Source organism: Cetorhinus maximus, chromosome 13 (assembly GCF_964194155.1).
Source record: "Cetorhinus maximus chromosome 13, sCetMax3.hap1.1, whole genome shotgun sequence".
NCBI lineage: Eukaryota > Metazoa > Chordata > Chondrichthyes > Lamniformes > Cetorhinidae > Cetorhinus > Cetorhinus maximus.
The window spans coordinates 37,992,404-38,053,351 of NC_135891.1; the positions used below are offsets into that span (position 1 = coordinate 37,992,404).

Below are 60,948 nucleotides of genomic sequence, written 5' to 3' on the forward strand. Positions count from 1 at the left end.
TTCTTCCTGGCCTGTGAAGGACCTTTATATATACCTGGTTTATGGTAAGCTCGCGCCGTAAAAAAAACGGGCATGGCCTCCTTCACTCTGGATTTCCTGCTCTTTGACGCTAGGTACGCGCTGCACTGCCTGAATCTCGCCTGACCTGAGCCAGTAGATCGGGCAAGAGAGGCTGGGAAAAAAAAGTCAGGTAAGAAAGTGGGCACGGAGTGGCAATCTGATGCTGATTGCCACTCCAAGGAAGTTTTGGCCCAATTAATAAATGACAAATTAAGAGAATTAGATATTGACTTGGTCGAGTCAATTTTGGTGTTCACTGCCTGGATGGTGATCTAGTGAAGGGATCTCCTGTTCCTTACAGAACCTATTTTATTTACATTATAGAAGTTCAGCTGAGCTGAATGGTTCTATGATTTTCGTTTGATTGATTTCAATAAAAACCTGCGGATTCTATTCAGGGGAGATGATCTGTTCTGCCATACTACCACGCAAACAATGAAGACAAAAATCTACCCCAGTATCTCTTCATACTGAAGAACCACAAGCCCATCTCATTCAGTGAATATAGATTAGTTTCCTAGCTACATTCAGATTTATTTGAGTGCACATTTGGAATCGGTTGCACATCTCGATATATCTGTACTGTTACATCACACAAATACTGGCTGGTTCCATTATTCAATGAAAGTTAATTCTAGTCAAGAGTTTTATTCACTAACTTTCTGACAAACCTGAACATAAAATGAAAACATGCTTTTAGCACACCCTCATCATTTCATCCTAGTTGCTATAACATATAGTGGATCTAGAGGATTTAGACAATATGACTTCTTGGAAGCAGGTGGCTAACATCGTAACTCACAAGCGAACGTAGTTACTTAGCAATTAATAAATATACATTTTGGTGAATGTAGAAGGCTTAGTTTGCTCAGATGAGTGTTTGGTAAAACTAAAATGTATTGATGTAGCAGTCTGTTGGCATAGTGTACTTGTCTATACAATAGCAGAGGTTGCAATCCCCATAGAGACTGATAACATTTTTAAAATTATTTGTATTCCCAGTGGCCAACTTAAAGGAATATCATGACAAGATTTCAAGTTTTAAGACTTTCACTGCAACATTGACTAAACACTACTTAGCAGGCAACTCGTATTCTAAACTACAGAAAAAATATTCCCCTTTAACTTTATTACCACCGAAAACCCCACACTGCATTTATATTTTACAACATGCTCTCCACAGGATTACAGTCTTCATAAGTCACAGTCCACAGTCGCTCTCAGCTCCCAATGAATTCACTTCCCCCCATTTCATCGAGTTGTAACATCCAGTCACGTCAGTCTTCCAGGAAGTCCCAAACCCACTTCTAGCAGCACAGATCACTCTGATGATTCCTTCCCCTGGCCACACTAGGACGAATCTTTCAGAGTCCTTAAATTCCTGCTGATTCCATTTTCCCAGTCAAAGGACAAGCTTCCACCAGCATTCTGTATGGTAGCTAACAGAGCACAGCCTTTCCCTGATGCTCCCTGCTCCCTTGTCCCTTTCTCTCTCTCTCTCTCTTTTGTGCCACTAAAGCTTTAAGACTAAAAGTCCATTCACAGTTAGCACAGCTGCCTTTGCCTTTGTTTCTAGCTGTGAGAATTTTACATCTTGTTCAGCAAGTCTCTTGACTTGCCCCCACGGCAACACTCCCCCACCCTTTTCCCCATGGTAGCCTGTTGCTGGGCAGAGTTTTGCAACCTCCTACCAACCCTCTTTCCAAAGCATTCCTCTGTTTTACCTCAAATTAACGAGACAATCCCAAAATATACTCATCTTGTGAAACCTCACATTTATAACAAAGTTCACACCCAGTTTCCCAACCCTGAGACTTTCAAATTTTAATAAAAACAAAAAAATGCTAGAAATACTCAGCAGGTCAGGCAGCATCTATGGAGAGAAACAGTGGTAACGCTTCAAATAAAGATGACCTTTCATCAGAACTACTTCAGTTTGACTGAGAACAGAAAAAACAAGTAAAGTTCCAATCTATTCATAGGGAGTGGTGTATAAATAAATGGAGAATAAGTCAGCCTCAAGTACTACAACTTTGTGTGAAGCACAAGACCACATGCCCTATCTGGTCAGTGATAACAAGGCCTAAATTAATATTTCAAGACATTAATTAATACCAGAACTGAGTTTATGGAACTAAAATTTGATAGTATTCTAACTAAACAGATACTTTACAATCTCTCACTAATCATCATCTCTTATTTTACAGGCAATACCTAACAATTTTTATATTGGCAATATTTTCCAAATAAAATACCTACTTCTCTTGTGAAGGAATTGTTACACTGAACACAAGAAATAGGAGCAGGAGTAAACCACATGGCCCTTTGGGCCTGCTCAGCCATTCAATAAGATTGTGGCTGACCTTGGGCTTCAACTCCATTTCCCTGCCCACTCCCCATATCCCTTAATTCAGAGAGACCAAAAATCTGTCTATCTCAGCCTTAAATGTATTCAATGATGGAGTATCCACAATCCTCTGGGATAAAGAATTCCGAAGATTCTCAACCCCTTGAATGAAGTAATTTCTCCTCATCTCAGTCCTAAACGATTGGCCCCTTATCCTGAAACTGTTCTCCAGTGTCTTAGACTCCCCGGCCAGCGGAAACAATCCCTCAGCATCTACCATATCAAGCCCCTTCAGAATTTTGTAGGTTTCAATGAGATCACCTCTCACTATTCTAAACTCCAGAGAATATAAGCCCATTTTACTCAGCCTCTCACTATCGGACAACCCCCTCATCCCAGGGTCCAATTTAGTGAACCTTCGTTGTACCACCTCCAGTGCAAGTATATCCTTTCTTAAATGTGGAAACCAGAACTGCACACAGTATGCCAGATGCTGTCTCAACAAAACTGAACTGTAAACTAACTAGCTTCTCTACCTCTTTTAAATTCAACCAATTGAAAAAGGTAATAACTGCTCCTTCCTTAAAGGGGCACCACTAATAAACTAAAATAAAGCCCCAAAGTTTTAAAAAATAAACTTAACAATCAAATTAAAATGACATTCATGGAGGGGGTGTGTGAAAATGATGCCCACTAGTTGCGAAAAACCACAGGTATATCAATTAACACTATGTGCTCCCTCTCCATGTGCATCCAGCCAAGGAAAAGAGGTAGGCAATTGTGTTGAACCACCCCCTCGATCACCTGCTGCCTGGACCTGTTGGCGGCCAGCTTAGCCAGGTCCACCAGGGGTCCACCAAGCTGCCCACACCCCTCTGTATCGGGTGGTTAAAGATCAGGAACGCAGGACTGAAGCGTAGGCAGAAATTGAGAAGCAGTCCCTTCAAAAAGTGAATGAGTGGCTGCAACCATTTTCAAAACATAAACGTAAAACATGGACTCCTCCTGGCTGCAGAAATTACAAGCAACTTGAGGGTCCACGAATCGACTTAACAACCTGATGCACAGGACTGCCCATGCAACACCCGGCACGCCAAACGCCCAATGGACTAGATTTTCTGAAGACGACAACTGAAATTTATTTTATAGTGCTTACCATTTGTGTAACCAAGCTGCCCCTCATCCTCAGAGCTAGAAGATGAGGAAGACTCGTCAGCCCGAGGTACTGGCATAATCCCATCTCCCTCCACTACAATTTCCTTTTGAAGCACGGAATCAAATTTTACTGTAAAGTAACCATTGTCAATGTCTGAAAAACAGAAAGCATTTCCATGTATTAAACAAGTTTCACAAATATGAAATTCTCTAAAATTGCACTTGGAGTTACTCATGCTGCATCCTCTATGGAATTTAACCCTGAAAAGTGTGAGGTGATACACTTTGGAAGGGGTAATTTGACAAGGAAGTATTCAATGAATGGCATGGCACTAGGAAGTTCTGAGGAACAAAGGGACCTTGGCATGTGTGTCCATAGATCTCTGAAGACAGAGGGGCATGTTAGTGGGGTGGTGAAAAAGGCATATGGGACACTTGCCTTTATCAATCGAGGCATAGATTACAAAAGTAGGGAGGTCATGTTGGAGTTGTATAGAACCTTGGTGAGGCCACAGCTGGAGTACTGTGTGCAGTTCTGGTCATCACATTATAGGAATGATGTAATTGCACTGGAGGGGGTGCAGAGGAGATTCACCATGATGTTGCCTGGGATAAAGCATTTAAGTTATGAAGAGAGGTTGGATAGACTTGGGTTGTTTTCGTTGGAGCAGAGAAGACTGAGGGGCGATCTGATTGAGGTGTACAAGATTATGAGGGGCATGGACAGGGTGGATAGGGAGCAGCTGTTCCCCTTAGTTGAAGGGTCAGTCACAAGGGGGCATAAGTTCAAGGTGAGGGGCAGGAGGTTTACGGGGGGATGTGAGAAAAAACCTTTTTACCCAGAGGGTGGTGACAGTCTGGAATGCACTGCCTGGGAGGGTGGTGGAGGCGGGTTGCCTCACATCCTTTAAAAAGTACTTGGATGAGCACTTGGCACATCATAACATTCAAGGCTATGGGCCAAGTGCTGGTAAATGGGATTAGGTAAGTAGGTCAGGTGTTTCTCACGTGTCGGTGCAGACTCGATGGGCTGAAGGGCCTCTTTTGCACTTTGGTTCTGTGATTCTATCTGATCTTTGTAATCTTGATCCAACTCTTTATCTCCTTGCTCCCTTGACTCTCACCTAACCTCAGTCAGCCCACATTTTAAAAATGTCCTCGTTGCAAGCTGAAGCTTTAAGATAAACATGGGTTTGAGTAGTAACCTACATTTTAATATTTTTTTACAGCTGCAAGTGTTGGCACAGTCAAAGGTACAAGAGAAGCTGTTTACCAAAGCTGGAAATGGGGCCACTGTTTCAGGTGAAGGAGTTGGGGGCTGGGGAGGGGGGATGTGATGGGGTAACAAGCTATATTTTTCCAATTGTGGGGGGAACCAAAAAAAGAAACAAATAGCGCAGGAACAGGCCTCAAGAAAAAAAAAGCATCTAACAAGAAAAAAAAGCAGTTGAGATGTAAGCAGAAACAGATGTACTTATCTGTACATTTAAAAAATGCATGTGTATTTAAAATGTTTAATAATGTCTGTTGGAGAAAGAGATAAAAGTCAATGGGAAACAATGAAAAGTTTAGTTTTTTTTAAATAAAAAGTGTTTTGTAAAAAATATAACTCATACAGGAGATCTCTAATTGCAGTCCAGGAATACTGTAATTTTCATTCTGACTTTTAGTGGATGTAGCATTGGTCTTTTTGAAATGTTAACAGTTCAACTGGTCCTAAAAATCATGGTTATTTATATAATATATTATATATATTAAAGTTCACTTTCTCACCTAGATTATGTACCAACACATCAGACATGTTGATGATTAGCACTTTTCCAGCAGTTAAATTGTACAAGATGAAATATGCTGATCATGACAGGAACTGTAGACGTAATGCTTACCTAGGATTTTAGCTGGGTACCAAATCTCATCTTCATACTTAGCTAAACAGGGTGACCCCACCTCAAGGGAACTGAGGTCCAGTTCTTCAAACTCCCGCAGTTCAGACACAGCCACAACCTCTCCATGTGAGTATCTAGTCAGACACAATGATTTTCAGCATTTTAACTTTCTTTTAAAATGCATATTTCTCAAAAGTCTTTCACCACATGTTTTAGGTCAATTTTCTCTCCTTTTCTTATTCACATGCACCAGGCATCTCTAGTACCTCACACATGTGACCCAAGACAGTGAGTGATGGCAGCTTAATCAACCACATGGGGCATCAAAACCAGCAATCATAAGTGAACATTTTTCATCAGGGCCCACTGAATAAAAAGAGAAAACTCTGGAAAATCTTGAGGCTAACTATAGAACTTCTTACTCTTACTCTGAGGGTACATGCCCAATACAGACTGGGAATCAGTACAGAGGCCTTCCCGGTCTACATGGCTTGGTTTCATCTACAATGCATTTTTAATCTCTAAAGGCAAGGGAGTTTCTACTGGAACGTTAAATGTAATTAATTTATAAAAATAAATCTTGAAAGTTGACCCTTTTTCTTAGATATTGGCAGAGTAGTTGGGACTGAAATTTTGCATGTCTAGTAGCCAGAATATCTCTTCTTTACACAAATCAAGAGATTCCAGTGTTTGTGTGAAGAACAAAGGCTGCATATTGTAGTACTCAATTCCTCCATTTAAGAGAGAGTTTACTTCAGACATCTTGTGACTGAAAATTGGTACTGCTGTAATTCAGAACTGAGTGAAACTACAATGTGCCTTAGGACATAATCAAGTGCTGGATGAATATGCACAAACACAGGCACACAATTTCAATACCTGACAAGTTTCTCCCCTCAAAACATTAGCAATAAATTATTAAATACCAATAAATGACAGAAGTGAAATGTTACATATATTAATTCTGTATGCAATAACAGCCACGTTGCTATTAAATTACACACAATTTACAACAATTCCATTTATTAAGTCCCAATTTTTTAACAGAGGAGAAACAGATGGAAAGCAAGGGATGACCAAAGGCAACATTCCCAAGTAGTCCTTTTAGAAAGCCTTTAAATCTAGGGAGATAAGTAAAAAGAGGCAGCGTTTAGGGAGAGTGGAGTTGAGGCGATGACAAGTTACATTTTTATAGCACCTTTAAAATAGTAAAACATACCAGGCTGCTTCATAGAAACATAATCAAGACTAAAATTGACACCGAGCTGAAGGAGACAATTTTAGGACAAGTCACCAAAAGTACAATTAAAGAGTTTTGAAAAGCATTTCAAAGGAGAACAGATTAAATTATAGATTGTGGGAGGGAATTCCTTGGCTTAGGGCCTAAATGCTTCAAGGCACTGCTACCAATTCTATGGGGATTGAGGGGGGTGCCGGGGTGGAGGATGAACAAGAGGCCAGAGTTGGAAGAATGAAGAAATCTTGAAGAGTTGTAGAATGGGAACAGGTTACAGAGACAGAGAGGAACCAGACACTTGATCAATTTGAACACAAAGTGAACACAGGCTAGTGAAAAGTGCAGTCTGAGATGGGGCAGAACCAAGGAGGGAGCAAGAGTATTTTGAATGTGCTGGAGGGCAGGGGGCTATGGAGGTCAAGGGCAAGATTGATCAGCAAGAGGGACTTGAAATTTTAAATTAAATCAAAAAAAAAGTGGGAACTTGCTGTACAATCATACAGACCATTAAGGCGGTAGCATGTGTAGGTAAGTTCATAAAAATAAAGGAAATGAAATCCTTGTTTTACACCTTTGAAGTACAAAACCAGAAAGACATAATGCTGGAAACATAAAAAGTTTTAGTTAGCGCACCAACTGCGGCCTCGTCTGCAGTTTTGGATATCCAGTTACAGGAAGAATATCGAAGCAATGGAAAAGATGTAGCATAGATTCAGCAACGTGTTATCAGGGTCAACAGCTTTCAATCATGCAGGGAAGTTTGAGGAGTTAACTTCTGAGGTCAATATGGTTAAAATGTAATCTGATTAATCTCAAGATTGTGAAGCAAATATTCTGCGAGTAAGCACAAATGCACTATAAAAATTAAAGGGAGCTTACACAAAAAGTGATTAGAATCTGATTGTTCTGTTGCAAATCAGTATTTGGAACAGAGCCCATATTTTTTTTTCAAAATGGAGTGGTATAATTGTTTGAAAAAATGTAACATCAAAGAGGGATGGGAAGCGAGCAGGAGAATGGAATTAGATCATGTGGTTCATGTCAAGAAAAATATTGGTGCAGGTTTGATACTCTAAATGGCCTGTTTCTGTGCATTACATCATATTAGGGGAAAAGATGTGACTCCAGAGTTTTGGATGAGTTGGAGTTTGCGTATAAGGAAACTTAAAGTCAACAAGAAAGGCTTCAGGAAAGTTGAATTAAAGTGTGGACAAGGATTTCAATGACAGTGGGAGTGACGCAAAGGCAGAGAGGGGTAATAATGCAGAGGTGAAAGTTGTGGATGATGGATAGGTGTGGTGTTTATAATTTAATCAAGGATTTTACAAGACATTAAGGTTTTACACATACTCAGCTAGCACACTATGTATGCCTGTGACAGGATAAAGGCAGGGGCAAGATACAGAGTTTTGGCAGGAGCCAAATAAAATAACATTGGTATTCCCAATGTTCAACCGCAGGAAGTTCCAACTCATTCACAACTTATCAGATAGTCTGACAGTGAGACGATGATCATGAAAACCCAGGGTCAAAATCTTGAAATTCCCTCCCTAACAGCAGTGTGGGTGTACCTACACCACATGGACTACAGTGGTTCAAGAAGGCAGCTCACCACCACCTTCTCAAGGGCAATAAATGCTGGCCTAGCCAGCAATGCCCACATCCTATGAATGATTAAAAAAAAAATCAAGGGTGATAGTGAAGAGGTGGTATTCCAGCGATGAAAGGAGAAGCCAATACTAGGGGTGTTCTGGCTACACCGGGGCAAGTGGAACCATGCATGAGTAATCCAAAGGTGGAGTTCACAGAAGCAATAGTTGAAGTCGTTGACCATGTCAAATGTCATGGGGAAGTTAAGCAGCAGTAACATGTTAAAGTTGCAATTGCAAAGGATAAACCAGGACATTCTCAGTACTGTGGTTTAAGGGGAAGCCTTCCTAACTGGATTCAAAGGGAGAGAGTTGTGGAAGAGATGAACAAGGAACTTTGGTGGCAATGGCATATTCAAATGACTTAGAGAAAAGAGGTGACCAGACAGTTTGAATGAACAGTGGAATTTGTAACATACTTTGAGAAAGGGGGTGATGACCACAATCTTGAAGGTAAGACATCATTTTCCTTTCTGAAGGAACCATTAACAAGTTAGTTAGCAAGGTTGTTGAATGGAGAAAGGAACGAGGCATCATGTACAGCAGAAATTGGGGCTAATGGCTGGAGTGATAGGAAGAAGCTACAGAGTGATAAGAGAACTGAGCAGAAGTTGGGGAGTAGCTAAGGGAAGCTTTGGACAAGATAGGAAGTAGCAACTGAGAAAGGCATGAAGTGAGCAGCAATCTTAAAGAGATAATTCAAATGTGTTAAATATATAGGTTGCTACTGTTTTGTCTTTCACCTTGAAAGAATACCTAGATAATTGTGTTATATCATTTCCTGTACAACACAGAAAGATCAACTGAAACACATCATTTTTTTTGTATTAGTAAAGGACAATTTGATATGGATTAAAATAAAATTTTTTACCAATTTTCACTAATTTAACTCCTGGAATTTATCTATGTTAATTTGTTAATTTCAAAAATCCTCTTGAATTTACGGCAAAACACATTTTCCATTGTTTTCTTACAAAAACACAGATCTGGAGATGCACACATTTCATCCATGACATCAATACAAATATTAGCCGCTGCATTAGTCATGCTCAAATGATGCATGTGCATCTTTGAACTTTATTTACCTTCAAAAAAATTAAGACTATGAGATGGGAATTTTCTTTTAAAGGGACCTGGATCATATTTAGCTAAGATGAGGGTTAGATTCTTTAAATTGCAACAAACATTAACCTTTCACTCCTACCTACATTTGAAGCAAAATCCAATTTAGTACCTACAATATTATAAGAGCGAAATACTGTGGATGCTGGAGATCTGAAATAAAAACAAAGTGCTGGAAAAACTCAGCAAGTCAGGCAGCATCTTTGGTGAGAGAAACCCGGTTATCGTTTCAAGTCCAATATGATTCTTCTTTGGAACTTTAGTACCTACAGTGCTTAGCATGTGCTTTATAAAATTAACCAATACATCTTTCAACTTCTTGAAAATTTAATCATTTTCCAATCTGCATTTTTCTTAACTTATCTTCCAAGATGCCCTTCAAATTTGTGCAACTTCCTTCACTTGGAACACTGGACAGTCAAGACAAAGGATCTCACCATGACCATCATCAATGTTGTTGAATATTTAGCAGATTGAAGGTGCTCACAAAGTCAACAGACACTACAGTGGCTGTCCTTATTTCCTGCTACAGAGTAGAATGCAACTGTATATTTTTTCATGGCTTTAGATTTTAAAATTGTCCATCAACTAGAAATGTTCTCGCATTAAGTCCAAGCCTGCTACATATCAAGTGGTACAGTCAAATCATTTTTTAAAAATATCTGACAATCCCCAAAACAGGGAAGACAGTGGTAATGTCATTGGACTAAGCAAGAGGCCCAGGCTCTGGTAGCAAACGCTCTGGGGACAAGGGTTCAAATCTCACTTCAGCTGGTGGAATTTAAATTCAATTAATAAATCTGGAACACAAAGCTTGTCTCAGTGATGGTGGCGGTGAAACTATCATATGGTTCACTAATGTCCCTTAGGGAACAAAATCTGCCATCTTTACCTGGTCTGATCTGCATGTGATTCCAGGTCCACAGTAATGTGGTTGACTCTCAACTGTCTTCACAAACCACTCAGTTCAAGGGCAATTAGGGATGGACAACAAATGCTGGCCTCGCCAGCGATGCCCACATTCTATGAAATAATAAATTTAAATATGGCATCCTGTCTCTCTCTTTATAGATATTAGTAGGCTTGTTTATTTCTAGCATTTTTGTGTTATTTTTTGGATTTGTTTTGAAGGTCAATCTTTGGAGAACAGAAACAGTTTCATGTTTAAATAGGTTTATAGTTGTACACTATTTACATTTTCTTAGTGCTCACAGTTCTGCAGTTCTTAAAGTACCAGATCCATTTAACCTTTATTAAATAGAAATTAAGGCACAAAAACAGGACATTTGGCCCAACTAGCCCATTCCACTATTTATGCTCCACTTGAGCTTCTCTCTCATCCTTGATCTCATCCCATCAACATATTCTGCGGAAATCTTTGGTTTGTCTGCAAGCATGATCCAGACCTTCCTGTCGCTTGCTATTTCAACACACCACCCTGCTCTCATGCCCACATGTCCATAAGACCATAAGACATAGGAGCAGAAATTAGACCATTCGGCCCATTGAGTCTGCTCCGCCATTCAATCATGGCTGATAAGTTTCTCAACCCCATTCTCCCACCTTCTCCCGGTAACCTTTGATCTCCTTACCAATCAAGGACCAATCTATCTCGGTCTTAAATACACTCAATGACCTGGCCTCCACAGCCTTCTGTGGCAATGAATTCCATAGATTCACCACTCTCTGGCTAAAGAAGTTTCTCCTCACCTTCTAAAATGTCTTCCCTTTACTCTGAGGCTGTGCCCTCGGGTCCTAGTCTCTCCTACTAATGGAAACATCTTCACCACGTCCACTCTATCCAGGCCTTTCAGTATTCTGTAAGTTTCAATCAGATCGCCCCTCATCCTTCTAAACTACATTGAGTATAGACCCAGAGTCCCCAAACGTTCCTCATATGTTAAGCCTTTCATTCCTGGGATCATTCTCGTGAACCTCCTCTGGACCCTCTCCAGGGCCAGCACATCCTTCCTGAGATACGGGGCCCAAGATTGCTCACAATATTCTAAATGTGGTCTGACCAGAGCCTTATAAAGCCTCAGCAGCACATCCCTGCTTTTATGTTCTAGTCCTCTCGAAATAAATGTTAACATTGCATTTGCCTTCCTAACTACTGACTCAACCTGCAAGTTAACCTTAAGAGAATCCTGGACTAGGACTCCCAAGTCCCTTTGCACTCCAGATTTCTGAATTCTCTCCCCAGTTAGAAAATAGTCTATGCCTCTATTCTTCCTACCAAAGTGCATGACCTCACAATTGTCCACGTTGTATTCCATCTGCCACTTCTTTGCCCATTTTCCTAATCTGTCCAAATCCTTCTGCAGCCTCCCCGCCTCCTCAATACTACCTGTCCCTCCACCTATCTTTGTATCATCTGCAAACTTAGCCAGGATGCCCTCAGTTCCTTCATCTAGATCATTAATGTATAAAGTGAAAAGTTGTGGTTCCAACTACTGACCCCTGCGGAACTCCACTAGTCACCAGCCGCCATCCTGAGAAGGATCCCCTTATCCCCACTCTCTGCCTCCTGCCAGACAGCCAATCTTCTATCCATGCTAGTACCTTGCCTCTAACACCATGGGCTCTTATCTTACTGAGCAGCCTCCTGTGCGGCACCTTGTTAAAGGCCTTCTGGAAATCCAAGTAGATAACATCCATTGGCTCTCCTTTGTCTAACCTACTCGTTACCTCCTCAAAGAATTCTAACAGATTTGTCAGGCATGACCTCCCCTTGATGAAACCATGCTGACTTTGCCCGATTTTACAATGCACTTCCAAGTATTCTGAAATCTCATCCTTAATAACAGACTCTAAAATCTTACCAACGACCAAGGTCAGGCTAATCGGCCTGTAATTTCCCGTCTTTTGCCTCACTCCCTTCTTCAACAGAGGGGTTACATTAGCGATTTTCCAGCCCTCTGGGACCCTCCCTGACTCCAGTGATTCCTGAAAGATCACCACTAACACCTCCACTATCTCTTCAGCTATCTCCTTCAGAACTCTGGGGTGTAATCCATCTGGTCCAGGTGATTCATCCACCTTCAAACCTTTCAGTTTTCCTAGCACCTTCTCCTTGGTAATGGCCAGCATATTCACCTCTGCCCCCCGACTCTCTTGAACTTTGGGGATGTTACTCGTGTCTTCCACCGTGAAGACTGACGCAAAGTACCTATTCAGTTCCTCCGCCATTTCTTTGTTCCCCACTACTACTTCTCCAGCGTCATTTTCCAGTGGCCCAATGTCCACTTTTGCCTCTCTCTTACCCTTTATATATCTAAAAAAACTCTTGCAATCTTCTTTTATATTACTGGCTAGTTTACCCTCATATTTAATCTTCTCCCTCCTTATTTCTTTTTTAGTTGTCCTCTGTTGGTCTTTGTAGGCTTCCCAATCCCCTGGTTTCCCACTGCTCTTCGCCGCATTGTATGCTTTTTCTTTAGCTTTTATGCTGTCCCTGACTTCCCTTGTCAGCCATGGTTGCCTCGTCCTCCCTTTAGTATGCTTCTTCCTAGGGATGAATTTTTGCTGTGTTTCCCAAATTACTCCCAGAAACTCCTGCCATTGCTGTTCCACTGTCTTTCCTGCTAGGCTCATCTCCCAGTCAATTCTGGCCAGCTCCTCCCTCATGCCTCTGTAGTTGCCTTTATTCAACTGTAATACCGTTACATCTGATTCCAGCTTTCTCCTCTCAAATTGCAGGGTAAATTCTATCATATTATGGTCACTTCCTCCTATGGGTTCCTTCACCTTAAGTTCCCTTATCAAATCTGCCTCATCACTAAATCTAGAATTGCCTGTTCCCTAGTGGGCTCCACCACAAGCAGCTCCAAAAAACCATCTCGTAGACATTCTACAAATTCCTTTTCTTGGGATCCATTACCAACCTGATTTTCCCAGTCTACCTGCATATTGAAATCCCCCATGATCACTGTAACCTTGCCTTTCTTACACGCCTTTTCTATCTCCTGGTGTATCTTGTATCCCACATCCTGACTACTGTTCGGAGGCCTGTACATCACTCCCATTATGGATTTTTTTACCTTTGCGATTCCTCAACTCTACCCACACAGATTCTACATCATCTGACCCAACGTCGTTTCTTGCTATCGATTTAATTTCATTTCTTACTAACAAAGCAGCCCCACCCCCTCTGCCAACCTGCCTATCTTTGATAGGATGTATATCCTTGGATATTTAGTTCCCAGTCCTGATCCCCTTGCAGCCATGTCTCCGTGATGCCCACCACATCATACCTGCCAATTTTAATCTGCGCCACAAGCTCATTTACCTTATTTCGTATACTGCGTGCATTCAGATACAACACCTTCAGTCCTGTATTTCCCGTCCCCTTTCTCATTGTAGTCCCTTTATCTGATGTGCTTGAAAGTTAGATTTTTAGCCCTTTCCAAACACTCTGTCCTATTTTGTGTTCTGGAGAATTTAATAGCCTCTCCTGGGCTCTCCTTTCTTCTGTTTTTTCATAATTTTCCATGAAGTTAAATCCACCACCCCCACACGCTAACCTGCTGCTTTGTTTCCCATTAGTCATACTTCTTGGAGTTTTACCCTTCACCCCCCACTTTCTAGTTTAAAGTCCTGTTGACCACCCTATTTACCCTTTTTGCTAGAACATTGGTCCCAGATTGGTTCAGGTGGAGACCCTCCCAACGGTACAGATCCCTCCTGTTCCAATGCTGATGCCAGCGCCCCATGAAATGGAACCCCTCTTTCCCGTCCTTGGCCTGCTGCAATGTTCCAGTGGAACCCAACGCAAACTGGAGCAACAGCACCTCATTTTCCGATTATGCACTTTACAGCCTTCCAGACTTAACATTGAGTTCAACAACTTCAGACCATGAACTCTCCTCCATCCTCGCCCACTTTTTTATACCCTTTTTTCAATATTCATTTTTTTTCATCCACATTTTTATTTTTATTTATTTTCGTTTTTATTCATTGTTTTATCACCATCTTTTATCCTATTTTCGATCTTTTTCCCCCACCCCAACCACACAAGGGCCATCTATCACTCGTTCATGTTGTTCTTTTCAGAGTACTTACCCCGGCCCTGCTATTACACATTCTGCATTCTTACCTTAATGCCACTATCAGCACCTCCTTTAGCCCTTATCATTACCATTAACACCCCTTTTGTCCTTTTGCTCATGACATCTTTATCAATCTCTCCTTTGCCCCCACCTATCGCTGGCCTTCTATCCAACTTCACCTGCTCCATCCCCCTTAAACAGTATGAATTTCATCACATTTTTACTTCTCTTTAGCTCTGAAGAAGAGTCAAACGGACTCGAAACGTTAACTCTGTTTTTCTCTCCACTGTTGCTGTTAGACCTGCTGCGTTTTTCCAGCATTTCCAGCATCTACGGTATTTTGCTTTTAACATATTCCTCTATTCCTTTCTCCATCATGTACTTATCTAACTTAAAGGAATCCATGCTATTTGTCTCAACTATTCTTTATGGTAGCAAGATCCACATTGTGCCAACTTTCTGGGTAAAGAAGTTGTTCCTGAAATTTCTATTAGATATATGAGTGTTCAGCATACATTTATGGGCCATAGCATTTAATTACCAGGAGCAAAGAAAATATCAGAACCAAAGCCATAAATACCATTGCCTTATATTTGCATCACTTTTGCCGTCCAGGGCCTATTCTGTTTTTGTTTTAAATTTCCAAACTTTTGGTACTTTTTTCCATGTGTACACTTCTTAATCTCATGTCCAGCATGTGTTTTAAATCCTAGTTCTGTCTCCCAGCTCCTTGTACTTCATTGGGATGATCTTTTGCACCAAAAGAAACATTAAAGAGCATCTTTCATGTTCTCAGGGCCTCCCCCTCCAAATATTTTCCCTAGGTTTATCTTTTCAAACCCTCTCTTAGCTCTCCCTCGGCTCAGCCTTCCTCAGTTACCTGCAGGAATCCAGGAAGCGGCAGCTGCCACTCAGGTAGAAGGGACAGGGCTTCATTGCTCTCTGGGTCGGGTGGATCCACAGGACACGGACCCTGGGCTCAGGTGGCTGCTCACTCTCCACACCCACCACCATGGCGTTGTGATACTGCAGCGGCCCCCAAGCAGGACGGTAGGGAGCCCGGACTTTGGTGCCGCTGATCTCCTCGGCCTCCTCCCCGCTCCCCTCCGGCTCCCGGCTCTGCTCGGCGGCCTCCCCCTCGCCCAGGGCCGCCTGGAAGGCGGCGTACTCGGCGTCCAGCAGCCGAGCTCCGGGGCCGTCCTCGGGCCCCGGGGAGGAGGCCTCTCGGTGCAGCTGCTCCAGGAGCTGGCTCTTGCGGACCGACAGGAGGCTGGATTCGGTCAGGCCGATCAGCTGCTGCAGGTCGGCCTGGAGCTGGAGCAGGTCGGCCTGGGCCTCAGCCTCGGCTCCGGCTCCCAACGCCAGCTCCACCTGCTGCAGCTGGGCCTTGTAGACCTCGATGGCCGTCTCCAGACTCGCCTCGTCCATGGCCAGTACTCCAGAGCCGGACTGAGAGCGGTCAGACAACCTCAATTCGCACCGCCATCCCCAACAACACAGCACGCCGGAAGGAGAAGGCAGTGAGCAGCCTCTGACCTGGAGCTTGACTGCCCCTAGGCTGGGTTTACACTGCTCACCCTCTGGAGAAATGGTTATGTTCCAATCGTCAGGAGCAAAGAAAATAACAGAGCCAAAGCCGTAAAACCCAATTGTCTTACATTTGCAAAAAGCTGCAGCATAATTCTTGCTGTCCAGGGCTTATTCTGTTCTTTTTATTTATTCCCAAACTTTTGGGGGGGGGTTTTTTCACGCACATTTTTGGTTCTTTCTTTAGTCAAGGGGTAATGGCTAGGACACCAAAAAAACTTCTGCTCTTTAATAGATAGATAAGTAAATAATACCATTTATTTTACTGTTACCAGCTTTTTATTTCCAAAATTTTGAAACTGAATCTAAATTCTGAAATTCATTATTTTTATTTATTTATTTATTTATATTTTTAATCTCTGCCCAACCTGCGTTGCAATCCCGTTATTTTTCCTAGTTCTGTCACCCGGTTCCCTCTGTATCTCATGGGATGATCTTAGTGCCTTTTAATGGCATATTTCTTATTCTCAGGACTCCATCAAATTTAGTCAGTCAGTGATTTTTTTTGAAGTATAGTTTTGAAGGCAACGGTTTGCCCGCAGCAAGGCGCTGCAAACAGCCAAGAGATAAAGGATCAGTAACCTGAAACAAAAACGGAAAAATAAAATTGAAAACATTCAACAGGCCAGCTACCATCTATTGAGAGAACAGACAAGTTGACGTTTTGGAAGTTCACCTTTCATCAAAACTGACCTGTTGATCTGTTTACAAGAGACTACATCTCATAAAGCGCTATTCTGAAATCATGAAATATGTTTTGTAAATGTAGGTTCTTTCTTTAGTCAAGGGATAATGGCTAGGACACCAAAAAAACTTCTGCTCTTTAAATAATGCCATAGATAAGTAAATAATACCATTTATTTTACTGTTACCAGCTTTTTATTTCCAAAATTTTGAAACTGAATTTAAATTCTGAAATTGTCATTATGGAATTTTAACTCACGTTTTCTAGATTATGAGCCCAGTAACATAATTACAACACTGTACTCTTGTAGATTCCCCATAATTATTGAAAACTTGTATCGGTCAATAGCATTTTTCTCAGACAAGATTTTAAACCATGCTTGTCTCCCCAAGTAGTATTAAAGATTCCTGATCATGATTCAGAGAGCAGGAAGCTCTCCAGTTGCCCTGACAAACATTCCAGCCTTGGACAACACCACCGAAAGTGATTATCTGGCCATTCATTTGCAGTTATGAGATCTTAGCGTGTGCAAATTGTCTCCTGCGTTTGCCTTCCAAACAATAACTGCACTTCAAAAATAAATATTTGGCTGTGAAGCACTTTAGGGTGTTCTGAGGACATGAAAGGGTGCCTTTTAAATACAAGTTTTACTTGTATGTATGTGAATTGCAAAGTATTAGTAAAATTCCACTTCAAAATATTATTATGACACAGCCGATGATAAAGGCTGAGTTGTTCAAATCCCAGAGGGAAAATTGAAACAACTGTCAAAACCCATTTTTGCAATTTGTATGCTTCGAGATGCAGGCTTTGAATTCAGTAGTAATAAGACAACCGAGTCTCAAGAGGTTTTTATAAAACTAAATTAAACATTTATTAATACAAGAAAGATTGTAAACACATACATATGCCTACAAAATTACTACAATAATAACTACAAAAATCCCCTAATTAATCTTACTCTCAATTACACCCCTGGTAAGGTAACAGTAAAGCTCATAGATTTAACAGACTTCTGGCAAAGCACACCCTGGACAGCCACATTCAAAATGAGTTTCTTTCAGCTCTGGGTCCTTGCAGATAGATTTGAGGCTTACAAGCTGGAGGTTTCTGGTGATAGACTTGTTGGATCTTAAAATACCTCTGCCTTACGCACAATCTCCTTTATACATATCTTTCTCTTTGAATGTAAATTTTCTATTGAATCATTAGGCTTTTAACTTACTTCTTCTAACAACATCCTTTCATCCCACCAATTTTATTAGTAAGCTGAAAAAAATAAACACATTTCTTGGCATCTTCTACTTAGGTGTAAGATTTCATCTGCAGACTTGAATGGTTTATTTTAACAAATGCAAATTTGCACTTTACCTTCTACTCCTTACGTTTATCTAATTAACATCTCTTAAACTATACATCAAGTATGCCAGCCTCCCCCGGACCATGACCCTACCACCGAACATCAAGCCATTTTTTCAGGACTGTCACTGGTCTCATCTCCTCTGGAGATCTTCCCTCCACAGCTTCCAACCTCATAGTCTCCCAACCTTGGATTCCTCCCCAAAATCCACAAACAACCACAAACATCCCAGTAGACCGATCTGGTCAGCCTATTCCTACAGGAACTCATTTCTTCCTATCTTGACTCCGTTATCTCTCCCCTTGTCCAGTCTCTTCCCACTCACATCCGCATTTCCTCTGATGCCCTACATCATATCAACAATTTCCAGTTCCCTGGCCCCAACCCCCTCCTCTTCACTATGGACGTCCAATCCCTCTAGACCTCCATCCCCCACCAGGCTGGTCTGAGGACTCTCCGCTTCTTCCTCGAACAGAGGCCCGAACAATCCCCATCCACCACCACTCCTCCGTCTGGCTGAACTTGTTCTCCCACTGAACAAGTTCTCCTTAAACATGTCTCACTTCCTCCAAATAAAAGGTGTGGCTATGGGTACCCGCATGGGCCCCTGTCATGCCTGTCTCTTTATGGGGTATATGGAACATTCCTTGTTCCAGTCCTACTCAGGCCTCCTCCCCCAAATCTTTTTTTCGGTACATGGATGACTGTAACGGTGCAGCTTCATGCTCTCATCTGGACCTGGAAAAATTTCAACTGCTTCCAATTTCTACTCCTCCATCACCTTCACACGGCCCATCTCCAACACTTCCCTTCCTTGACCTCTCTGTCTCAATTTCTGGTGATAGACTGTCCGCCAATATTCATTACAAGCCCACCGACTCCAACAGCTACCTTGACTACAGCTCCTCACACCCTGCTTCCTGTAAGGATTCCATCCCATTCTCTCAGTTCCTTTGTCTCCGTCGCATCTGTTCCGATGATGCCACTTTCCAAAACGGCGCTTCAGATGTATTCCTTCCACTGTGGTTGACAGGGCCCTCAACCGTGCCCGACCCATCTCCCGCGCCTCCCTCACACCTTCCTCTCCCTCCATGATAGAGTCCCCTTGTCCTCACTTTTCACCCCACCAGCCTCCGCATTCGAAGGATCATCCTCCGCCATTTCTGCCAACTCCAGCATGATGCCACCACCAAACACATCTTCCCCTCACCCCCCCACCCCCCTGTCGCCATTTCCTCTGGGACACCCTGGTCCACTCCTCCGTCACCCCCAACACCTCATCCCCCTTCCACGGCACCTTCTCATACAATTTCAGAAGGTGCAACACCTGCCCCTTTACCTCCTCCCTCCTCACCATCCAAGGACCCAAACACTCCTTTCAGGTGAAGCAGCACTTCACTTACACCTCCTTCAATTTGGTCTACTGCGGTCTCCTCTACATTGGAGAGACCAAACACAGACTGGGTGACCGCTTTGCGGAACACCTTCGGTCTGTCTGCAAGCATGTCCCAGACCTTCCTGTCACTTGCCATTTCAACACACCATCCTACTCTCATGCCCACATGTCTGTCCTTGGCCTACTACAATGTTCCAGTGAACCCCTGTGCAAACTGGAGGAACAGAATGTCATCTTCCGATTAGGCACTTTACAGCCTTCCGGACTTAACATTGAGTTCAACAATTTCAGACCATGAACTCTCTGTTCTAGCCTCATCCCTTTTTTATCCATTTTTCCATATTCATTTTTAATCTACTTATTTTTATTTATTTTCATTTTTATTCATTGTTTTATCCCCACCTTTTATCCTATTTTCGATCTTTTTCCCCACCACCATCCCCTCCCGCCACCCCACTCCACTCACACAAGGGCCATCTGTCACTTGTTCATGTTCTTCTTTTCAGAGTACTTACCTTGGTCCTACTGTTATCATATTCTGCTTTCTTATCTTAATGCCACTATCAGCACCTCCTTTAGCCAGTACCACTATCATTAACACCCTTTTGTCCTTTTGTTTATGACATCTTTGTCAATCTCTCCTTTGCCTCCACCTATTGCTGGCCTTCTATCCAGCTTCACCTGCTCCAACCCCTCTTAAACAGTATAAATTTCTGCACATTTTTACTTCTCTTTACCTCTGAAGAAGTTATATGGACTCAAACGTTAACTCTGTCTTTCTCTCCACAGATGCTGTTAGACCTGTTGAGTTTTTACAGCATTTTCTGCCTTTGTTTCAGATTTCCAGCATCCACAGTATTTTGCTTTTATATATATCAAAGCACCCAGACTAGCTGGCTTTAATCCAATTAAGACACACACATAGACACAGACCCCACTAGAACTCTATTTTAAAATAATTTCCAAGAACATTATATCTTCTTGACAATATGCAAAAATATGCAATATATTTATATCATTTATTTTTCTTGTTTTATTATTGCATAAAATGTACAGTACAGAAATAGGTAATTTGGCCTGTGCTGAGGTTTATGCTTCACACAAGCCTCCTCCCATCCTACCTCATTAAATGTTATAAGCACAAATTGCTATTCTTTTCTCTCTCATATGCTTATCTGACTTTTCAAAAAATGCATCTATGGTATTTGTCTCAAACTTTCCTTGTGTACTTTCTGGGTTAAGACATTTCTCCTCATTTCCCTATTGGATTTTATCACCCCTAATTTTGGTCTCCCACACACATGGAAATATATCTACGTCAGCCCTAAATTGAAGTTACTTTCTTCAAATGCTGCTCTCATATCAGCTTATTTGAAGTTGGCATCAAACTGAGGGGTCTGTATCACTTCACTAGTGAAGAAACACTGTAATTTAGTAGTTGGACTCTGGAATGCACTGCCCAATAGTATGGTGGAGGCAGGGTCAATTGAGGCTTTCAAAAGGTAATTGGATCATTGGCTGAGAAGGAAAAAAATTTCAGGGCGACGGGGAAAAGCCAGGAGAGCGGCAATAGGTGAGTTGCTCCTTTGGAGAGCCAGCTCAGACACGACGGGCCGAATGGCCTCCTAAGCCCTTAACCATTTCGTGATCCTAATTTCAGATCACACATCGGGTTTACGCATGCTATGACGTCGTACCACATACAAAATTGATCTGAGAATAGAAACTACTGGGAATACTCAGCACGTCAGACAGCCTCTCTGGAAAGAGTTAAAGTTTCAGTCATGTCACCTTTCACAATCTGAAAATGGCTGCCGACTGGCTCTGCGCATGTGCGCCCCCAAACCCCGTGCGCTGGCGCTAGGGAGTATGGGTATTGTAGTTTTAATGCCTCGCCTCCTTTCACGGGGAAGCGTCAGAAAAACTACATCTCCCAGAAGGCAATGGGGCCGGTGTAGATCCGGTTTAATCAGTGGATGCTCCCGGATTAAGTGGAATTCGGGGTTTCCTTCACAATTTGGAGTGTGATCACAGATCAGAGGCGTTTAAATGGATGGTAACGTGTAAAGGTAAGAGCCCTTCCTAGTAAATGTTATTGGCAGCGAAAGGGTGACTCTTCAATCGAAAGTCAAAACTTTGGAGCATAGAAGAGGCTGTGAGGGATGTTGAAAGTTTTATATCATTGCTGCCATTAAATCCAGAGAGGATTGACATATGGCAGTTTAGGGTTAGGGGCTGTTTTATATTTCTAAATACTAAGAATTAAACCCTTATAAACTGTGACCTATTCCTTTGCTCTGGGATCTTTGACTTATGTAAAGACAAATGGTACATTATTTCGAGCTGTGGAATGTAATTTTATGTCCAATTAGATTCTTATTCGTGTTGTCAAGATTAAATGGATTCCTTAGCTTAAATGGGCATACAGTCTGAGGAATAATTAGGTCTGGGGTGATGTTAGCCAAATAATGCACCTTAACTTGAAATATAATTTGGGTTAAGGCATGCCAAATCAGGTGTGACTACATCATGTTGCTACGTTGTGTCTTGAGGCAGCCTTACCTAAAAAGCAGAACACAATAATCACAATGATACCTCTGTCCTGCAAACAATGCCAATTGACAGTGACTACACTTCATTGGTTGTAAAATGCTTTGAGATATCTGATGGGCATGAAAGTTGCTATACAAATGCAAGTCTTTTTCTTCGTAGATGATACTTGTAGTTTAACTCCGGGCTGCAGAATCTCCCTCTGTACAATTTCTTATCACTGTTCCTGTTGTGACTGTCACGTCTCATCAGCTGTATTCCCCTTTGATTCTTGGGATTTGCATGAACTTTATTGCATTTGCCTGGGTGGTTGTGGCCATTTTGCTGAAGCAACATTTTCGTCCTTGCACCAACACTTTATCAGCCAACGCATTATAATTTGGTCTTGGAGGCCTGTTCTCATAGCTACACTACGCTCAGTAAACAAAAAACCCTTTCCGGTCCAATCCATTACATTCCAAACTTCTTATTCCAACAGTGTCAGACTGATGCAGAAACCTACAAGTTATTGGGCAGTCTAAAAGAGTGTGGCGAGATGGGAAAGGCAATGGGAATTGGAGTGGTAGAGCCGGGTTGGGGGTTGGAGTGACACCCACAAATTAGAAAAAACAGCAATATTTTTAAATGTTATATATTTATAAAAGCTGGGAGCGATTAGCGAGATAGGAGGATGGCTGAAGTGAGGATCAGCTTTGAGGAGGGGTGGGGAATGAGAATATGATGGGAAACTGTGTGAGGGCCACAGTTAACTATATAGTGAGGGAGCAGCTACTGGGAGGGGAGGCAAGGCATACATTGGATGGTGAGGTGGAGGTGGGAGCGAGTGGGGAAGGTAACACACCTAGAACTAGACCAGTAAAGCCAGTGGGGAGAGAGGGCAACATTTGCTGCAAGCAATGGGGTGTGAATGAATGGTTCAGGTGGCTGTAGTGGAAGTCTATTTTTTAAATATAGGATTGTGGGGTGTAAGAGTGGGACAGTAAGAATATTTACACTTATTAAAAATGATACATGGCAAAACAAAAAAAACCAAAATTCAAATCAGTTGTTGGAAGTTTCATATAAATGGATTGACTTGCCGAATAGGCTGCAGTTCCGATCTCTGTAGTCAGCAATATCACTCCCATCTGCCAAATGTACATTACCAACCTCAGACAGCATACAAGGGGCATGTTGCTATTGTCAATGGACTAGTGATCCAGGTTTGAATCCCACCATGGCAGATGGTCGAATTTGAATTATAAGTCTAATGATGACCATGGAACCATTGTTAATTGTAGTAAAAACCCATCTGGTTCACTAAATCTGCCATCCTTACCTTGTCTGGCCTACATGTGACTCCAGATCCACAGCAATGTGGTTGACTGTTAAATGCCCTCTGAAATGGCCTAGCAAGCCACTCAGTTCTATCAAACCACTACAAAATATAAATGGAATGAAACGGACGGACCACCCAGCACGGACCTAGGCAGTGAAAACGACAACAGCAAACTCAGCCCTGTCGACCCTGCAAAGTCCTCCTTGCTAAATATCTGGGGGGTGGGGGGTTGTGCCAAACTTTGGAGAGCTGTCTCACAGACTCCGTCAAGCAACAACTTGACATAGTCAGACTCTCAGAATCCTATGTCCCAGACACCACAATCATCATCCCACAGATGGGACCAATCCAGCAGAGGTGGCAATACAGTGGTTTACAGTTGGGAGGGAGTCCTCAGGTCAAATGTGGGCAACAAAGCCTCCTGCTGATTACCACATACCGTCCCACATCAGCTGGTGAATCCGTACTCCTCCATGTTGAACACCACTTGGAGGAAGCACTGAGGGTGGCAAGGGCGCAGAATGTATTCTGGATGAAGGACTTCAGTGTCCATTGCCAAGAGTGACTCAGTTTGCAGCTGGTGGTGAGGGAACCAACAAGAGGGAAAAACATACTTAATCTCATCCTCACCAACCTGGCTGCTGCAGGTGCATTTGTCCATGATAGTATTGGCAGGAGTGATCACCGCACAGTCTTTGTGGAGACAAAGCCCCATTTTTCCATTGAAGATAACCCCCCCAGCGTGTTGTGTGGCACTGCCGCCGCGCTAAATGGGATAGATTTCAAACAGATCTAGCAACTGAAGACTGGGTAACCATGAGACGCTGTGGGCCATCAGCAGTAGCAGAATTGTGCACAATCACAATCTGTAACCTCATGGCCCGGCATATCCCCCACTCTACCATTGCCACCAACTCTGGTTCAATGAAGAGTGCAGGAGGACATGCCAGGAGCAGCATCTGGTGGTGGACGATTAAACAACTAACTGGAGGAGGAGGCTCCACAAATATCCCCATCCTCAATGATGGGGGAGCCGAGTACATCGGTGCAAAACATGAGGCTGGAGCATTTGTAACAAGCTTCTGCCAGAAGTGCCAAGTGGATGATCCATCTCAGCCTCCTCCGGAAGTCCCCAGCATCACAGATGCCAGTCTTCAGCCAATTCGATTCACTCCATAAGATATCAAGGAACAACTGAAAGCACTGGATACTGCAAAGGCTATGGGCTCTGACAATATTCCGGCAATAGTACTAAAGACTTGTGCTCCAGAACTTCAGCACCTCTAGCCAAGCTGTTCCAGTACAGCTACAACACTGGCATCTACCCGGCAATGTGGAAAGTTGCCCAGGTATGCCCTGTACACAAAAAACAGGACAAATCCAACCCGACCCAATTACCACCCCATCGGTCTACTCTCGGTCATCCATAAAGTGATGGAAGGGCTCATCAACAGTGTTATCAAGGGCCGCTTGCTTAGCAACAATCTGCATACTGACACTCAGTTTGGGTTCCGCCAGGGCCACTCAGCTCCTGCCCTCATTACAACCTTGGTCTAAACATGGACAAAAGGGCTGAACTCCAGAGGTGAGGTGTGAGTGACTGTCCTTGATCTCAATGCAGCATTTGAGTGTGGCATCCAGAAGCAAAACTGGAGTCAATGGGAATCAGGGAGAAAACTCTCCGCTGGTTGGAGTCACCCATCACATAGGAAGATGGTTGTGGTTGTTGGAGGTCAATCATCTCAGTTCCAAGACATCACTGCAGGAGTTGCTCAGATTAGTGTTCTAGGCCCAACCATCTTCAACTGCTTCATCAATCACCATCCTTCCATTATAAGGTGTGCCATCTACAAGATGTACTGCAGGAACTCACCATGGCTCCTGAGACAGCACCTTCCAAACCCACGACCGCTACCATCTGGAAGGACAAGGGCAGCAGGCACATCGGAACATCACCACCTGGAAGTTTCCCACCGAGCCGCTCACCAGCCTAACTTGGAAATATATCATCGTTCTTTCGCTGTCTCTGGGTCAACATCCTGGAACTCCCTCCTAACAGCACTGTACGTGTACCTACACCACATGGACTGCAGCGGTTCAAAAAGACAGCTCACCACCATCTTCTCAAGAGCAATTAGGGTTGGGCAATAAATGCTGGCCTAGCCAGCGTTGTCCACCTTCCATGAAAAATACTTAGACTGGTAGCTACAATGTAGTTGCACCCTTGGTTGTGGTATTCCTGGATTTATGACAATTTCCTTTGTGATGGACCCAAGAAGAAAATAAACTAAAACTTACCTTTCAAAACAGCGATCAGGCCCTCAGTGGCTGAGAACTACAGTTCCCAGTGGTTTCTGTGCAAGCGCCAGCTCTGGAAATGCTGCACATGTGCAGTTGGTCTATTTTCTCATCAAGCCTTGAGCACGTGCATAGTTTGTTGCTTTTGTTTTTCCTGCTGGAAACTGTTCCTGTGCATCTGCTCAGAAGAGAAACAAGAAAGCGAAACAGCAAGAAAAGAGGGTCAGGTGACCTAGAAGAGCACACCATTTGGAAGAAAGTGCTAGAATAAATTGGGTACAGGGGAAAGAATGGAGCAGATCCCAAAACAAAGAAGTCATCCCAAACCTGGGAGTGGGGCATAAATGTAAGCAGGAAGTCAGTCAGGTTACGGGACAAGGACAGGAATTTGAAATAGATCATATTAAGTGAAGTTGAGTGAGGAGAACCTCTTCTCCTGAAAGGCTCTGAATTAAAAAGACGGAGCTGTGGGGAGCAGTCTTGGAACGAGGTGGTCTTGCTAGAAGCCAGAAGATCTGAGGAGACAGCTGATGGTTGGTGACTCCTTACTACAGGTTTTTGGAACAGTGGTGTTCATGGGAGTGTGTGTGTGGAAGGTGCAGCTTGAGTGCAATTCCCTTTGTGATGAACCCAAGAAGAAAATAAACTAAAACTTCGCTTTCTCACATACCTTATTGCACATAGTGATCCAGGGAAAAGGAACCTTGGAGAGCGAGATTGAAATCCTGGAGGTGGATCCTTGTTGGAGATATCCGTGCGAAAGCTTCGTTTGGAAGAGAATTCCAGGGCGAGTTCTTCGAACGTGGAGATTGGAAGCTGTCGTGAGAGAGACAGCGTTTCAGTGAGACCATTGGCTCACGGTGTGACTAGCATATGAGATGAGAAATACGAAGAAACATGGATTTGGAGTATGGTGTGTCCGACCACAGTTTGCCTATTAGTTTACATGGACTCTATACTTACTGTGAACACTAGAATATAAGGTAGATTTTGTAACTTGTGTTATCTTTACGAATTTGTATGGTTTTTTTTGTAAAGATATAGTTGGGGTAAAGGAATTGTGTAATATAGTCGTCTTTTCTTGCTTAAAAAATGTTTTATTCTTTTCTTAAAAGTTCTTCAGACTCCTGTGACTCTGTTCAGTAGACACACTCCACATTTCTAAACAAAAAAAAGGCTAGGATCGAACAAGCCGGATTCCACCCTGGGATCTGACTTGTCCAGTAGTAACATCAGCTGGGACCGTAACAAATTGTTGGCTCATCTTGTGGGATTAGAAATCCTTGAATTTTCGTGGGACCTGTGAACCGTTATAGAAACGAGCATGTGGAGGTACTGAGCATAGAAACTGGATTTGCTGAGAGATGTATTACGCTGTTTGGAATTCAAAATGGCTTTGACTATTGCTAAGACTCTTCTGGAGTAGAAGATGTAACAGTGGATTATTTGAAATCCTTGACTAAGGCTAAACTGAGAGAGTTAGCAGATAAAGTGAAGGTAGAGATAAGAGCAGAATTTCATATGGATGATCTGATTAAAGTACTTACCCAACGTTTAAAATTAAAAGAGGAGGCATCTGAAATTGGTGTGTCACAGCTAGAGGTAGCCAAAATTCAGTTGCAAATGAAGCAGCTTGAGATAGAAAGAGATAGAGAAAGGCAGAAGTTTGAACTTGGAAAAGCAAACAGAACTGAAAAAAATTGAATTGGAGGAAAAAAGGGAAAGAGAAATGAAAAAACTTGAATTGGAAAGAAAGGAAAGGGAAAAAGAGCAAAAGAAATGGAAATGAAAAAAAAAACTCGAATTGGAAAAGGAAAAAGAAATGGAAATGTGAAAGCTTGAGTTTCAAAGAGGTAAAGAAATCAGACAACATGCCTTGGCTAGGGAAAAACTTTAAATAAAGCAAGAAAGAAGCAATGATGATTCTGATTCCTTTGAGGAATTTGATTTAACTAAAAACCCGCATTAAGTGTCTAAATTTTCAGAGGATGGAGTTGAAAGATATTTCACCTCATTTGAAAAGATAGCTATGAAGCTGAATTGGCCAAAAGACGCTTGGACCTTAATGTTCTCTCAGGTGTAGCTATGAATATGTACACTAGTTTGTCAGAAGAACAATCTGCAGCCTACAAAGTGGTTAAAAAGGCAATATTAAATGCTTCTGAGCTTGTACCTGAAGCTTATCAATTAAAGTTTAGGACCATAAGAAAGAAACCTAATCAGACATTTGTAGAATTTGCAAGAGAAAAAGAAATGCTGTGATTTTGATCACCTGAAGTTAGAGAAAAGTTTTGAAAATATGAGGGAAATTATGATTGTGGGGGAAGAATACGGAAGTAACATTCCAGTACCCATTAAAACTTATTTAGATGACCGTCAAGTATCAAAGATCCGAGAAGCAGTCATTTTGGCTGATACCTATGATATATCTCTCAGACAGTTACATGTGGGAAAATGGTCATGTGGGAATCAACAAGGAAGCTGGAGGAATAGAAAATCTGGTGATGGAAAAGGGACTAGTTCTAGAGAACAAACAGAAGGATTCCAAAATAATAAAGGAGATAGGCTGGAGGAACCCAAAAGTGATGTCAAGAAAATGGTATCCTTCCATTGTAATAAACCTGGACATACTAAAGCTAATTACTGGAAATTAAACAGGACAGATCCTTGTATATTTGATGTAAATACATTGTTGCTGCTAGAGTAAAATCTGTATGAGTAAGAAAGATGGAGTGATAAGAGGGGATGGTGATGGAAAATGAAAATGCCTCCTAAAGATGCTTTTTTGTTTTTTTCTGCAGGGAGGTGTTAAAGCTATCTATAGTTCCTCAGTAATTTATATTTGTATTTGTGGGTATCAGGAATGAGAGAGAGATTTTAGTTTTATTTATGGTTTCTAATTTAAGAAAGGTGAAACCTGGATTTTGATTTCAGTTTTAGAGTTTTCTGAGAGATGGAGCTGGGAAGTCTCTAGGCCCTGTTTGCATACGTGCATTTTTAATGGGGTTTTACGACTCTTGAAGTGAAGAGCTGGGTTACTAAGGGTGGTTAGTAACATAGGGAAGTTAAACAAACACATAAGGTAGAAAAAAAAAATCTGTGCTGTTGCCTAGAAATGGGTCCAGAGAGAGAGAGACCCACAGAGACAGGCAGGAACAGAAAATAGTTTTTCAGTCAGTTGGTATGAATATACAGAGTGAAGACAGAAAAGCCTAAAATTCTCTCTCCTTAGCTGGAAATGCTGCCAGACTGCTAATGAACTCATATGTATTGCTTTAAAGTTAAAGCAATAGTGAATTTAGGGTAAGTTTTCTGAATATCTCAAGGGAGATGCCAATTGTGGAAGAGAAATTTCTTTACAACTGAACCAGCTCTACCTTTGGTGTGGAAATAGTGATGCAGCTTCACTGGACTGTTGGGTCTGGTAAAGATCATTGCTGGGGTAAAAGGGAAAGAACGAGCTTGAACCAGTTGTTCTCTTGGTGTCTGTATTAAAAATCTTTGCAACTTGATTGTTATCTGGTGTAATATAGTTAATGTTTCTTGTTTAATAAATGTTTTAACTTTTTGTTAAAAAGTTAACAACAGACTCCTGTGAATCGGTTCAGTAAATACCCTCCGCGGTTAAAAAATAAATAAAAATGATGATCTATCAAGCCAGCGTCCATTCTGGGATCTGCCTTGTCCAGTAATAACACCAGCTGGGATCATAACACCTTATTCTTGTTAAAGCTATTGTGTATTATTAGCAATGCCAGCAAAGGTATTTTTCACTGAAAGCACTTGTGCCACTTTATTCATATAAAAGCACCGCTGTAATAGTCCAAGTTTGTCTGCAACATTGCTGTAGGACTGGGGGTATAACTTTGACATATTTATTTGTAACGGAAATATTTGAAAGATGGACTTGTTTTGTTTTGTAGGATGTACACACTACTGTCTGGCCTGTGGAAGTACATGTTCCAGAAGGATGAGTATTGCATTCTGATCTTGGGATTGGACAATGCAGGCAAAACTGTGAGATGATATTTGTGGCATTTGGCTTGCCTTCATAATAGACTTTGAGTTTGTTTTTGTAACATAAAAATTTAGACAGCGTTTGTAAACTAATGAAAAAAAGCTTTAAATCGGTATATAATTATATTTACATATTGTCTTTTGTTTAGAGTAATGTGGGAGTTGGCAATGTAAATTGGTAGAAATCAGATACCACCTTATCCTGATGTTTTTTGCACTAAAAATTATGTATTATTTCAAATTAATTAACATAAATGCAGCAAAGTGGGAAAGCAGTGCTTAAAAATTGAGTTAGATAATTCAAATGAACAAGTGACCTTGAATTAAGAGGAATGAACTGTATATTGTTTCTGGCCATTAGAGTGTAGTAAAGGCTAAAGAATGATAAAGAATTATCCTATGGATTCAGGGTGTGTTCATTATGGGCACAATTTGGGAATGACGTCATCTTTTTTCTGAGTTGTGTGAATCTTTACATCTATAATGTAAACAAAAGTAGAACCAAGAGATTAAAATATTGCTGCATGTTTAAAAATATTTTGTAGATCACTGCTGTTCTAAAGCTGTCAAATGTATCAAACATTCGTACATAGTTATGAGGAAAAAATTATGTGGAAAAGGAAGTGTTTTTTTTGCTCTGGACTTCGAGTTTCATTGTGATGTAATTTTATTTTTATTTTTTGTTGCTTAACCAACATGTGCAGACCTTCTTGGAGCAGACAAAAACCAAATTCAACCGAAACTACAAAGGAATGAATTTATCAAAGATCACTACTACAGTTGGCTTAAACAGTAAGGTTGCAGCCTAATTTTGTGTGTGTGTGTGGTCTTTTTCCAGAGAGTATCTACATGTTGGCATTAATGCATTGTGACTATGTATTAGAGCTTTACAGCATATGGTAAGGAATTTTGGCTGGACAAAGGTCAAGAAGCTGTGCATCACACATTGTTTTTTTCCCCCCAAATGCAAATCATGTATTGCAGGAGTGAAATAATAAGAATATTCTAAAAGCTAGTCAAACTCAGATTGTAAAACAGTTAAGTCCTTAGCATTTAGCAGTGATCAGTTTAGGTACAAATATCTGTACATCAAGATATCTCAGAGATCAATCTGGAGCACTCTTGAACAATAAATACTGAGAGCACAGCATGCATGAGGAAAGCTATAGGAAAGTGAAGGAAAAACTTGGAAGAAAAGTAGAGAACTTGAGTGTTTCTGAAAAAAGAGACATGCCATCGAAGCTTTTTGTCTTGCATTTATCAGGATAGCTTGCAAGAAATTGTCGACAGCAACGGGGAAATAACATGTCTCTTCTTTCAGCGGTAAAAAGTGTAGAGTGGAGTCATCACAAGGAAAAAGTAAGACAACTGCTATCAAAACCCTTGTACTACTGCAGAAGGGAAGGGTAGGACAAAACCACACAGCAAACGAAGAAACACAAAGAATGGGAAGTTTGTGGAAGGAAGTAAAAACAAGGGGTTAGGCTGGGGGTGTGGAATCTCCATCCTTGACCAGGGAATAACCAAAAGGGAATCAAACCTACATCGAACCATGTTATTGATCCCTCCCCTCCTGCACCTTATTTTCCCTCTGAGGCATATAAAGGCAATAAAAGAAAGGGAACCATGTCCTGAAGTTGAGGTGGGGAATGTATGTGATTCTAGTCATAAACTATCTTCCATAATGTCTCAAACCAGGTGGAATGTTAACCTATACCAATCTGACTTTGAAAGGCTGAAATGTAGTCATACGGGTTCTCATTTTTTTAAAAATTCAGTCACGGGATGTGGGCATTGCTGGCCAGGCCAGCATTGCCCATCCCTAGTTGCCCTTGAGAAGCTAGTGGTGAACTGCCTCTTAAACCGCTGCAGCCCATGTGGAGTAGGTCAGTGCATGCATGCAATCAAATAGAAATTCTGAGATTTGTCGATATTTGCCTCCATTTCTCATCTGAAATGTTTTCATAATTATTAATGCAAGATTACTCCACTAGATTTATAATAGCAATGTGCAATAAAGCTGAAATAAAAACAGAAAAACTGCTGGAAATGCTCAACAGGTCAGGCAGCATATGTGGAGAGAGAGAAACAAGAGTTAATGTTTCAGGCCATGACCTTTCATCAGAACTGGGAAAAGTTAGAAAAGTAATAGCTTTTACGTAGTGAAAAGGGGAGGGTAGATAAGGGACAACAGGGAAGGTCTGTGATAGGGTGGAAGACGGGAGACATTAAATAACGAAAGAGTTGATGGTGCACAGCCAAAGAGGGTAGTAATGGGGTAAGTAAATAAACAAAAGATGGATCCAGAGGAGGTACGAAGGGCAGAATATTGAAAAGCTGCTATCCAAAAACCAAAAGAAGAAAAACAAGGTTAAGCCTGACGCATGCAAAGGAAAGGAAACAAAATGGAGAAACAATGAATAGGGAGGCTGGTGGGTTGGAAGGTGAGGACAGGGGGAACCTCTTATGGTGCTGCGAAGGAAGGGAAGCAGTGATAGCAGAAATGCAGGTAATGATTCAGACACGTTCAAGTGCCCTGTGCATATTTATGTTTATTTTGAACTTGGTAAGTGACCAATGCAGTCCAAAAATAGATGAAAGATGTTCTGGTTTGATATGTTGGCAGTGTGATTATGCCTGACAGTTGGCAGTGTATTATGTCATCTATAAACTGTTGTCCTTCCTGCTAATAATTACTGCTGTTTACAAAGGTGCAGTAGTCAACCACAATGGTGTTCATTTTTTTTAGTACTCCCTGGTTCATACTAGCTTACTAAACAGTCAAAACTTAATTTTGTTTTTTTTTAAGTTGGCACCATTGATGTTGGATCAGCACGTCTAATGTTCTGGGATCTTGGAGGACAGGAAGAACTCCAATCATTATGGGACAAGGTATTGTTGGCTAAAACTTTGTCGATAAATGTTCTGCTTGAATCGGAAAACCGATAAACTGATTAGAAAGTAGCTAGTATTCAACTGCTGTACCTCAATGTATTTTATAAGGGAAATAGTCACTCACATCAGGCACCTAGTATTCCACTTGAGCGACAATTCTTTGTAAAAGCCTAGGTGTTGCCGATTCCAACAGTGGAAGTCATCACAAAATAAAAGCAAAATACTGTGAATGCTCAAGATCTGAAATAAAAACAGAAAGTGCTGGAGAAACTCAGCAGGCCTGGCAGCATCTGTGAAGAGAGAAACTGGTTCCAAAGAAGAGTCATATTGGACTCGAAACGTTAACTCTGTTTCTCTCTCCACAGATGCTGCCAGACCTGCTGAGGTCATCACAAACTTGACCATGTTCTTGTCCAACACTCATGCGTACAAGTTCTAGCAGGGGTTACTGGAATCCTCAGGAACAGGAATTGTGTTTGAATTCTTTTCACTCACTAGCTGGGAGCCAATTGTAACGTCCTTACGGCTGCCCTCACTGAGATCTGCTAATTCAGTACTGAATGTTCTATACAGGTTAGTGTTACACCATATGATGCCCTTAGCCTCAAAGCAATTGAGGAGGGAAGCATGCGTGGAAAAATTTAATACTATGATTCTGCCATCGGTAATGGGTCAGTTTAAAAACAATTGTTACATACTTTCTTCCACATTAGAACCACCATTTTGAATTTTAATGACTGCCGTTTCTCTTAAATCTGTTTTTTAAAAAAGATCAAGCACTGGGTTTATTTCTAGAAGGATAGAATTAAAAAAGAGAAAAATTATGTTAAATTTATATCGAACTTTGGTTTCATCACATTTGATGTACTATGCACAGTTCTGGTCTCCATACTATACATAGCATATAAATGCACTTGAGAAGGTGCAAAAAGGATTTGCAAGGATGATATCAGAACTAAGGATATACTTATCAGGAAAGATTAAGCAGGCATAGGCTCTTTTCGCCAAAAAAGAAGATGGCTGAGGGCTATGCTGATAGAGATCTTTAAAATAAAGGATAGGATGGATTTAGAAATGTTTTTACTTGTGGGGATATCCAAAACTAGATGTCATAGATATAAAATAATTAATAAACACAAACAGGCATTCAGGAGGAATCTCTTTATTGAGATTGGTTGGAATGTGGAATTTGCTACATCATGAAGTAGTTGAGGCAGATACCATATATGCATTTAAGGGGAGTTAGGCAAGCACATGAGGGAGAAAGGAATAGAAGGATATCTAATAAGATTAGATAAGGAGGATGGGAGGAAGTTTGTGTGGAGCATAAATGTTGTTATAGATCAGTTGGGTCAAATGGCCTGTAGACTATGTAATTCACTGCAATACAAAACATTTCATTTTGTCTTTCTACAAAACCATGGTTAGGTTTCATTAGGAATATTATGTTCATTTCTAGTCTTGCATGGGTGATATTGAGGCTTTGGAAAGGGTGCATCGCTGGACAAGATTAATTCCCTGTTTAAAGCATCTTGGTTACATAGGATCATAGGAAATAGGAGCAGGAGTAGACCATTCGGCCAATTGAGCCTGCACTGCCATTCAAACAGATCATGGCTGCTCATCTACCTCTTACACCAGTTTTCCCACTATCCCCATATCTCTTGATGTCATTAGTATCCAAAATTCTATCGATTTCTGTCTTGAACATGCCCAATGACTGAGCTTCCACAGCCCTCTGTGGTAGAGAATTCCAAAGATGTATCACTCTCTGAGTGAAGAAATTCCTCCTCATCTCAGTCTTAAATGTCTGCCCCTTATTCTGAAACTGTGTGTCCTGGTTCTAGACTCACTAGCCAGGGGAATCGTCCTATCCACATCTACCCTGTCACGCCCTGTCAGAAATTTGTAAGTTTCAATGAGATCCCCTCTCATTCTTCGAAACTTACAGGCCCAGTTTCCTCAATCTCTCCTCCTAAGACAATCCTGCCATCCCAGGGATTAGTCTGGTGAACCTCTGTTGCACTCCCCTCTATGGCAAATACATCCTTCCTTAGATAAGGAGACTAAAACTGTACACAATACTCCAGATGCGGCCTCACCAAAGCTCTATTCAGTTGCAGCAAGATACTTTTACTCCTTGCGATGAAAGCCAACACCCCAATTCCCTTCCTAATTGCTTGCTGCACCTGCATGCTAGTTTTCACTTACTCATGAACAAGGACACCCAGGTCCCTTTGGACATCAACGCTTCCCAACATTTCACTATTTAAGAAATGCTCTGCTTTTGTTTTAGTTACTAAAGTGGATAACTTCACACTTATTCATATTCCATCTGCCATGTTCTTGTCCAATCACTTAGCCTGTCCAGATCCTCTTGAAGCCTCCTTGCATCCTCCTCACAACTCACATTCCCACCTAGTTTTGTCTCATCAGGAAATTTGGGAATATTGCATTTGGTCCCCACATCCAAATCTTTATATAGATTGTGACCAGCTGTGGCCCAAGCACTGATCCTTGTGGTGCCCCACCAGTAACAGCCTGCCGTCCCGAGAATGATCTGTTTATTCCTAGTCTATGTTTTCTGTCTGTTAACCAATTCTCAATCCATAGCAGTATATTACCCCCAATCCCTTGTGCTCTAATTTTGTTCATTAAGGTGGGACCTTATCGAAAGCCTTCAAAAAACCCAAATACACCCCATCCACTGGCTCTCCTTTATCTATGTTATAAGTAACACCCTCAAATAGCTCCAACAGGTTTGTCAAACATGATTTCCCTTTCATGCATCTATGTTGACTCTGCCCAATCATATTATTTTCCAAATGTCCTGTTATCACATCCTTTATAATAGATTCTAACATTTTCTCTACTACAGACGTCAATCTAACAGGTCTGTAGTTCTCAGTTTTCTCTCACGCGCTTCTTAAATAGTGGGGTTACATTTGCTACTTTCCAGTCTGCAGGGACCTTTCCAGAATCTATAGAATTTTTAAAGATAACCACCAATGCCTCCACTATCTCTGTGGCCATCCCCTTCAACATTCTGGGTTGCAGCTCATCTGGACCAAGGGATTTATCAACCTTTAATCCAACTAATTTTTTGAGTACTACCACTTTATTAATGCTAATTTCTTTCAGTTCCCCATTTTCACTAGGCCCTTGGTTCCCTAGTATTTCTGGGAGATTTTCTGTATCTTCCTCCATGAAGACTGACACAAAGTAATTATTTAGTTTATCCGCCACTTCCCTATTCTCCATTATAAACTCTCCTATCTCCTCCTGTAATAGACCCACATTTGTCCTTACTAATCTTTTCCTTTTCACATACCTAAAGAAGCTGTTAAAGCCTGCCTTTATGTTTCTTGTTAACTTGCATTCATGTTCTCTTTTCCCTTTATCAGTTTCTTGGTCATTCTTTGCTGGATTCTGAATTGCTCCCAATCCTCAGGCTTACCACTTTTTCTGGCAACTGCCTTTGATTTAATGCAGTCTTTACCTCCTTTTGTTAGCCACGGTTGATTCACTTTTCCTGTTGGGCTTTTGTATCTTGGAGGAATGTATATTTGTTGTAGACCATTCTGTCAAACCTTTTTAATGCATTTTCCCAATTCCCCCATAGCCACCTTGTCCCTCATATCTTCATAATTTCCTTTGTTCAGATTTAGACCCCTAGTTTCAGAATGAACTATATCACTTTCAAACTTAATGTAAAACTCTATCATATTGTGGTCACTATTTCCTAATGGCTCCTTTGCAGCAAGGTTATTAATTCGCCATCATTAAATAATACTAAATCTAAAATAGCCCGATCCCTATTTGTCCCCTCAACCTACTGTTCCAGTAACCCATCTCGTACACACTCCGCAAGTGCCAGGAAATCATCCTCCACAGCATTAGTGCTAATAGGTTTACTCAGTCTATGATTAAATTGAAGTTACCCAGATAGGCTCAATAAGCTGGGTCTCTATACTTCAGTAAAATGTATACATCGGAGTTAAAAGCAAAATACTGCGGATGCTGGAAATCTGAAACAAAAACAGAAAATGCTGGAAAAACTCAGCAGGCCTAACAGCATCTGTGGGGAGAGAAAAACAAAGTTAACTTTAGGGTCTGTATGACCCTTCTTCAGAGCTGAAGAGAAGTGGAAATGTGATGAAATTTATACTGTTTAAGGGGGGTGGGGCAAGGGGAGCTGGATAGAAGGCCAGCGATAGGTGAGGACAAAGGAGGGATAGACAAAGATGTCATGAATTAAAGGACAAAGGAAATGTTAATGGTGGTGGTTAGTGCTAAAAAAAGGTGCTAATAATGGCATAAAGGTAAGAAAGCAGAATGTGATTATAGCAGAACAAGGGTAGCATTGTGTGAAAGAACAACATGGAACAAGTGACAGATGGCCCTGTAGGGGATGGGGTGAGGGAGGGAGCGGTGGAGGGGAAAAAAAGGATAGAAATGGGATAAGAGGGGATAAAACTACGGATAAATGAATAAAAATAAAATAAGTGGATAAAAAATGAAAATGAAGGTAGAAGAAAGGGGATTAAAAAAGGGGGTGAGGATGGAGGAGAGAGTTCTTGGTCTGAAGTTGTTGAATTCAATGTTAAGTCCAGAAGGCTGTAAGGTGCCTAATCGGAAGATGAGGTGCTGTCCCTCCAGTTTGCATTGGGCTTCACTGGAACATTGCAGCAGGCCAAGGACAGACATGTGGGCATGAGAGCAGGATGGTGTGTTGAAATGGCAAGCGACAGGAAGGTCTGGGTCATGCTTGCGGACAGACTGGAGGTGTTGCACAAAGCGGTCACCCAGTTTGCGTTTGATCTCCTCAATGTACAGGAGACCACATTGGGAGCAGCAGATGCAGGAGACCAAATTGAAGGAGGTGCAAGTGAAGCGCTGCTTCACCTGAAAGGAGTGCTTGGGCCCTTGGACGGTGAGGAGGGAGGAGGTAAAGGGACAGATGTTGCGCCTTCTGCGATTGCGTGGGAAGGGGATGAGGTGTTGGGGGTGATGGAGATGGGTGATGGACCAGGGCGTCCTGGAGGGAACAGTCCCTATGGAATGCTGAGTTTTTCCAGCAATTTTTTTTTTGTTTCAGATTTCCAGCATCCGTAGTATTTTGCTTTTAGTGAAAAATTATAGTTTATCTAATTTACCAGCTTTATATTAAAAATGGGCTCCAGATACCAAAGGTAGACGACACTGGTTGACGACACAGTAAATATAGCAATGCAGGACCAATTGGAAACTGTAGGGTGCCACATAACATAACAGCCCAAGTGCTACCATTGTAGCATACCAGGGTTAACACAAATAAATAGATAAAAACAAAAAACTGCGGATGCTGGAAATCCAAAACAAAAACAGAAATACCTGGAAAATCTCAGCAGGTCTGGCAGCATCGGCTGCTGAGTTTTTCCAGGTATTTCTGTTTTTGTTTTTAACACAAATAAACTTGGTTGAGTTTGCATGCAGTTGCAGGCTTTGAACACCAGGAGTCACTCGTTCTACTCCACAGAAAATCAATGAAGGGTGCATTTTCATGCAATTTGTTGTATTCTGCACCTTTTCAATGTTAAATGTATCACACAGGGTAACTACTATTTTATAGTGAAAATACATCACACTGTGTGTATCTGACCAAAATCTAAGTTGAATTTTGAAAGAAATCCAATCCTTTGTAAGAGAAACTGATGAGAAAAGAGGGCAGGAGGGAGGAAAGGAGAGAAACAGTGATGAGTAGATCTCCGATGATTCATCAGTTCTTGGAAGGATGGAGTTGGAGGGAGTGTATGGAAGGTTAAGGATGACTGACTCAGTGATATTGGAGCAAAGTGGAGAGAGTATACAGAAATTGATTGGACAGTTCAAAAGAGAATATGTGATGGTAGTAAAAGAGTGGTCGAAGGAGAATGTGAATGGGTTGGAGACACAATGGGAGTAATGAGGTGGGGAGAAGCAGAGAGATTGGGGAAGGGGATGAGAATGGAACTATTAAGAATCCCACTTCCACAATTAACTTTAGCTTGAATATATACCTGTATCTGTTGGTGACTCCTTTCTCCACCATGCCACCCACCACCTCCAATCTGAGGACAGAAGCAAAGAAGAAAACTGGGAGAGAAGCAAAAGCGGGGAAATAGAGAAACAGCAATATGAAGATGGCAGGGACATTTAAGAGAGACCATAATCTCTGATTTTGTGTATGCAATGTAGTGGGAGATTGACTAAAGTTTGGTACATAGTGCATGCATTTCATTTAAAACATTTACTACAGGTTCCTCCTGTAGATTGGTACTGTGATAAGTATTTTCAGTGTTAAAAGGTGCCACACTGACTCTCAATAATTGCTGTTCAAGTGAATTTTCTTGAGATTGCAATCTGACCAAGGGATTCTCACAAGTCACTCAAAATATTTTAAGGTACCATTAGCCCCACAACCCTCCATGTCTGCATTCCACCAATTTCGGCCTCTTGAGCATTTTAATCTGTGCCATTGCTGTGCTTTCTGCTTCCAAGGCCCTAAGTTCTGAAATTCATTCCCTAAACCTCTTCCCCCTCTCCTGTTAAGGTGCTCCTTAAAACCTACTGCTTTGACCAAGTTTTTTGGTCATCTACACGAATATTACTTTACGTGGCTTGGTATCAAATTTTGTTTCATAACGCTCCTGTGCAGCATCTTGGGACATTTCATCTGATGTCCTGATAACAAAAGGGACAGAATTTTAGCTCATTAGCTTTCTTGAAAATACTATCTACAAATCCATTGCTAAAGTTGATGTAAATATGAGAAGAGTAGTCTCTTTAAAGTTCCACAGCTATATGTTAACCATATTTCCAAGTTCAAACCTCATGACCTGAGTTATTTGATTTCAACCCTGGCATCATGCAAGGATGCTTCATTAGTGTGTAATCCTTGGTTAAAATATACAGGAGAATGAACAACTAGTGTTCTCACTTCTATTGCTATCCTATGATCACTGTTGGAAAATGCATGGATGGATTTTGGCCAAATGCAGCATTAGACATCTTTTATGCCCTTTATGTAAAAGTATCATTAAATATTCAGTGACAAGAATCATTAAATATACGCTGTCCCAGCTTGAACATGATCACTGTACAACTTCATAATAAAATAAATTTGAACTGTACCTTTAAATTTAATCTGTGATTGATAGATTTTTGTTAGCAAATGGTAGTAAGTGATATAGCACAAAAGATATTATGGAGTTAGGTCACAGATCAGCCATGATTTAATTGAATGGCGACAAAACAAGCTGATGAGACTATAAGACTTACTGCTGTTAGTATGCTCTCATATACTTCCACCCATGTTTAAGCCAAGGGAATTACACATAATGTGTAGCACAGAAACAGACCATTCAACTTAACAGCTCTATGCTGATCTTAATGCACCAGATTAGCCTCTTTCCACTCTACTTCATCTAACTCTGCCAGCATATCAGCATATTCTTATATTCCTTTCTCTCTCATTTGTCTAGCTTCCCCCTAAACACACCTATGCCATTTGCCTCAACTACTATTTGCGGTAGTGAGTTCCACATTCTAACCACTCTCTGGCTTAAGAGGTTTCTGTTGAATTGCCTGTTACATTTATTGATGACTTACATCTATGACCACTAGTTTTGGAATCTCACATGTGGAATCATCTTGTCTGTTATAACCAATCTGTATAGTGTTAAAGACTTCTATCCAGTAACCCTTCAGCATCCTAAATTCTTAAGTAAAGAGACCCAGCCTGTTCAATTTTTCCTGATACTAGAACTGAGTGGTTATATCTATTATCCTTGAAAATCATTTTTTGTATTTCCTCCAGTGCCTCTGTATTCTTTTTAAATGAAGACCAGACTCTATGCAGCAGTCTGTATAGTTTAACCAAGATCCTATACAAGTTTAACATAATTTCTCTGCTTTTTAATTCAATCTGTCTAGAAGTGAACCCCAGTGATTGTTTTTTAATGGCCTTTTAATTTGTATCGCTACTGCAGACATTTCCCTAGATTCCTTTGCTCCTGTACCCCATTTAGACTCTTACTTTTCAAAGACTATGAGGCCTCCTTTTTCTTCTTGTGTAGGTTGATGAGTACCCACATCTGTTTAATGGTACTGCTAGAGATTAACTGATTTAAGCCATTAATTTATCACAATTAATGTTAATAAGTTTCCAACTGCATATTCATCCTATCCATCAGTTCATGAGCTTGCAACATTACCTGGAGTCAGATGGGAAGAATTTCAACCAACTATGATATGTCGACTGCTCCAGATCCCATAAATGAGCGAGGCTTGCAGGATGGTCATGCAGACCTGCCTGTATTGGTTGGATTATCAAATCTGGCCCAAAGGATCTTCTCTGTTCCAATCCCCCATTGAGAACTGTGTCATCTTGGTATAAACTCAGCTGCAAGAAGACACATTTGTATAGCAACCTGCACAGGGTTGTCCAGTAAGCAGGAAAAAAAATTGAACTGAGCAGGATGGAAAGATGGAACTGAGTTGGGTACAGGATGGAGAGGAAAAGTCTTTTAGCTTTCAAAAATAATACGGGAGGAGTAGGTAAAACTGAATTAGTTTCAAAGGGCAGTGTGGCTAAAGAAACAGCCATAGAGTAGAGAAAGTGGAGAGCAAAGAATAGACCAGTGTCCAAGATGAGCAAATGAATAGGGACATAAGGCTGAATGGTATCACTAAGATAGAGTACATTGCGGGGCGTTGAGAATAAAGTGAAGATCACAAGGTTAATTCATAGATCAATGGAGAATTAGGAGCCTGGCAAGAACGAGGATAAAGGAAGTTTGGGGTTTTGCTGGGTTTAGGGAGGGTGGAAGCAGGGAGTCCAGTTCCAAAAGAATTTTGTTTTATTTTTTTTCACTGGATGTGAGTAAAATAGGCATCGCCACATTTATTGCCTGTTCATTGTCGGTCTGAGAAAGTGGTGTGGGGCATTCTTCAACCAACACAGTCCTTGTGATAATGATGGTTCCACGATGATAGATGGGGAATTTTGGGATGTTGAGAAGTCAGCGCAAAATGATGAAATTTTCTTTTATTCGTTCGTGAGATGTGACTCACTGGCAAGGCCAGCATTTGTTGCACATCCTAATTGCCATTGAGAAAGTGGTGGTGATGAACTGCTTTCTTGAACTGCTGCAGACCATCTGGTGTAAGAACATCCACTGTGCAGATAGGAAGGGAGTTCTATGATTTTGGCCCAGTGACAGTGAAGGAATGGTGATGTAATTCCAACTCGGGATGGTGTGTACAGATTAAGTTCTTAGTTGCGGGGGAGGTGGGAAGATTAAGGAGATAAACAATATTGTGAAACTGGGAGAAGTCAGTCTTAATCACCAAATTGATATGGTAAAGGGAGCCTGGCCTGGGATCAAGCAATGCACACTGGTTCCATGCCTGAACGGCAGTTCAGGGTAAAGGTAGTCAGGAGCTGATGGAAGCCAATTTCTGTCAGATATGGCTGTCGATTATCTCTTGTTACAATTTGACTTCCATATACATTTTAATCACTAGTGATAGAATCTCCTGATATTGCTTTCACTTAACCCTACAGATTATGAACTTCTCTCTTTTTCATTTTAGTATTATGCAGAATCCCATGGTGTAATATATGTAATTGATTCAACTGATGAAGAGAGATTATCTGAATCAAAGATAGCTTTTGGTATGTATTGTTTTATATTAGTGTTTTGCAAGCAAGTAAGAATAAAGTAGTTTAAAACCTCTTCTATATTATTTCCATTCTTATATAGTGCATATGTTTAAAGACTTTGTTCTGCAGATCTTGAGAATTAGTATAATGTGCAGTGTTGTCTGAAAATCACACATTCAGGATTTTGGCTTCCATCGGTCTTGCTCTATTCGGTCTTTGAATCAGGATAGTTTTGAGTGCTCATCAAGGTGAGAACGATCAATATTGGGGAGTGAAAAATGTTCCCCTTTTTTTGAATTGTATTTGTCAATAATAAGCATGTGGATTAACAGAAGTATGGTCTAGATCGAGGATAGTGCATTTCTTATACTCTGCCCTAACTTCAGCATCTATATGACATGGCATTCCTTGGAAGGCAGCTAATTATCATAAATGGTTCAATGAAGAGTGCAGTAGGGTCTGCCAGTAGCAGTACCAGGCATACCTAAAAATGAGGTGTCAACCTAGTGAAGCTATAACACAGGACTACTTGCGTGCCAAACAGCATAAGCAGCAAGTGATAGACAGGGCTAAGCGATCACACAACCAACGGATCAGTCCTGCCACATCCAGTCATGAATGGTGGTAGACAATTAAACAACTAGGCGGAGGAGGAGGGTCCACAAATATCCCCATCCTCAATGATGGGGGAGCCCAGCAAGCATATCATTGCAAAAGATAAGGCTGAAGCAATTGCTACAACCTTCATCCAGAAGTGCCAAGTTGATGATCCATCTCGGTCTCTTCTGGAGGTCCCCAGAATCACAGATGCCAGTCTTCAGCCAATTCGATTCATTCCACGTAATATCAAGAAACGGCTGAAGGCTCTGGATAATGCAAAGGCTATGGGGCCTGACAATATTCCGACAATAGTACTAAAGACTTGTGCTCCAGAACTTGCCACGCCCCTAGCCAAACTGTTCCAGTACAGCTACAACACTGGCATCTACCCGGCTATGTGGAAAATTACCCAGGTACCTCCCGTAAACAAAAAGCAGGACAAATCCAACCCGGCCAGTTACCGCCCCATCAGTCTACTCAATCATCAGTAAAGTAATGGAAGGGGTCATCAACAGTGCTATCAAGCGGCACTTGCATAGCAATAACCTGCTCACTGATGCCCAGTTTAGGTTCCGCCAGGGCCATTCAGCTCCTGACCTCATTACAGCCTTGGTTCAAACATGGACAAAAGAGCTGAACTCCAGAGATGAGGTGAGAGTGACTGCCCTTGACATTAAGGCCGCATTTTACCAAGTGTGACATCAAGGAGCCCTCATAAAACTGGAGTCAATGGGAATCAGGGGGAAAACTCTGCTGGTTGAAGTCATACCTAGCACAAAGAAAGATGGTTGTGTTGTTGGAGGTCAGTCATCTCAGCTCCAGGACATCACTGCAGGAGTTCCTCAAGGTAGTGTCCTCGGCCCAACTACCTTCAGCTGCTTCATCAATGGACCTTCCTTCCATTATAATGTCAGAAGTGGGGATGTTCGCTCAAGATTGCACAATGTTCAGCATCATTCACAACTCCTCAGATACTGAAGCAGTCCATGTCCAAATGTAGCAAGACCTAGACAATATCCAGGCTTGGGCTGACAAGTGGCAAGTAACATTTGTGCCACACAAGTGCCAGGCAATGACCATGTCCAACAAGAAAGAATCTAACCATCACCCCTTGATGTTTAATGGCATTACCATCACTGAATCCCCCACTATCAACCTCCTGGGTGTTACCATTGACTAGAGATTGAACTGGGATAGCCATATAAGTACTATGGCTACAAGTGCAGGTCAGAGGCTGGGAATCCTGCGACGAGTAACTCACCTCCTGACTCCCCAAAGCCTGTCCACCATCTACAAAGCACAAGTCAGGAGTGAGATGGAATACTCCCCACTTACCTGGATGAGTTCAGCTCCAACAACACTCAAGCAGCTTGACATCGTCCAAGACAAAGCAGCCTGCTTGATTGGCACCACATCCACCAACATTCACTCCCTCCACTACCGATGCACAGTAGCAGCAGTGTGTACCATCTACAAGATGCACTGCAGGAATTCGCCAAGCTCCTTCGACTGCACATTCCAAACCCACAACCACTACCATCTAGAAGGACAAGGGCAGCAGATAAATGGGAATAACAACACCTGGAAGTTCCCTTCCAAGTCACCCACCATCCTGACTTGGAAATATATCACTGTTCCTTCACTGTAACTGGGTCAAAATCTTGGAACTCCCTCCCTAACAGCACTGTGGGTGTACCTACACCACATGGTCTGCAGCGGTTCATGGAGGCAGCTCACCAGCACCTTCTCAAGGGCAACTTGGATACAGGCCGAATTCAAAGCTAGGTCTCTGAAGTGATAGGTTTACCTGCTAACGCCCACTCCACTGGAGGCGTGGTGGCTTAAACAAAATGCTGCACTGGTGTAGTGACTCCTTCCTATGGGGATTTGTCATTTGTTTAATAATTTGAAGCACTTTGAAATGTCCTAAATACATGCTTAGGCTTGATGTAAATATTGGTTCTTTCTTAAAATACTGTCAATATGCCTGAGGTGTTTAATTACATCAGTAAACCTTTATCTCCTCAGAAAAAATGATCACTGCTGAAGTACTTGAAGGAGTTCCATTGTTGGTATTGGCTAACAAACAGGACATTGAGGTATTTTTTTCCCCTTATTTGAGAATTATTTGGAATTTACCTAGTTGAGAAAGTTTGTCTTAAACTATGCAACATAGCCAACAAACCTGAAGAGGCCTCCCGTGGCCGAATTTTCCAGTGAAGTTTGAGGAACACAAGAACATAAGAAAAAGGAACAGGAGTAGATCAAACAAACCCTTTTCCTTCCAGCTCCCTATATCCCTTGATTCCAGGAGAGATCAAAAATCTATATAAGAACATAAGCAAATATCACTTAAAATTTTTGCTACTGATGTAACTTCAAATGGCCATAACGCATATCACTTAAAATTGCCTCAATGCTTATCGTTTGAAATTGCCACACTGCAAGTTCCATGTCCCCTAAAATTATTGCTTGCATACAGGAAATAAAAATTCCATGCAAATCAAGATTCTTCATGAACGGAAGTTATATGTAACTTAACTCTCATTCTTCGTTTTGTTTTCCAATTTTCTTCTTGTCTCATCAAGTTTTGCTGAAGTACTGTTCCAAGGGCATTGACAGCTCTAATTTCTCACATGAGTAACCATTCTTCAGCTGTGAGCTTGGACAAAGTGTGTCAGTCAATTGGCTGTTCAATTATTGGGGACTTCAAAGCCCGTTTTGCATCATGTTTTCACATTACTATCCAACAGAGATCATTGGATAAGTATCAGGAACACGGCACAATCTTATTTTTCCCTTCCCTAGTCAGTGGCCAAATGGTGCACAAATGTTGCTCTGGCTAAAATCAGCTAACTGATTAGACTTACTAAATATTACTAGCCCTAATTAAATATTGGGAAGACTGAAGCCATTATTTTCGTTCCCCATTCAAAAATCTGTGCCCTAGCTACCAACTCCATCCCTTTCCCTGGCAACAGTTTGAGATTATGTCAGTCAGCTTGCAGCCTTGGCATCACATTTGACCCAAAGATGAACTTCTGACCTCATATTTATGCTATCACTAGGACTGCCAATTTCCACCTCTTCTAACATTGCCTGACTTCTCCCATCTCAGCTAATCTGCTGAAACTCACTCTTGCCTTCATTACCTGTGGACTTGACTATTCGAATGCACTCCCGGTTGGTCTTCCACATTCTATCCACCATAAACTTGAGGCCATCCAAAACTCTGCTGCCTGTGTCTTAATTCACATAGAAACATAGAAAATAGGAGCAGGAGTAGGCTATTCGGCCCTTCGAGCCTGCTCCGCCATTCATTATGATCATGGCTGATCATCCAACTCAATAGCCTGCTCCCGCTTTCTCCCCATATCCTTTGATCCCTTTCGCCCCAAGAGCTATATCTAACTCCTTCTTGAAAACATACAATGTTTTGGCCTCAACTACTTTCTGTGGTAGCAAACTCCACAGGCTCACCACCCTCTGGGTGAAGAAATTTCTCCTCATCTCAGTCCTAAATGGTCTACCCCGTATCCCCAGACTGCGACCCCTGGTTCTGGACTCCCCCACCATCGGGAACATCCTTCCTGCACCTACCCCGTCTAGTCCTGTTAGAATTTTATAGGTTTCTATGAGATCCCCCCCTCATTCTTCTGAACTCCAGCGTATATAATCCTAGCTGACTCAATCTCTTCTCATATGTCAGTCCCGCCATCTCAGGAATCAGTCTGGCAAACCTTTGCTGCACTCCCTCTATAGTAAGAACATCCTTCCTCAGATAAGGAGACCAAAACTGCACACACTATTCCAAGTGTGGTCTCATCAAGGCCCTGTATAATTGCAGCAAGACATCCCTGCTCCTGTACTCGAATCCTCTCGCTATGAAGGCCAACATACCATTTGCCGCCTTTACTGTCTGCTGCACCTGCATGCTTACCTTCAACGAAGACACCCAGGTCTCGTTGCACATTCTCCTCTCTCAATTCTCATACCTGCACTTCTTTAGTTCTGGCCTCTTGTGCAACCCCAATTTTAATCGTTTAACCATTATTGATTGCATCTTTAGTTGCCCAGGCCGTAAGCTCTGAAATACCCTCCCTAAACTTCTCCACCTCGCTATCTCACTTTCTTCTTTTTAAGACACACTTTAAAAATACTTCTTCATTTGGGCATCTGACTTAATATCTCCTTATATGACTCACTGGTCATACTTTGTTTTATAATGTTCCAGTGAAGTGCCTTGAAATGTTTCATCACATTAAAGGTGCTATATAAAGTTAGGTTATTGTTGTAAGCACTCTAGTATCTATAGCTGAGTGTTGCCCACTACAAGAGCGTTTTCATACTTTACTGGAGGGGAATGGAAGTATATAGGTTGACAAGCCAATAAATACTTTAAGACCTCGCTGTCTATTTGACTAAATTGCATTCAGTGTTTGCATTTGAATAAAATGGCTTGACCTTTCCCTCTAACACTGATTTCCAGACAAACCAAATAAATGTACAAATAATTATATCAAAATTGAGCTGCAGTATTCTTGAGTAATGAGTAATTTTTTTTAATTCTTTCATCGGATATGGGCATCATTGGCAAGGCCAGAATTTGTTACCTATCCCTAATTGTCTTTGAACTGGATGGCTTGCTAGGCCATTTCAGAGGGCAGTTAAGAGTCAAACCACATTGCTGTGGATCTGGAATCACATGTAGGCCAGACCAGATAAGGATTGCAGATTTCCCTCCCTAAAGGACATTAGTGAACCATATGGGTTTTGACAACAATTGGTGATAGTTTCATGGTCACCATTACTGAGACTAGCTTTCTATTCCAGATTTACTGAATCCATGTCGCCAGAACATTAGCCTGGGACTTTGCATTACTAGCCCAGTTGCATTACCACTAGGCCACCCTCTTCCCAATTTAAAGAAACTTGTATAAGCCCAGTCTTGATAAAATGTCAATTTTCCTAATGAAAATAATTATTCTTCTTGGAAAAAAAGCAAACACTTTCCAAAAATAACATTTATGCATTATGAACAAAACTGCTGTTTATTTTGTCATTGTGGAATTGACATTAATTATGGCATAGATTTTTTTTGTATGATTTGAGATGACGATCCTCCGTTTTTTTTCACTTTGTGGTGCTTTGAGCTCGTTTATCCTAACATTAATGCTTCATTCTTTTCCTATGACTGATAGACCTGCCTTTCAGTGGGAGACATAAAAACAGCTTTTAGTGATTGCGCTCCAAAAATAGGGAAGAGAGATTGTTTGGTGCAACCTTGCTCAGCACTTACTGGGTAAGTAATGATTGTCTTCATTCATAGCAGATTTCTGGTTGGATAGATGGGTTGGGGGAAGAGAGGGAGAACACAATATATTTACTATAACAGTAATATCTAATAATCTTGTGGTAATGGAAGGACCAGAAACAACTTCACACTATTGAGACATACATGAGAAAATACTTTTGAAAGGGAAGGTGGTAATTTTAAGTCATTGAACACCCTGCAGATTTCAGTAGATTGGAAGAGACTAATGTGCCACACGGTTTTAGTAAATGATGACAACAGAAACAGGTAATGATAGGCTTGTTGGTTTTTAATCTCATGAAGTATAGTGGAATTGATTGTTGGGAGTAAATTTGAGGAGTAACTGTAAAATAACCTAGTAAATAGCAGTCAACATGCATATATAGAGGGAAAGATCCTGCTTTATTTCACAAGTAGATTGTAGAAAGCCCCATATTCAATTGCACCTAGACTTCCAAAACAAATTCACAAATTTCAATATTCAAGCCTGTTAGTTAAGGGCATTCAGGGTAAATCCTGAGCATGGGGAAGAAGTTGATTGAAGAATTGTTGTTGGAAACTAGCGGTACACATTAAGAATTATGTTGGAATTTTTTTTATTTGTTCATGAAATGTAAGCTTCGTTGGCAAGGCCAGCATTATTTATCCAACCCTAAATGTCCTTGAGATGATGGTGAGCTGCCTTCTTGAGCCACTGCAGATATGGAAAGAACTGAGTTGGGTGTCTCGATTGGGTTTAGAAATTAATTTCGAATTTAGAAACTTTCTGCAAACAGGAGGTGCGACAGTGATTTCAGGGAGGTAACAAAGTTACAAAATTAATTGGGCTCAGTATGCTTGAATGAGGAATTGCAAATTTAAGTTTACGCAAACAAATGTGAAGTACTACAAATAGGCAACACAAGTACTCCATGAATGGTATTTATTTATTTAAGGATCAAGTTGAAATAGATCAACTTTAGATATTTATAGACTTGTCACTAATTGGGCAGGGGTTTCTGCTGGTTGCACTCAGTTTTGCAGTGCAAGCTGCTGAAATCGACACAAAAGATCACAGAAGTTTAAGCACAAATTAAGTTTGCATGATGTTCTGTGCTTATTCTAGCAATATTATGCTAGAAGCTTCCCCATCCATAAAACAGACCACATGCCCAGATTGAATTAGTTTCCACTAATTGTGCCCACTTACAGGCCTTCAAGGAGGCTTTTAAAATTAAGCCTTTTCTAGATTTAAGGGCACTAACAGGAACGTTTTAAAAGCTTTTAATTTTTAAAAAATTTACAATTAAATTTCTATACCAGTTTAAGAAGTAAATTGTTCTGTGTCTTTTTAAAGTATTTTCATTTATTTTAAATCAGGTTACCCACAGGTGGTGGATTAGACCCTCTGATTAAAAATGCTTACTTTTTGTGATAAACCCAATTTCAGTTGTATTAACAAAACTGCACCTGGTTACAACTTTGAAATAAACCAAGAATAATTTTTTTATCCAACTTTTTTCAAGAGTTATGTTCCAAAGTGCTGCCTGCTTACAATCTTATATGAAAGATATTATGTTCAGTGATGTGCAAATAAGTTTGAATGTAAAATTGAGGGGAAAAAAGAATCAAAACTAACACAATTTGGAGTTCAATTTGCATACAACTGCCAATTGCACCGCATGCTGAAGCTCTTGGCATTAGATTCAGCCAGTGAAGAGCAGCAGTTAACAAAATGAAAAGATTGTTGACAAAAATCAACATAGTTGTACTTTTCACCCTTGCTTATGTGGTGACGTTAATATAGATAGTAAATGGTACAGGATATGTTAATACAACAAATTACTTTAATCTGAATTACAAAACTAAGGAACGATAACACTGGTTCACATCTACAAAAAAAACAAGATTAAGACTAATTTTAGGAAGTTCTTCTCATGGAGTGATCAATGCATGGAGCAGAGTTCCAGATAGAGTAGTACAGGCAGAAACCCTGGAATTATGTAAGAAGCAGTTGAATGCACCAAAGGGGGCTCTTTTAATGCCTTCTTGGATGGCTGCACTGAGATAAGTCAAATGGCCTTCCTCATCTATAGTTATTTTGTGATCTTCTAAAGTCAAAGTGGAAGGAAGAAGATGAGCCAGATGGTAAATTGGAGAAAAAGGGGAATATGATCCATTATTGACTGGGTAAGAGAGAGTATTTTGTTTGTAATTCGTTCCTTTGTATTTGGCCTAATTTATTTAGACTGGGATGGGGCCACATGGCAGTCATGCATGTCGTGTGTTGTTATTAATGCTGGACATTGAGAGTTCATTCATAAATGTTACATTTTGACATGCCAAAAGAAATCAATTATTGCTTTGCATTTGCTACAGTATGCTAATTTTGTAGTGTCCTAGGAAGATCTGACCAGACATTGAATTGATGAGGTATTTAATGATAAAACAAATGTCTAGTACATCTACCACAATGCATATTTCTCCCCCATTTCCCCCACCCCAAAATAGCCAGGTACCTGAAACACTTTGCCAACAGAAAAGCTTAAAAGAGTACACTTAAATTAGCTGTTAATGTTTTTTAATTTAAATAATTTATATATGTATATTTTTTCTTAATTTTATATAGTTATGATTCTTGAGGTTTTCCTCAATTTAATATTTCCCACTTTTTTCTTTGATGGTTTACAGATTTCATTACATTAAAACAAATTTTTGTCTTCCTCTAGACAAGGTGTAAATGATGGAATTGAATGGATGGTCAAATGTGTGATTAGGAACATTCACAGACCACCAAGGCAAAAGGATATCACATAAAGCATTCCTTTCAAACCTCGGACTGAGCACTAAATCTCCTGTTTTATCAGAGATGCTGAATTGTATTCAACTGGTTCAGTGGATTTCAACTGGATCAATGGATCACAGACTTTCTTGGAAACGTTCCACCTGAAAATAGTCTCAAGCTCTCATTCTCACTAATTGTGATAGATTGTAGTCACAGTTTCTATTTCATAAATCACTATAATGCTGCAATAATACTTTCCACTGCATTTGAATTTCCTTCTCTTTTTGTGCATCTTCTTTATTTTTTTTAGTGCACATATTCTGCCCATTGATAACTTCATTGGCACAATTAATTCTTGTTACAGTTTTAGAAAAGCTTTTCCCCCATCCTCCATCTTTTTTTCTAAATGCTAAAGAAGAAGCTTCCTGATGGCTCACTGCGTTTTTTTAATGAGCAGTTGAAAAGTGCAGACCAGAAATGACCCAGGGTTGATGTTGGATTTGATCAGTTAGCTAAATCATAGCTGGAGCAATGATAGCATCACAAAATCTGACCACAGCACCCCTGGGTTAATGAGGAAAATTGGCCAGGATGATCTGACATTTGATTTCCTTAGAGCAATCCTTTCTTTGAAGTGTGCGTGCATCAATGCAGGGTGAGAATACAGTTGGGCTTGATGTCCTCTACAAACATCCTACCAAGGATTATTCATGAATAACAGCCACTTAGCAAGATACCAAAACACATTTGACACCATTCAAACAATATCTCAGCGAGCCGATTGACAGGGAAGGAAGAAGATTGGGAAAAAACAGGAGGAGAAGCATTTTTTTTGGAATTGGTTTTAGACTTAAGTTAGACCAGAGCTTGTTTTACTTAAGCTAGAATGCAAGATAATATCATTTGTTACAGTTAGCAGTGGTTTTAGATCCTACATATTTACTAAAAGGCTTCAACCGAGAACAATGTTGACATGAGATATTCATTTATTCATAAATAATGACAAGATTCTGTTCCAGGAAATGTTTTTGATTATCAACTGAGTGACTGGAGGGGCAGTGCTACTCACCACTCTAGGAAACTATGGAGTTTTCTGTGTTGTAAGGCTGCAACAGAATGGTGGTGATGTTTACAATGAGAGGTTGAGAAAAACTGAAAATTTTAGTTTCCTTGGCGCCATATCCCAACAGTTTGTGAACCACTGAACCAGATGGAAGTGACCGATGATGCAGTGTGCACTTTTATCTGGTGTGTCTCTTTGTTTTTGCTGACTTTGTAAATGATAAATCTTGGAGATGATATATATTTTACATCTGTGACTGTTCAAGTAAGTTTGGTTGCAACTGTTAAATGTTTGCAATAGGTTCCTGCAAAAGGCACTTTTTTTCCAGCGTTGGATCAGAACAAAGATTGAGGCTAGGTATTTGAACAACAGTAATACTTTACTGAGATATTTGTAAAATGCAGATTTGATTTTGCTGTGCTAGTATTCCTTCATTTTGGAAGTAATAATCCAAAAAATGGGATGGCAGTTGGAAGCTAATTTTGGCAGTCAAACATTCTATTTCCTTATTTCAAAGAAAAATGTATTAATACCATATTTTGAGTTGAAAAAGCTGTGATTTATGTTGTAATGCATTCCATTTGATATATAAAAAAATAAAAATGTTCCTTGTTTTAAGATAGAATTTCTGCTTCAATAATTGGGAGAAGATGGCTCTTTCTCGCTCCCTTTTCAGTATAACGAAGCCACTATTTTTTATTTTCCTATTATTCACCTGCTTGATTATCTGCACAAAATTTTGTAGGATATGGGGTTTTCTTTTACATAATCCAAAATGCAACGGAGTATTTTTAATTTTATTTTTTCACATCTCAGCTGGAGAGGTAACCTAGATGCCCAGAATCTGGTAGCATTTACTATGTGTAGCTCTGATATTTAGTTTTGATTTTAAAGATCAAAGCAAGGCAGGACTTTAGTTTTGAAGGCTAACTCTTCACCACTCTTCTGCATTTAAATTGCATTCCAGAGGCTAGCCACTTGCTGTGTGAAAAGGTTTTCCTCATGCTGCCTTTGGTTTTTTGTCATTCGCCTTAAATTGGTGTCCTGTACTTCTTGACCCTTATTGCTTTCTGTTCCTGGTATAAACTCCTTACCTTTGCAAGTACTTCAAACCTCCATACTGGTCAGATGCTTTATGACCTCCTTGTCTTATTTGAACCTGAAATGAATTTCTGCCCTTATGTCTTTTCCAGCACAAAGAACAGGTAATCCCACTTTCACTTCCACTCACCCAGCCCCACCTCAAACTGCCTGTGGCTGGAATCCTCATTCATGTCTTTGTCACCTCCGGCCTCGATTATTTCAATGTTTTCTTGACCGTCCTCCGATCCTGCACGCTTAGTAAACTTCAAATGTTCAAAATGCTACCCAGTTAACTCACGTGCCAAATTCTGTTCATCCATCGCCCATGCCCTTGCCGACCTACACTGGCTTATGGTCCCTTAGTGCCTCAAATTTAAACTTTTCATCCCTATGTTTAAATTTCCTCATGGCCTCGCCCTTTTCTATTTCTATAATCTCATCTATCTTTACAACACCCACCCCAACCCTCCAAAAATTCTCCATTTCTCTCACTGGCTTCTTCCTCCCCTTCCCTTTGCCCCACCATTACCTGTTGTGCCTTCAGCTACGAGACTCAATGCTGTGGAATTCCCTTCCTAAGTCACCACTTTTTTTTAAAGGCTCTGCTAAAGTCCTACCTATTTGGACAAGGCTTTGATCATGTATCCATATCTTTGACTAGAAAACACTGAACAACCTCTGAACTTGTTTTTACCTTAAGGGTGCAGTTTAAGTATGTTATTTAGCTTAAAATAATTATTTAGTTGAAAGGGAAACAACATGCTGAGGCAGCTAGGGTATGTCCAGCTTCATTTTTCTGTCTCACTGCTTTCTTGGCAGCGTAAGCACTATTATGTCTTCAGGTGAAATGAAAGAATGCAAGTCAAGTTGAACTTGTGATTTTTCCAGGAATTTCCTTATTTGTATCCTACAGCAAAAAATTGACATTAGACCAATTGTTCTATTTCAAATTCCAGCGCAGACAAGTTCTTCAGAAGCTAATCCATTGCCTGGAAAATTACTAATTATTTTATAATATCACACCTTGGCAGTTTCCAGTAAATTCATTGAATCATCGAAACTGAGAATCCGAAATGTGTTTCATTCCTACTTTACCTCTTGTACCAGTATCTGTATGTTGGGATTCCTCCAGGGCTTTTATCATTTTGATTTACATGGTAGCATTTCAATGAAAGGAAATTTCCCTTTATCACTTCAGATACAATTAAATGGAAGTGGAGCTATACAAACAAGGTTGTTACAAAGCTCATTGGCACAATTAAAAGTAGAAGGCAGTAATGTTCTTTATTGCAGTTGTATAATTGTAGCTTGCAATCAAAACTTTCAGCAGAATTGATTGTTGTTACTTATATGTGTGAATTATAACGAGCTCTGCAGGATAATAATAGTAATTATTATAACACTTAGTTATCTCTCCAATGGATTTTAACAAATTATTTTCTGAAGATCTCATCTTTTTCAATAATTTTTGTGGTCATCTGGAAGTCTACTGGAAAATGGAACAATTTTCCACTATTGGCTACAAATATTCAAATATTGTCATCAAGTGGCAAGGTCACCAAGGTAAGATGTATCGGAACAGAGCTCCCTTCAACTGTTCAAAGATCAGGTGAGGTAAAAAATATTGGGCAGAATTTTACGACCTGCAGGTGGGCATGCGCCCGACCCGATCAGGCGTAAAATAGAGCACAATGACATCGGGCAAGCGTCCCAACGTCATCACTCACTCACACGATATTTTGCTCAGCTGGCGCGTGTGGGTGTTGGAGCCACGCCCGTCATTAATCAACAGGCCACTTAAGGCCATTAAGAGTCCAATTGACTGCAATTTTTCATTGTCCATGTGATTTTTGTGCTCGTCACGTGGGCAAAATTGGCAGGCGGCCAGCCAACATTTTCAAAAACCACATCCAATGGCGGGATAAAAAGGGTCAGCAACATTTCCAGTGTGAGTAGTGACGAGTTTGGTAGATAGTTTGCTGCTGGTGACTTATTGGTACTTGGCAGCTCCATCTCCTTTTGGGGCTTCATTGTTAGCATTTCCAGGCTTCATTTTAGGACTCCTTGGTATCTGCAAGGCCCCTGGAGGATTCAGACTGTGTGGATCGTTCCAGGTATCAGACAGCCTCCCATTACCCTGGTAATGGGGATTGTGGTCTTCGATGGTGGCATCTCCTCTGAGGAGGAAGAGAAGGGCTGAAGGAAGAGGAGGACAGGTGTCCCAATGCTGCTTCCAGGGGAGGGACCTGTGGGAGGAGAGGCACAGGCACAAAGGATGCAGGGCCAGCAGGTGGTCCAAGGCGTGAGGGGCTGCAGAAGATGCCACTATCCTGCTGCCATGGTTTACAGGTGGCAATGCAGCTACCTCAGTATGCCTAAGGTACAATGCCAAAGGAGGCTTCACCTCTCAAAGGAGACCGTGACCTCCATTTGTCAGATGATTGGGCCTGAGATCAGCTCTGACTGTGTGGGTGGACACCCCATGCCAGAGGCTCTGAAGATCACAACAGCCCTAAACTTCTATGCTTCCGGCTCTTTCCAGGGCTCAGTGGGGTATGTGTGGACTCTCCCAATCAGTTGTCCACAGCTGCGTCAACCTGGTGACACAAGCTCTGTTCAGGCGGGTACTGACCTTTATTCTTTACCGTATGGACGAGGTCAGCCAGGCTGAGCGAGCCAGAGGCTTTGCAGCAATTGCTGGGTTCCCCCGCATCCAGGGTGCCATTGACTGCACACATGTGGCCATCAAGGCACCAGCGGGTCGGCCAGGTGCCTTCGTCAGCAGGAAGGGTTTCCACTCCATGAATGTGCAGATAGTGTGTGACCACAGGATGCAGATTCTGCAAGTCTGTGCAAGGTACCCTGGCAGCTCCCATGACACTTACATCCTGAGACACTCCCCGACTGAGGCTCTTCAGTGCTCCAGTCCGACTGGATGGATGGCTGCTGGGTGTCAAGGGCTATCCGTTGAAGAGGTGGCTCATGACACCTCTCCGCCACCCAAGGACAGAGGCAGAGAAGCATTACAATACAAGTCATGCCTCCACAAGGGTGGTAGTAGAGAGAACCATAGGTCTTCTCAAGATGTGCTCCTGGTGCCTGGACCGTTCAGGGGATCTCTACAATACCCCCAGCGTGGGTGTCACTGATAGTAGTTGCATGCTGCGCTCTCCAAAATCTGGCACTGGCAAGGGGGGGCACACTGGAGGAAGAGGATCTTGACGCAGCTCCACAGGCCACAGATAATGAGTCGAGTAGTGAGTCAGAAGAGGAGCAGGTGAGGAGAACGCTGAGGGCATGGAGGCAGACCTCGGTAACCTCCAGGGAGGCATGGACGCCTTGATCCAATGCTCCTTCAGCTGGGCTATCAAAGATCAGCTTCAATCGCGTGCCAGGGCTGCCACCTCCATCCCGGCTGTCTGAAAGGACACTTTGATTTGAGCACAAAGAACACAGTGCCTGTGCAATAAAGTTCAGAGCCACTTACATTCAGCATTACATACTGGCGCACCCTGCACAATAAAATAAAAGGTGACGCATACTTAAGCCATGATGACAAAAACAACATTTATCTCATTTTGACAATTCCAAACTATTTACATAAACTTTTCTGGTCTTCATTCCCGGACCAGTATAGATAAAGTAAATATAATTGAACATAAAATCACCTGTGACCTGTCCCTCTTGTGCTCGTGGTGCCTTTAACTTACTCTTGTGAGTGCTGTGTCTTGGTGCCCCCTCCCTCCCCTCACTGGTACAGGCATTGGAGACAGCCTGTTGACTCTGCTGTCTTGTTGGCCTTGATGACCTTGGCTGTCATCCTGTGGCCAGTGGAGCCTGTGCTGGCCCTGCCTGGGAGGGAGCGGCCAATGCCATGGCTGGCATCTCCCCAGCCATTGCAGCCTCATCAGATGCCACGGTCACTGTCAGAGGGGTGGAGAAGCCGCTGTCTTCATCCAGACCGCCTTGAGAAAAGCCTGCAGAGATGACAGGCAGCTCATGCGCCAATGTGAGGTCGCTCTGGACCTCCCTGCTTGCCATTGATGGACAGGTACCTACCTGGGATACTGGGTACCTCATCCATCTCCCACACTGGCACTGACCACCTGAGCTCAGTGCCTGTGAGGGCTCGCAGGTCTGAGCACAACCCCAGGAGCCCCTGATTCTGTTCCTGGAGCTGCCTCACCACTATCTCAATGGAGAAGGCAGTGCGCTCAACCATGTGGGTCAACGCAGTGCTGATGCTCCGCGTGGACTCCTCCATAACCGAGACTATAGTACACATACCCTCATGGATCTCCGCCAGATCCTCCTGCATATCTCGCTGGACATCCAGCATCTGCCACCTAATGGATGACTCCAGTGGCTCATCATCAGCCTTTGACTGAGCATTGTCCTGGGCCCCAGCAGTCCTCCGACTGCCGGCACCCCGGGCACTCTCTGCCTCCTCCTGTACCTCAAGCGAGTGTGAAGTGCCCTCACCAATGTGCACCGAGATACTAGCTGCTGAACTAATGCCCATGAACGTGCTGGTATCTGCACTGGTGCTTGCTTCAGGGAGCAGGTGTGACGCAGATGCAACAGAAGCCCAGTGGTTCTCCAGTGTCAGGGGTGGCCCGTCAGAGTCCGCAGAGCTAACGCCTGCTGACGAACCTAAAAGGGAGAACAAGGACATGTCATTAGTTAAAGTCATCACACTGTCACTGTGCATGCCAGGCACCCTGGTGAGACAATGGAGATCTGCATCACGGTGCCATCATCTTTCAATGATCAACGGGGACTCCAGGTTCGAGGCTCCCATCAATGAAGAGACTACACTAGATTGGTTGCACAATCTGAAATTCTCACCTCTGTGCACTGCATTCTTTCCTTCGTCTGGCACCCTGCCTCTCCATGCTCAGTTGCATGGGGACCGTACCGGCTCTCCAGCTCCAGGGCGCCCTGCTCAAACCTGCTGAGCAGGTTGGGCGGGCCTCGGCCTGTAGATGACCTCTCTGCCTGGTTATGGTTTGTCTTCTCCTGAAAGAACAGAGGAGCAATGACTCGTCCACTCTCTGCCTGCAGTGCCATTGCAGCCTGCCAACCACAGCTGAGGAACGTCTCCCAGGGCACATTTGAGTCATGACCCTCGAGCTGCAAGGCACTCAGTCCAAGCAGCCAGGACTCACCCCCTTGGCCAGCTCCAGCGCGATTGACATTTGGCACTCAGACTCTAGCACCCCTGAGGTCAGTGGGGGGTGGGAACGACTACACCTTAACACTTCTGCACACTGACCCATGCCAACAAGGTACTCACCTTTGCTGAGCACAGCCTGTGATCGAAGTGCCTCCAGCACTGCACCCTTGTGCGCCGCACCACATCATGGCTGCTTACCATTGCTGTCACCTCCTCCCATGCCCTCTTGGTGAGGTGCAGGTGCCTCTCCCTCCCATCTCTCGTGAGAAGGGTGTCCCTCCTGGCAGCCACCTCCTCTAGGGGGACGGAGAGGCACTCATCGAAAAAGCGGAGGGCTGAGTGCCCACCCAACCTGCCCTCCCGCCTGCCGTGTCCAGCCACACTCAACTCCATAACTTCGGTTTGGGAACACAGACGAGATGTCCTTCCGTGGCAGCCTTCCAGGGACTGCCTAATCTGCTTTTAAACCGGCCGCGGGGTCGCCATTGGACCCGGCGGCAGACAGGCCCCCACCCCTGCGCAGACCTTCCCGACCAGTGCGGAGCCACATTTCACACTGAGCAGGCCTTAATTGGCCCGTTAGCGTGAAATTGTGGTCAGGGGCTGACCGTGGGCGGTGGACCCTTTCCCGGCCGCTCCTGGGCCCGCCCACCACGCCCGCCTGATGACCTCAAAATCTTGACAATTGTACGCGAAAATAAAATGCTGTCTTGGTGTCAATTTTTACAATAGCTACTTTTATGATCTAGTAATATTGCCAGGAGTCCTGATTTTTTTTCAGCAACTTTGTGTTTTGAACCCCTTTGCATTGAAAACTCGTTATGAGTGTCTAAATTCATTTAAAACGTGGCCCTTGATGCCATATTGAAAAGATATATTTTCATCCCATCAGACTGAATTTGAATCCAGATCCCAGGATGTGAAAGGACAGTGTTCTCATATGCTTCCCTTGGAATATATTGTCTTAATGTTTCTGTACCTCAGACCATGTCCTGACAGCATTCACTTTTTTTTTGTTCCTGTGCTGTCAAAGGTAAATGAAGGCTCTCACTTATTCTCATCTTAAAAATATGGAGTTGTGAAGCAACTTTTTAATGTTACTTTTACTTCTGATATCCCAAATTCTACCTTTTGTTGCCTTTCAAGCACTAACTTATGTGAGATTCATTGCCATAAGTTGTCAACTTTGGAGGAGGATCCAAAGTGTAAAATTGTATTCTGATTGATAAAGAAAGTCTTATGGCTCTGGCTGTAGCCAGTAAACTGGATGCTCAGGAATGTAAAGCTATGTATAGTATTTTTTTTAAATCATTTTAGATTGTGGGCATCAGTGCCCATTCCTAATTACCCTTGAGAAGGTGGCAGTGATTTGCAGCCTTCAATCACTGCCTTCATGTGGTGAAGGTACTCCCAGAGTACTGTTATGCAAAATGTTAGTTTCAGGATTTTGACCCAGCAAAGATGAAGAAACACTGATATATTTCCGCTTCAGGCAGGTGTGAGATTTTGAAGGAAACTTGGAGGTGGTAGTGTTCCCTTATGCCTGCTACCCTTGTTCTTCTAGGTGGTAGACATTATGGGTTTGACAGGTTCTATTGAAGAAGCCTTGGTGAGTTGCTGCAGTGCATCTTGTTGATGGTGTTCACTGCTGCCACTGTACACTGTTGGTTGTAGGATTGAATGTTGTAAGGTGGTGCATGTAGTGCTACTTAAACAAGTTGCTTTGTCCCCTATGGTGTCAAGCTGCTTGATTATTGTTGAAGCTGCACTTATCCAGGTAAGTTATAGAGCATTTCATTGCACTTTTGACTTGTGCCTTACATATGGTGGAAAGGCTTTGGGAGTCAGAAGGTGAGTCACTCGCCACAGAATTCCCAGCCTCTGCCATATTCTTGTAGCCATAGTACTTAAACGGTTGACCCAGTTAGTTTCCATTCAATGGTTAAATCCTCATGATGTTGATAGTGTGATATTCATTGATGGTAATGCCACTGAATGTCGAGGGGAGATGGTTAGATTCTCTTTGTTGGAGATGGTCATTGCCTGGCACTTGTGTGGTGCAAATGTTACTTATCAACTCAAGCCTGAATGGTGTCCTGGTCTTGCTACATGTGGACACAGACTAACTCATTATCTGAAGAGTTACAAATGGTACTGAACACTGCAACCATCACAAACACTCCACTTCTGACATAATACAGAGAAGGTAATTGATAAAGCAGCTGAAGATGGTTGGGCCTAGGACACTGCCCTGAGGAACTCCAGCAGTCATGTTCTGGGGCCAAGATACCTGTCCTCCAACAACCACAGCCATCTTCCTTTGTTTTAGGAATGACTCCAGACAGTGGTGAGTTTTCCCCTTCATTCTCATTGACTTCAATTTTACTAGGGCTCTTTGGTGCCATATTCAGTAAAATGCTGTCTTGGTGTCAAGGGCAGTCACTTTTTTTAATTCATTCATGGGGTGTAGGCATCTTGGCTAGGCCAGCATTTATTGCCCATTACTAATTGCCCTTGCAAAGCTGGTGGTGAGCTGCCTTCTTGAGCCGCTGCAGTCCATGTGGTATAGGTACACCCACAGCACTGTTAAGAAGGGATTTCCAGGATTTTGACCCAGTGACAATGAAGGAATGGCGATATATTTCCAAGTCAG

General features: G+C 41.8%; 2 protein-coding genes across 3 annotated transcripts in view; one reads left to right on the forward strand and one right to left on the reverse strand.

The window, feature by feature from the left end:
• The window catches only part of zgpat (zinc finger, CCCH-type with G patch domain), a 20,813-nt gene extending 4,764 nt beyond the window's left edge, over window positions 1-16,049 (reverse strand). Inside the window, exons 1-3 of one of the 2 annotated variants that reach the window (XM_078555286.1) lie at window positions 15,385-16,048; window positions 5,449-5,582; window positions 3,564-3,716 (exon numbers count right to left, since the gene is read on the reverse strand). In XM_078555286.1, coding sequence (XP_078411412.1) covers window positions 3,564-3,716; window positions 5,449-5,582; window positions 15,385-15,932 — 835 coding nt within the window. In that variant the 5' untranslated portion in view covers window positions 15,933-16,048. Of the gene's footprint in view, window positions 1-3,563; window positions 3,717-5,448; window positions 5,583-15,384 lie in introns of both variants that reach the window. The other variant, XM_078555288.1, reaches the window with a different exon arrangement.
• Window positions 16,050-21,471: 5,422 nt separating this feature from the next.
• On the forward strand, window positions 21,472-52,661 carry arfrp1 (ADP-ribosylation factor related protein 1). Its single transcript, XM_078555289.1, has 8 exons — window positions 21,472-21,601; window positions 29,622-29,715; window positions 30,420-30,507; window positions 32,525-32,607; window positions 42,226-42,307; window positions 44,924-44,994; window positions 48,097-48,197; window positions 50,918-52,661. The coding sequence occupies exons 2-8, from the start codon at window positions 29,623-29,625 to the stop codon at window positions 51,003-51,005; spliced, it is 606 nt and encodes a 201-aa protein (XP_078411415.1). The 5' UTR covers window positions 21,472-21,601; window position 29,622; the 3' UTR covers window positions 51,006-52,661.
• Window positions 52,662-60,948: the final 8,287 nt, after the last annotated feature.

Coding starts and splice junctions, on each gene's coding strand:
- arfrp1 (XM_078555289.1), top strand. CDS start 29,623: ATGTACACACTACTGTCTGGCCTGTGGAAGTACATGTTCCAGAAGGAT. Junction 29,716..30,419: donor TGGACAATGCAGGCAAAACT/GTGAGATGATAT, acceptor CAACATGTGCAG/ACCTTCTTGGAGCAGACAAA. Junction 44,995..48,096: donor CTAACAAACAGGACATTGAG/GTATTTTTTTCC, acceptor TATGACTGATAG/ACCTGCCTTTCAGTGGGAGA.